Source organism: Schistocerca cancellata, chromosome 8 (assembly GCF_023864275.1).
Source record: "Schistocerca cancellata isolate TAMUIC-IGC-003103 chromosome 8, iqSchCanc2.1, whole genome shotgun sequence".
Lineage (NCBI taxonomy): Eukaryota > Metazoa > Arthropoda > Insecta > Orthoptera > Acrididae > Schistocerca > Schistocerca cancellata.
Window position 1 is genome coordinate 561,578,026 of NC_064633.1, and position 72,089 is coordinate 561,650,114.

Here is a 72,089-nt window from a genome sequence, read left to right on the forward strand (position 1 = left end):
ATCTCAAATATCTAACTACTGCTAGTTAATTGTTAACGTAACGGCCGCACATTTACTTTCTTTATTAACTTTACCCCTTTTCAAAATTAATTTCCACCAGTTTCATTAGCATGTTTCCTTTGATTTAGATGTAACCATTTCCTCCCTTTTTACCTACAAATTAACTTCGGTGACGATTGCTTTTCCCAAATTTACATTACGTACACGCGGTTTAATTTTTCACTGTCATTAAGGTCGGTAAGTGAGAGGGGGAGGTTACAACTTGATTGAAGTCGTTTCAGAATAATAGCCTAGCGAAAAAAAACCGAGTACAAAACTTGGCTTTTCAGTTATTTTATGCATAGAGTAAAACGCAGCGCAGTATGCAGCATATCATTTAAGACGGTTTTGCAGCAACGCAGTAAATGACTCAGGTTTAGGCTTTGTTGTTTTCTTGAGTCAAACATAGGCGCGAACCAGATTCTCTGTGTGATGAGACAAAGTACATTATTTGTTTCGACACTTTTGTATTATGCAGAAGACTCGTAAATGAATCTCCAGTAACGAGAAAGCGATTTCGGTCTTTTAAAGATCTTAAAGGGACGAGCATGATCTTCTTGATTCGAATTCAGACATGCCTTGCTGATGAATACACAATATTTTGAAATACTTCTACAGATGGTTTAGGGACACATTTCCAAGTATGACCACAATTTCAGTCTACCCACTTCTGCTTCCCTCATATATCCAGTCGCATTTCACAGTCTTAGTTCCCTGCAACTCCTTCGAATAACAGGCAGTGATTTATTCATCGTAGGAGTATCGTATTAAATACGACCAATAACGAAAAGATAACCAACTTCTCATCGGATTGTGATGTCAGACTTAGAACAATTTGAAACAATCAAATATCTTAAACAATGGTTTCCATGCAACCGTTTGAGAACAATTGAACGGCGAAAAAACGTGAGAATCCAAAATATGTTGTGCTTTATTTTTTATGCTTCAGGTAAAACGTTTTCGGAGAAACTACTTCAGCAACTTTGCTTCGTTTACATACAATACGTTCTTCCAGCAGCGCAGCTGGTGACACAACTTTAAGTTTTCTGCGTTGCTCAAACAAAACATAGATGAGGATACGATTCGTTGCGTGGCATGACGAAGAAGTCATCCATAAAGAGTCCATGACAAAGAAATGTGGCAATGAGTCCAAACAATGCATCATTGTGTGCACTAAGTTTCACAGAAGGGGTGCTGTAACATTAGCTAAATATGTAAACCATGCGTGTTTTTTCTTATTTTTTCTCTTATTTATACCGCGTCAGCAATCCTTCGATGCGTATTGTGTCACTCACACGTACATACATACATCCAGGACTCACATACAATATTTACATTGGTTGTAAGCTTATTGTTTACATCACGATTTGCTCCCTTCATTTTCATGAGACGCCAAACCAAATGCCAATTGTGTTTGGAACACACAACGGTCATGCCACCAGACAACTTCTACATCTACATCTACATTTATACTCCGGAAGCCACCCAACGGTGTGTGGCGGAGGGCACTTTACGTGCCACTGTCATTACTTCCCTTTTCTGTTCCAGTCGCGTATGGTTCGCGGGAAGAACGACTGTCTGAAAGCCTCCGTGCGCGCTCGAATCTCTCTAACTTTACATTCGTGATCTCCTCGGGAGGTATAAGTAGGGTGAAGCAATATATTCGATACCTCATCCAGAAATGCACCCTCTCGAAACCTGGCTAGCAAGCTACACCGCGATGCAGAGCGCCTCCCTTGCAGAGTCCGCACCTTGAGGTTGCTAAACATATCCTTAATGCTATCACGGTTACCAAATAACCCTGTGACGAAACGCGCCGCTCATCTTTGGATCTTCTCTATCTCCTCCGGCAACCTGATCTGGTACGGATCCCACACTGATGAGCAATACTCAAGTATAGGTCGAACGAGTGTTTTGTAAGCCACCTCCTTTGTTGATGGACTACATTTTCTAAGGACTCTCCCAATGAATCTCAACCTGGTGCTCGCCTTACCAACAATTAATTTTATATGATCATTCCACTTCAAATCGTTCCGCACGCATACTCAAAGATATTTTACAGAAGTAACTGCTACCAGTGTTTGTTCCGCTATCATATAATCATACAATAAAGGATCCTTCTTTCTATGTATTCGCAATACATTACATTTGTCTATGTTAAGGGTCAGTTGCCACTCCCTGCACCAAGTGCCTATCCGCTGCAGATCTTCCTGCATTTCGCTACAATTTTCTAATGCTGCAACTTCTCTGTATACTACAGCATCATCAGCGAAAAGCCGCATGGAACTTCCGACACTATCTACTAGGTCATTTATATATATTGTGAAAAGCAATGGTCCCATAACACTCCCCTGTGGCACACCAGAGGTTACTTTAACGTCTGTAGACGTCTCTCCATTGATAACAACATGCTGTGTTCTGTTTGCTAAAAAGTCTTCAATCCAGCCACACAGCTGGTCTGATATTCCGTAGGCTCTTACTTTGTTTATCAGGCGACAGTACGGAACTGTATCTAATATTTTCTGGGTCTCATGAACAAATAAAGCGAGTTGGGTCTTACACGATCGCTGTTTCCGGAATCCATGTTGATTCCTACAGAGTAGATTCTTGGTTTCCAAAAACGACATGATACTCGAGCAAAAAACATGTTATAAAATTCTACAACAGATCGACGTCAGAGATATAGGTCTATAGTTTTGCGCATCTGCTCTACGACCCTTCTTGAAGACTGGGACTACCTGTGCTCTTTTCCAATCATTTGGAACCTTCCGTTCCTCTAGAGACTTGCCGTACACGCCTGTTAGAAGGGGGGCAAGATCTTTCACGTACTCTGTGTGGAATCCAATTGCTATCCCATCAGGTCCAGTGGACTTTCCTCTGTTGAGTGATTTCAGTTGCTTTTCTATTCCTTGGACACTTATTTCGATGTCAGCCATGTTTTCGTTTGTGCGAGGATTTAGAGAAGGAACTGCAGTGCGGTCTTCCTCTGTGAAACAGCTTTGGAAAAAGGTGTTTAGTATTTCAGCTTTACGCGTGTCATCCTCTGTTTCGGTGCCATCATCATCCCGGAGTGTCTGGATATGCTGTTTCGAGCCACTTACTGATTTAACGTAAGACCAGAACTTCCTAGGACTTTCTGTCAAGTCGGTACATAGAATTTTACTTTCGAATTCACTGAACGCTTCACGCATAGCCCTCCTTACGCTAACTTTGATATCGTTTAGCTTCTGTTTGTCTGAGAGGTTTTGGCTGCGTTTAAACTTGGAGTGAAGCTCTCTTTGCTTTCGCGGTAGTTTCCTAACTTTGTTGTTGAACCACGGTGGGTTTTTTTCCGTCCCTCACAGTTTTACTTGGCACGTACCTGTCTAAAACGCATTTTACAATTGTCTTAAACTTTTTCCATAAACACTCAACATCGTCAGTGTCGGAACAGAAATTTTCGTTTTGATCTGTTAGGTAGTCTGAAATCTGCCTTCCATTACTCTTGCTTAACAGGTAAACCTTCCTCCCTTTTTTATATTCATATTAACTTTCATATTCAGGGATTCTGCAACGGCCTTATGATCACTGATTCCCTGTTCTGCACTTACAGAGTCGAGAAGTTTGGGTCTGTTTGTTATCAGTTGGTCCAAGATGTTATCTCCACGAGTCGGTTCTCTGTTAAATTGCCCTAGGTAATTTTCGGATAGTGCACTCAGTATAACGTCACTCGATGCTCTGTCCATACCACCCGTCCTAAACATCTGAGTGTCCCAGTCTATATCTGGTAAATTAAAATCTCCACCTAAGACTATAATATGCTGAGAAAATTTATGTGAAATGTATTCCAAATTTTCTCTCAGTTGTCCTGCCACTAATGCTGCTGAGTCGGGAGGTCGTAAAAGGAGCCAATTATTAACCTAGCTCGGTTGTTGAGTGTAACCTCCACCCATAATATTTCACAGGAACTATCCACTTCTATTTCACTACAGGATAAACTACTACTAACAGCGACAAACACGCCACCACCGGTTGCATGCTATCTATCCTTTCTTAACACCGTCTGTGCCTTTGTAAAAATTTCGGCTGAATTTATCTCTGGCTTCATCCAGCTTTCTGTACCTATAACGATTTCAGCTTTGGTGCTTTCTATCAGCACTTGAAGTTTCGGTACTTTACCAATGCAGCTTCGACAGTTTACAATACCGATTGCTGCTTGGTCCCCGCATGTCCTGACTTTGCCCCGCACCCTTTGAGACTGTTGCCCTTTCTGTACTTGCCCGAGGCCATCTAAACTAAAAAACCGCCCAGTCCACGCCACACAACCCCTGCTACCCGTGTAGCCGCTTGTTGCGTGTAGTGGACTCCTGACCTATTCAGCGGAACCCGAAACCCCACCACTCTATGGCGCAAGTCGAGGAATCTGCAGCCCACATGGTCGCAGAACCGTCTCAGCCTCTGATTCAGACCTTCCACTCGGCTCTGTACCAAAGGTTCGCAGTCAGTCCTGTCGACGATGCTGCAGATGGTGAGCTCTGCTTTCATCCCGCTAGCGAGACTGGCAGTCTTCACCAAATCAGATAGCCGCGGGAAGCCAGAGAGGATTTCCTCTGATCCATAGCGACACACATCACGGGTGCCGACATGAGCGACCACCTGCAGATGGGTGCACCCTGTACCTTTCATGGCATCCGGAAGGACCCTTTCCACATCTAGAATGACTGCCCCCGGTATGCACACGGAGTGCACATTGGTTTTCTTCCCCTCTCTTGCTGCCATATCCCTAAGGGGCCCCATTACGCGCCTGACTACCAGTAAGCCCACCCTCTGCGACTGCCCGGATCGACTGAAGGGCATCTTCTGGAGCAGGACAAGCAGCCATGTCCGGCCGAAGATCAGTATCAGCTGGAGACAGAGCCTGAAACTGTTTCGTCAGACAAACTGGAGAGGCCTTCCGTTCAGCCCTCCGGAATGTCTTTCGCCCCCTGTCACACCTCGAGACGACCTCCCACTCTACCACAGCTGAGGGATCAGCCTCAATGTGGGCAGTATCCCGGGCAGCCACAGTCATAGTCCGATCGGGAGATGCGTGGGACGAGCTGGCCGTCCCCGACAAACCCACATCCGGATCCCCACAGTTATGCCCACTGGCAACAGCCTCAAGCTGTGTGACCGAAGCCAACACTGCCTGAAGCTGCGAGCGAAGGGATGCCAACTCAGCCTGCATCCGAACACAGCAGTTGCAGTCCCTGTTGATGCTAAAAACTGTTGTGCAAAGAACGTCTGAATTAATCTACAGAGAGCACAAACAAATCGACACAAAATTTAAACGGTTATTAAAATACAAGATTGCCTAATAAATGCAGTAATGCTGCTACTTGCGCTCTGCTGACACACTGCTTGGCGGCGGAAGGAGACTACGCGAATTTACACTATTCAGGTACTAAAACGCGATGCTACAACTCTCAAATACTATAATACGCCCAAAATTTATGGATTAAACAAAGCAAGTACCAAAAACACGCAAAGAAATTAAGAATTGAACTATGTAACAAATGAGTGAGCTAGGAGTATACGACTTTCTGCTGGCAGCTGCTTATCCAACGGCGGCAGGGAGCACAACTTTCCTGGCTTACGCTGCTTACATCGCGTAAGTTATATGAAAGTGAGGATATTCACTTACTTAATGTTGTACAAATGAAACGACACAATTTCAGAGATTTTACTGGGCTTATACGGATATAATTTTATGTACATAGACGGAAGCGGCGAGAGCAAACTTTTACCCAGCCTGGGAATCAAACTCAGATCTGCACCTTACTAAGCAGGTGCATTAGCCACTAAGCCACTTTGGCCCAGCGGTTTACACAACTGCATGGATTACCCTGGCACGGGTCCTGCCTCCATCCAAGTTCTCACTGTCTTCCCAGTCTGCTAGAAATTGCCCCTAACACAAGAATTGCCGAGACTCTCCACGTTCTGTAATAGCACCGCAGCATCGAAAGTAAATGGGGGATCCAGTCTGAATCGTTGACGTGGAAGATGGCTGCTATCCATACGCTCTGCGTTTATTCTGCAGATTTATTTATTTATTATGTTTTATTTTTGAGTCATTTTGAATCATCAGTCTTCAGACTGGTTTGATGCGGGGCGCCACGAATTCCTCTCCTATGCCAACCCGTTTATCTCAGAGTAGCACTTGCATCGTCATCCTGAATTATTTCGCCGGCCGTTGTGGCCGAGTGGTTCTACGCGCTACAGTCTGGAACCGTGCTACTGCTACGGTCGCATGTTCGAATCCTGCCTCGGCCATGGATATGTGTGATGTCCTTAGATTAGTTAGGTTTAAGTAAAGTTCTAGGAGACTGATGACCTTAGAAGTTAAGTCCCATAGTGCTCAGAGCCATTTGAACCATTTTTTGGAACCTGAATTATTTCCTTGATGTTGTCCAATCTGTGTCTTCCAGCACACGTTTTTTGCCCTCTACAGCTCCCAGTATCATAGAAGCCATTCTCTGACGTCTTAACAGATGTCCTATCATCCTGTCCCTTCTCGTTATCAGTGTTTTCCACATGTTCATTTCCTTTCCGATTCTGTGCAGAACTTCCTCATTTCTTACCTTATTAGTCCACCTAATTTTCAGCATTCGTCTGTAGCACCACATCTCAAATGCATCGATTCTCTTCTGTTCCGGTTTTATCATAGTCCATGTTTCACTTCGATACAATGCTGTGCCTCAATCGTACATTCTCAGGAATTTATTCCTCAAATTGAGGCCTATGTTTGATACTAGTAGACTTCGCTTCGCCAGGAATGCCCTTTTTACCAGTGCTAGTCTGCTTTTGATATCCTCCTTGCTCCGTCCGTCATTGGTTGTTTTGCTGCCTAGGTAGCAGAATTCTTTAATTTCATCTACACTCCTGGAAATGGAAAAAAGAACACATTGACACCGGTGTGTCAGACCCACCATACTTGCTCCGGACACTGCGAGAGGGCTGTACAAGCAATGATCACACGCACGGCACAGCGGACACACCAGGAACCGCGGTGTTGGCCGTCGAATGGCGCTAGCTGCGCAGCATTTGTGCACCGCCGCCGTCAGTGTCAGCCAGTTTGCCGTGGCATACGGAGCTCCATCGCAGTCTTTAACACTGGTAGCATGCCGCGACAGCGTGGACGTGAACCGTATGTGCAGTTGACGGACTTTGAGCGAGGGCGTATAGTGGGCATGCGGGAGGCCGGGTGGACGTACCGCCGAATTGCTCAACACGTGGGGCGTGAGGTCTCCACAGTACATCGATGTTGTCGCCAGTGGTCGGCGGAAGGTGCACGTGCCCGTCGACCTGGGACCGGACCGCAGCGACGCACGGATGCACGCCTCGACCGTAGGATCCTACGCAGTGCCGCAGGGGACCGCACCGCCACTTCCCAGCAAATTAGGGACACTGTTGCTCCTGGGGTATCGGCGAGGACCATTCGCAACCGTCTCCATGAAGCTGGGCTACGGTCTCGCACACCGTTAGGCCGTCTTCCGCTCGCGCCCCAACATCGTGCAGCCCGCCTCCAGTGGTGTCGCGACAGGCGTGAATGGAGGGACGAATGGAGACGTGTCGTCTTCAGCGATGAGAGTCGCTTCTGCCTTGGTGCCAATGATGGTCGTATGCGTGTTTGGCGCCGTGAAGGTGAGCGCCACAATCAGGACTGCATACGACCGAGGCACACAGGGCCAACACCCGGCATCATGGTGTGGGGAGCGATCTCCTACACTGGCCGTACACCACTGGTGATCGTCGAGGGGACACTGAATAGTGCACGGTACATCCAAACCGTCATCGAACCCATCGTTCTACCATTCCTAGACCGGCAAGGGAACTTGCTGTTCCAACAGGACAATGCACGTCCGCATGTATCCCGTGCCACCCAACGTGCTCTAGAAGGTGTAAGTCAACTACCCTGGCCAGCAAGATCTCCGGATCTGTCCCCCATTGAGCATGTTTGGGACTGGATGAAGCGTCGTCTCACGCGGTCTGCACGTCCAGCACGAACGCTGGTCCAACTGAGGCGCCAGGTGGAAATGGCATGGCAAGCCGTTCCACAGGACTACATCCAGCATCTCTACGATCGTCTCCATGGGAGAATAGCAGCCTGCATTGCTGCGAAAGGTGGATATACACTGTACTAGTGCCGACATTGTGCATGCTCTGTTGCCTGTGTCTATGTGCCTGTGGTTCTGTCAGTGTGATCATGTGATGTATCTGACCCCAGGAATGTGTCAATAAAGTTTCCCCTTCCTGGGACAATGAATTCACGGTGTTCTTATTTCAATTTCCAGGAGTGTACTTTGTGACCCACAGTCCTGATATTAAGTTTCTCGGTGTTCTCATTTCTGCTACTTCTCATCACTTTCATCTTCTTTCTATTTACTCTCTACTTATACTCTGTACTCATTACACTGTTCGTTCCAGTCAGGGGATCATGTAAATCTACTTCACTTAGCAATGTCGTCAGCGAATCGTATCATTGAAATCTTTTCACCTTGAATTTAAATTCCACTCCTGTACCTTTCGTTTATTTCCATCATTGCTTCTTCGATGTACAGATTGAATAGTAGGGACGAAAGTCTATATCGCTGTCTTAAATCCTTTTTAATCCGACCGCCTCGTTCTTGGTCTTCCACTCTTATTATTCCCTCTTGGCTCTTGTATATACTGTGTATTATACTTGTCACCTTATAGTTTATCCCTATTTTCCTCAGAGTTTTGAACGCTTTTTCCAGTTCGATAAATCTTGGGAACGTGTTTTGATTTTTTTTTTACACTTCCTTTCGTTATCAACCGCAACGACAGATTTGCCTCTGTACTTCTTTACCTTTTGTAAACCAAAATGAATCGTCTACTTTTTTTTCATTCTCCTGTGTATTATTCTTGTCAGCGGCTAGAATGCATGTGCTGTTAAGTTGGTTGTGTGATAATTCTCGCATTTCTCATCTCTTGCAGTCTTTGGAATTGTGTAGATGATACTTTTCCAAAAATCAGATAGTATATCGCCAGTCTCATACACTCTAAACATAAACGTGAACAGTCACTTTGTTGCCACATACGACACTATTTTAGAAACACTTATGGCTTGTTATCTACCTTTTCTGCCTTACTTGATCTTAAGTCTTCCAAAGCCAGTTTAAATTCTGATTCCAGTACTGGATCCCCTATCTCTTGTGTATCGGCACCTATTTCTTCTTCTAGTACATGACTTCCCCCTCCTAGAGCGCTTCAATGTAATCTTTCCACCTATCCGCTCTCTCTTCGGCATTTAACAGTGGAATTCGCGTTGCACTCTTAATGTTACCATCGTTGTTTTAATTTCAGCGAAGGTTGTTTTGACTTTCCTATATGCTGAGTCAGTCCTTCGAACAATCATTTCGTTTTCCATTTCTTTGCATTTTCCATGCAGCCCTTTCGCCTTAGTTTCCCTGCCTTTCATATTTGTTTCATTCCTAAGCGACTTGTATTTGTACTATGTAAGCATCCCTGAACGTTTGTTTACCTCCATCTTTCAGTGATCAACTAAAGCGTATCTTCTGGCACCCATGGTTTCTTCGCAGTTACATTCTTTGTGCCTATGGTTTACTTTCCTATTTCTATGGTTGCCATTTTTAGAGATGTCCATTCCTCTTCAACTGTGCTGCCTGTTGGGCCATTCCTTATTGCTGCATCTAAAGTCTTGAAGAACTTCAAGCATATCCCGACATTCCTTAGTACTTCTACTTATATGAAAGAATTAACACAGTTCGAGAGACTTTGCTGGTTTCATAAAAACTACACCCGAACAAGCCACGATGACCCAACGGTACAAACTGGTTGTCGTGTTATCCTTAGCGTCAGTGGATGTGAATATAGAGGGGCATGTGGTCAGCACACAGCTCTCCCGGCCTTACGTCAGTATACGAGACCGTCAATTGGTGTCATACAGATGTGATTTGATGCTTGTAGACTGAACCGGCGAGTAAAAACTTTTGTCCAGTTTTGGAATCGAACCCTGCTCTCGTACATACAAGGCATATGCGTTAGGAGGAATTTAAAAAGATTGGCACGGCAGCGAGAATTTTGGTAAAAGCGGGCGACCCAGGTTCGATTCTCGGCCTTGGTACAAATTTTCACTCGCCGCTGCAGTCTATACACATAAAAATTCCTTAACTTTGTTCTCTGAATTTTATTTATAGCACTAAGCAATATAAACGACGTCAGTCGTCTGGTCGTAGGTTTTTAATGTTGCGTGCTCGGAGCCAGGCCGGGTCACTAGTGCTACATAAAACTGACAGCAAAACGCCCACGATGTCAGTAATGCACTTCAACCAGTCCTTTTTTCTTTTATGTACGCTAGTGGAGCATGTAAGCTCGTACAAATCTGCTTACAAAATTTGTATTTACGCCGCAGCTCGGTCCGATGGAGGGGACCGATTTATTCAATGGACTCGCGAGCGTATTGTGCAAGGCCTGAACAGGGAAACGCCGGCGAGTGTTTGGCGCGCGCCGCTATTGTTCACAGGAACAGCGCCCCCGCTCTGGGGACCCCTCACCTAGCCCGGCACAAAGGAAGGAACCGGCCTGGCCGCTGTTTTTCGGGAGTCGGGCGAACTGCCCGAACCGACACGGCGCGCATAATAGCCACTCCTGTTTTATTTGCCGGCACGCTCCCCGAATTCATCGCCGAATCACGCGGGCACACGCCACCCCTGTTGTGTGTCCGACGGAGTCAGCAGCCGAACGTAAGCCGGCACTCCGTGCTCTGAACAGGCGGGCCGCGCAAAGGCGCGAGTGGCTTGTCAGTATTGCCAGCGAACGGGGAACAAAGACGCTTTTTACTGGGCCTACTGTCAACCGGACGTTACGTCCTAACAAAGACGCAGGCGTTTTTTGGCCAGAGGTCAGGAATTTTCGAAAACCGACACGACAGTCAGGAGGAGTTTTCGAAAATCGACCCGACAGTCACGAGCATGCGCGGCATACATTCTAAAATTCAATGCAGTAAAGGCTACAATGCAGGGGAAGCTGGAACTTATTTCGCAGTATACGAAATAATTCCGATACCTTCGTATAAAGATTGACGCAAAAATTTGTTTCTCCTATTTGATTTAACTAAGTCTCCAGGCTGTCGATAACACGCCTGAGTATTGGTTGCTGTACATTATGGGTAAGGTTGATGTAAGATTGCTTCACATTTGAATTCACAGAGAGAAAAGCTGAAAACAACCGAAAGGTGGTTCTGAATTATGAGGCTTACGGGGTAGGTCAAAAGAAGCGAACACGTGTCTCGCTTCATCCGCAGACACTCGACCGTTTCTAAAACAAACGACGGTCAAGTTTTCGAAGTACACTCCTGGAAATGGAAAAAAGAACACATTGACACCGGTGTGTCAGACCCACCATACTTGCTCCGGACACTGCGAGAGGACTGTACAAGCAATGATCACACGCACGGCACAGCGGACACACCAGGAACCGCGGTGTTGGCCGTCGAATGGCGCTAGCTGCGCAGCATTTGTGCACCGCCGCCGTCAGTGTCAGCCAGTTTGCCGTGGCATACGGAGCTCCATCGCAGTCTAGTTTAGTAGGCTGGACATGGAGGTCTTAGTCTTAGTTTCTAGCTTTAACGTATCGTAATCTCTTCTAGTTAAGATAGTTTTTAGGATAGTAGATGTTAAAGGCATGGTGAGCAACGGCCAGCGTCTTGAGGTTCATTCCAAGACCCGGGCCGCCGCCCACAACCAGGTGACGGGCAATATTATACCCATAACTTCTCTATTCAGTTCTCTTCCTTCCTTCTTTCTAAATATTTAATTTCGTTTTGTTTATTAATTTCTTACTTGATTTTGTATTAGTTATACGTTTTTCTAATGCTGCACAAAAAAAAAAATAGATATCAAATGGATCTAAACAGAGCCCGCCTCCACGTGGCGGGACACGGGCAACGGTGTGAGTGGGGACGGGAGCCGGTGTGGTGTTACTTTCAGTCACTGCGGACCCCGGACCCAGTCACAGCGGCTAAGTGGCAATATACGACCCACCATAAGAAATTAGACGGTGGGTCATAAAATATAAGCATATAGTGAAAAAAAAAAAAAAAAGTTTTTAACACTGGTAGCATGCCGCGACAGCGTGGACGTGAACCGTATGTGCAGTTGACGGACTTTGAGCGAGGGCGTATAGTGGGCATGCGGGAGGCCGGGTGGACGTACCGCCGAATTGCTCAACACGTGGGGCGTGAGGTCTCCACAGTACATCGATGTTGTCGCCAGTGGTCGGTGGAAGGTGCACATGCCCGTCGACATGGGACCGGACCGCAGCGACGCACGGATGCACGCCAAGACCGTAGGATCCTACGCAGTGCCGTAGGGGACCGCACCGCCACTTCCCAGCAAATTAGGGACACTGTTGCTCCTGGGGTATCGGCGAGGACCATTCGCAACCGTCTCCATGAAGCTGGGCTACGGTCCGTCTTCCGCTCACGCCCCAACATCGTGCAGCCCGCCTCCGTGGTGTCGCGACAGGCGTGAATGGAGGGACGAATGGAGACGTGTCGTCTTCAGCTATGAGAGTCGCTTCTGCCTTGGTGCCAATGATGGTCGTATGCGTGTTTGGCGCCGTGCAGGTGAGCGCCACAATCAGGACTGCATACGACCGAGGCACACAGGGCCAACACCCGGCATCATGGTGTGGGGAGCGATCTCCTACACTGGCCGTACTCCACTGGTGTTCGTCGAGGGGACACTGAATAGTGCACGGTACATCCAAACCGTCATCGAACCCATCGTTCTACCATTCCTAGACCGGCAAGGGAACTTGCTGTTCCAACAGGACAATGCACGTCCGCATGTATCCCGTGCCACCCAACGTGCTCTAGAAGGTGTAAGTCAACTACCCTGGCCAGCAAGATCTCCGGATCTGTCCCCCATTGAGCATGTTTGGGACTGGATGAAGTGGCGTCTCACGCGGTCTGCACGTCCAGCACGAACGCTGGTCCAACTGAGGCGCCAGGTGGAAATTGCATGGCAAGCCGTTCCACAGGACTACTTCCAGCAGCTCTACGATCGTCTCCATGGGAGAATAGCAGCCTGCATTGCTGCGAAAGGTGGATATACACTGTACTAGTGCCGACATTGTGCATGCTCTGTTGCCTGTGTCTATGTGCCTGTGGTTCTGTCAGTGTGATCATGTGATGTATCTGACCCCAGGAATGTGTCACTAATGTTTCCCCTTCCTGGGACAATGAATTCACGGTGTTCTTATTTCAATTTCCAGGAATGTATTTCACAGGTGATTTATGTGATTTTTACTGCTCGATATCCACAGACGAAATTTTGGCAGAGAGGCTAGTGAGGTGGCTTCTTTATTTTACGCCGTTTGTTTGAAACTATATTAATACTTTTATTTTTGGTTTTTATACACCCATCTCCGTAGAACATTACTACGATGTAGAACATTACTTCCAGTGCGTATTGATATATCGTTATTTGATAACTGACTACATCTCAGATGAATTCATTAAAAAATAAGAGAATGAGAAAATTATTTCAAACTGTTTACGGTGAAATTCTAGTAGTGTATCTAGATACGTAATGAACTGGAAGTGCCAGTTTGCAGAAAATAAATGGTTGGCTCTGAGCACTATGGGACTCAACTTCTGAGGTCATTAGTCCCCTAGAACTTAGAACTAGTTAAACCTAACTAACCTAAGGACATCACACACATCCATGCCCAAGGCAGGATTCGAACCTGCGACCGTAGCGGTCTCGCGGTTCCAGACTGCAGCGCCAGAACCGCACGGCCACTTCGGCCGGCTACAGAAAATGGTGTAACGGGAGTAGGATTCATTAGGAATATGAAGGTAGGGCAGAGAGTGCGTTTTTGTAACAGTTCATTGATAGGGTTTTTCTCATCAGAATCGATAGCAAACTAACAACGACAACGATAGTTCAGGTATATACGACGTCGCAGGCCGAAAATGGAGAGATAGAGGAAGTATGTGAGGATATTGAAAGTGTTTTTCAGTATGTAAAGTGAGACTAAAATCTAATAGTCATGAAGGATTGGAATGCGGTTTTAGGGTAATGAATAGAAGAAAAAGTTACGGGAAAATACGGGCATGTAGCTAGGAAAGAGAGACAAAAAACACCAATTGATTTGTGCTATAAATTTCAGCTAGTAACAGCAAATACTCTATTCAAGAATAACAAGAGGAGAAGGTATATTTGGAAGGACGCCAGATACGGGAGATTTCACTTAGATTACATCATGGTCAGGCAAACATTCCGATACTATATACTGGATTATAAGGCTTACCGAGGAGCATATGTTAAGTTCAGATCACATTTTAGTGGTGGTGACGCGTAGGTTGAATCTTAGGAGTTTAGTCAGGAAGAATCAATAAGCAAGGAAACGCGATACGGATGTATAAGTAATGAAGAGATACACCTGAAGTTCTCTAAGACTATAGATACTGTAATTAGGAATAGCTCAGTGGGCAGTACAGTTGAAGAGGAAAGGACATCTCCAAAAATGGTAGTCACAGAAGCTGGAAACAAAAACATAGGTGCAAAGAATGTAGCAGCGAACAAATCATAGGTATCAGAAGAAATACTTCAGTTGATCAGTGACACAAGGGAAAAGAAAAATGTTCAGGGAAACCTACGAATAATGAAATAAATTGGAAGTGCAGCGAAACCAAGGTGAAATGGCTGCATGAAAAATGACAAGAAATCGAAAAAGAAATTACTGTCGGAAGGACTGACTCAGCATATAGAAAAGTCAAAACAACCTGCCTTTTGTGATTCTATATTCAAGGAAGCTATAGGCGTTAGATTAGCTAATAATTTAAGAAATAGAGATAATGGTTTTAATTTGGACAAAGCATGGAATCCGGTTCTTGGGATAATGAAACTGCAGACAAGTCGTCATGATGTCACGGGCGCCGAATCGAATCGAATGTCTGCACGCCTTCGCCACAGGCGGCTTATGTGTAAACGTATTTCTTTGCCCCTGACCGGCATCTGTGACCCGCATGCGCAGTACCGCCGCGGTGGAGCATATAAGGACGCGCTTGGCATCTTGTTCTTAGTCTTGTCATTCACACTGAGGATGGCAGGACGATACGCGGCCGAAATATCAGTGGAGGAAGTTTTACTTACACGGCTGCATTCCCGAAATTTAATGGACTGAACGAAGTTGATGTTTAGAGTGTATGAGTCTGGCGTTATACCATCTGATTTTTATAAAAGTATCATCTACGCAATTCCGAAAACTGCAATAGATGAGGAGTGCGAGAATTATCACACAACCAACTTAAGAGCTCATGCACTCTAGCTGCTGACTATTATAACACACAGAAGATGGAAAAGAATACTGAGGATGTGTTAGATGACGATTAGTCAAGTTTTAGCGAAGGTAAAGACGTTTGAGAAAACATTCTGACGTTTCGGATGGTAACAGAAGCAAGACTAAAGAAAAATCAAGACATGTTCTTAGGATTTGTGTACCTGAACAGTGTCAAATGGTGAAAGATGTTAGAAATTCTGAGGAAAATAGGGTTCAGCTATTTGGAGAGACGGGTGATATACAACACGTAAAAGATACAAGAGGGAATAATAAGAGTAAAAGACCAAGTACGAAGTGCTAGGATTAGACAGGACGCAAGACAGGGGCGTAGTCTTTCGCCCCTATTGTTCAATCTGTCATCGAAGAAGCAATGATGGAAATAAAAGAAACTTTCTACATCTACATTTATATTCCGCAAGCCACCCAACGGCGTGTGGCGGAGGACACTTTACGTGCCACTGTCATTACCTCCATTTCTGTTCCAGTCGCGTACGGTTCGCGGGAAGAACGACTGCCGGAAAGCCTCCGTGCGCGCTCGAATCTCTTTAATTTTACGTTCGTGATCTCCTCGGGAGGTATAAGCAGGGGGAAGCAATATATTCGATACCTCATACAGAAACGCATCCTCTCGAAACCTGGACAGCAAGCTACACCACGATGCAGAGTGCCTCTCTTGCAGAGTCTGCCACTTGAGTTTACTAAACATCTCCGTAACGCTATCACGCTTACCAAATAACGCTGTGACGAAACGCGCCGCTCTTCTTTGGATCTTCTCTATCTCCTCCGTCAATCTGACCTGGTACGGATCCCACACTGATGAGCAATACTCAAGTATAGGTGAACGAATGTTTTGTAAGCCACCTCCTTCGTTGATGGATTACATTTTCTAAGGACTCTCCCAATGAATCTCAACCTGGCACCCGCCTTACCAAATATTAATATGATCATTCCACTCCAAATCGTTCCGCACACATACTCCCAGATATTTTACAGAAGTAACTGTTTCCAGTGTTTGTTCCACTATCATACAATAAAGGACCCTTCTTTCTATGTATCCGCAATACATTACATTTGTCTATGTTAAGGGTCAGTTGCCACTCCCTCACCAAGTGCCTATCCACTGCAGATCTTCATTTCGCTGCAATTTTCAACAGAGGAATTAAAATTCAAAGTGAAAGGATACCAATGATAAGATTCGCTGACAGCATTGCTGCTCTCAGCGAAAGTGAAGAAGAATTACAAAATCTGCTGAATGAATGGATAATCTAATGAGCATCGAATATGGATTGAGAGTAAATCGAAGAAAAAAGTAATGAGAAGCAGGAGAAATGAAAACAGCGAGAAACTCAACATCAGAATTGTCGGTCATGAAGTAGGTGACGTTAAGGAATTCTGCTACCTTAGGCAGCAAAATAACTCGTGACGGACGGAGACAGGAGGACATCAAAAGCAGACTACCATTGCAAAAAGGAAATTCCTGGCCAAGAGAAGTTTGCCAGCATCAAACATTGGCCTCTTATTTGAAAAAGAAATTTCTGAGAATGTTTGGAGCACAGCATTGTATAGCAGTTAAACATGGACTGTGGGGAAACCGAAGCGGAAGAGAATTAAAGCATTTGATATGTGGTGGTACAGAAGAATGTTGAGAATTAGATGGACTGATAAGGGAAAGTGTGAGTTCTCCACAGAATCTGCGAAGAAGGTAATATATGGAAAACACCGACAAGAAGAAAGGATAGGTTGGTGGGACTTCTGACAAGATATTGGGGAATAAATTCCTTGGAACTAGAGGAAGCTGTAGTGGTAAAAACTGTAAAAACTGTGTGGGAAGACAGAGGTTGGAATAAATCCACCAAATAGTTGAGGACTAAGTCGCAAGTGCTACTCTGAGAAGAAGAGTTTGGTTCAGGAGAGGAATTTGTAGCGGGTCGCATGAAACAAGTCATAAGACTGATCACAAGGAAAAAAAAAATAGTATGTCGCGAAATCGGTGGTGCCAATGCGTGAAATGTTCAGCAGTGTTGGCCACCATTCATTCCCGAGTGAGCCGTCTAACTTAAGATCGCCGCGGGTTACCTAAATGCCACGCCACCGCTCGGGTACAGAACAGTTTTGCAGCAGTTCCGCCAGGCGGCGCTAGCAGCGGCACGACGGGTCCCGTACCCACGTGACCTAAAATACTTCTCGAAATATCACGCCGTGGACAGTTCTTAGGCCTGCGCACCTCTGTGCACAGGCAGTTGACATCAAGCCAGAGTCGCAGACGGACGTTCGCTCCAGTAAAACGCCGTTGTCTGCTGGTGACCAGGTGACTCCTCGATAGACTTTGCCTGGCCGCTGCAGCTCTGCCGACAGTTGAGCCTCCTTTATTGGATATGAACCTGATTCACAAACTTTGGTAGCACAATGAATGTACTTTGTTTTTCCAAGGAGCTACATGACTCTGCACTTATTAAAAGTAAACTCTTGAGGTAGTTTGTTTCCGTGTGCAGTAGCAGAACGTTAAAATTTGTAGGAAACTCGACCAAGTACAAGACTCTGAGTTGTTGATCAAAGACCTTCAGCCTGTCAGTAATTTTTAAGTCTTCATTGAGTTTGTTTCATCGGAGCAGACGAGCATACTATTTTTTTTCCACCCAACTATATTTGTGGAAATTATTCACTTTAGTTCCGCATAAGGCGGATTCTTTACATAAGAAGATGCGCAATTCCCATGGTGTTTACAATATCTCTGTTTCGAATGTTGTACAATCGTTATCATTCAAAGGAACGCACCAAACATTTCGTAGATTAAGCTTATAAATGATATATATGAATTAATATAAGAACTGATATGTCAATGACATATCAGAATATGAGATTTTAAGAAGATTGTAACACCTCAACCTATCATTCATACATATACAACAGTCTTATGACATTTGTTGCGAAATCCATCTGTAATTTTACAGTTAATATAACGCTCTTGTATATCCTAATCTGATAAGAAATGTTCGTATACTAGCCTGCTACAGACATGGGTACATAAATGAAAACAATACAAATAAAATAGTTTTTAAAACGGGGATGCAAAATTAAAGAAACGGAGACGCTAACCAATGAGCCACCATTTCGCTTGGGGATACATCTCAGTAAGAAGCACATGAAGAACCTCGAAAATATCTCGAAAACTTTGAGTGTCGTTTCTCCAGGAACTATCGAATGTCTACAGATAAGTCGCGACAAACGTTCGTTTATTTTGACTCCTCTTCCACTGAGTGAAGTTCCTGGGAAGTCCGGTGATGGCACTTTCGGTGTTCTCCTCGTTATTCATACAGTCTTAATTGTCACCTAGGAAAAATTCAAACCGCGAACTTAAAACTTGATAATGAAGTGGATTTTTCTCTAAATAATCACCTTTAATGCCACAAATGCTTCCTAATGATGGATCAGTTGGCAAGTGCCCGGTTTTAGGTGTCCACATTCTGACTCTCCAGGAAAGTTTCCATCTCGCAAATCATCTAGATTCTGCAAATGAAAAAGTTCTAAGTTCGAATCTCACATTTCTCAAGATATATCTCGTTAGGTGGGGGGAGTTAACAAACTAAGCAAATCTATCCTCGAAAATTATCCCTTTACTCGGATTTTAGTATGGTAATGATCATGGAAAGTAATAAGACTGCAGTTTGTCACATGAAGGGTTACATATTCAAATGATGCAATGTTGTTCGAGCGAGAATGAACCCTTCAGTATATATTTAAAAGTAAAATCTGCGGTCATGCAAATAAATATGGTAGCCCGCCAAATTAGGCAGAAGCAGTTCCAAGCAGACGTGTAGTAAACAAAGTAAGTCAACTGCAAGCTTGAGCTTCAATCCCAAGAAGAAAAGTGTTTGGGTATCAGACTCGAAAACAAGAGCACACTCAAACATATGTTAGCAAAATAACTACTCAGGAGAAGAGTTGATATCTATTTAAGTGTAGTGGCAACGAATTACTTCACACTAACATATACCACTTGCTTTAGTGTGTAAGAGAATAATTGTAATTACAATGCACCACTAACAGAGGAGAAACACTGATAATTTCGACATGAGGCGGCCCTAGAACTTCGCTACTGAAAGACAATAATGTTGATGTAATTACCAAGCTGTTAGTTTAACTAAAATGTACACTAATAGTTTCCATAGACTGTATATCTTTGCGTTGCACAGAACATGAGCTGTAGATAGGACCATGAGTCGGTTAATGTAATATAATGTAACTCATGATTTTAATAGCACAAATAGTTAAGTAATAACTAAGTTTTCATGAACTTTCATTGTGGCTTACTGTTTAACTTAGGAGGAGGGCTAAGCCTTTCCTGCTCCACAATACATTTCTTAATTAACTCTTTCAAAATAAAAAATAGTAACAACATACATAAAAAGAATATACACACAAAATCACTATTTACATTCATTTTTTAGCAATATAATCGATGCAAGCCCTCGATTTTGTTGTGGCCTATACTTTGTTTCACTTCAGAAAGAAATTGTAATTAAATACACTTTAATTTAATTACCATGTGGAGCACTTAACTCTAAAGCCTGTTTGCAAAACCGGATCCTAATGCTCCACAAAATTTAGTAGAACTTTTAATTACGGCACTTAATTATTTAAGCACTTTTAATTTGTCATAAAAGAAAATTCAGGACATTATTGTAATAGGTTCAGGATTCCATCAAGGTCAGACCCTTGGGATGAAACATGGTTCGTAAAACCTAGTTATTATTAATCGCTTATTGTTTAAACACTTCAGCAGACCCAGGAGTATGCATGCATTTAGAAGATTACTTATTGCATTGCCTGAAGGTGGATGCTGTAGCGATTTTCAGTGACAACAGAACAATGTTGTGTGTTCCAGTCATGCAATATGCTCTGTAGAATATCTTCCTGTCGTCGTAAATGGGTATTTTGGAGCAATCCAATAAATTTCGAGATACATGGGCTAATAACAATCCATATATGAGGCTTAACTCTCCAGTTTTCCAGAATTCCTTGCCTTATTGAGTTGTAGCTAGTTAGCCACTGGCTATATCTGCCACAAAGTCTTCTCGCGCCTCTTCATGCCGCTCCACCATTTACGTTCCTGTCTTAGCCTTTTCGTTGCCGAGGACTTCCCTCACTTATATACTAAATTCCACAGGCATGAGCCAGTTACATAGTATGTTGCAATTCAGTACATCAGTGACACAGCTTCAGAAGTGACATCTGCAAAATGTTGGATAAAGGGTATAAGTGCAGATATTTTTATATGTGGCACCTTAATATGTATACACATCTGCGCTTTGGTTGCTTTTTCTCTGCATCGAACAGTCGTCCCACAAACACGTCACAAACTTCACGACTTCACGACATGTTTCCTGCATGGCAGTTCCTTGGCCGAGAAGTAGATTACGCTTGTGAGTACGCAGTAAACCTTTTGCGTCCATGCAGCCACGGTTCAACACCTCACGCACTGCCCAGGGGAAAACAAGCGTTACTAGCTTTCTCTTGCCACATGTACTTGGATACACTAACCAATCTAAAAACATACAACACGTAATAGCTATAATTAATACTCTGCAAATGAAATAAATGTTGTTCAGTACACTACCCTCAGTCACCAATGAAATTATATGTACTTACAGCCGTTACACACTGCGTATCCAGATAACATCATATTACGGATTAGGAAATAGACTATTTTCGTATCTGCACATCTCAAGTGAAAGAAGGTGCAGAATACAAATCTTACAGTATCGATAAGAGGTGTAAGTGTTACAAACTGAATAAAAAAAAACGATGCATATGTACTTGCAAATAACTGAGCTGTATAAAAAATTGAGAAGGTTTTCTGATACCACTGAATTATGCTATTAAATGCATCATTGCAAACAACTTATGAGTCAAATTGGGATATAAATATTTCATTAAGAATTATCTAAGTGCCATACCAGGAAACGTACTGGTCTTAATTGCCATTAAGAAAGTTTTTACAAGTTGACTCTTGGACAGTAGAAAACATCAATCAATAATTGTTAATAATGCTATTTATTTACACTAATAGCGCGGTTGGTGGTTTCAAATCCACAGGTTCATCTTCAGACACCTGTCCATGTAGACATTCGACTTCTTGTTATTTACATTATGTGTTGGCTGTTTGTTTCGGTAACCAATGTAAACAGCAGCACATGGAACATCAACAGGAATAGCTGCCGGAAGATGAATCTCCAGTTTAGGAACGATAACGGGGCTATGTGTGTAAATAAGTAGCAATATTAAGAGTGGCTGGTTGCTGTTTTCTTCTTTGCTGTTTTCTTCTTGCCTTTTGTACAGAACCTGGGTGTCAAAACTGTCAGTTTTCGACAAAATAGCAAGGAAGAGTGAAACAAAATATGTTGCCCCAAGAAGTACTGGGCTAAGTATTTAGTCACGTCAGTTAGGTATATGCGGTGTAACCACTTGACTTAGTACCACATCCATACTTATTATGGAAAGTGCAGTAATTTCGGGTATCAAGCGTTATTTCTGACGGGATTAAGGATTTATTCGTAGCGAAGACGCGCAAGTTATCTTGGGTGGAGAGTCATCGACAATAGTACAAGTAACATCACATGGTTCGGAGGGGAGCGTGTTGGGACCCTTGCTGTCCATGTTGTATATTAATGACCTTGCCGACAATATTAACAGTAATCTGAGACTTTCTGCAGATGATGCAGTTATCTATAATGAAATACTGACTCAAAGATGCTGCGTAATTATTCATTTAGAGATGGATAAGATTTCGAAGTGGTGCAAAAATTGGCTATTAGATTTTGAACGCTCACAAATGTAAAATTGTGCACTTGACAATACTGTAATATCAGTGAGGACAGTTTGAATCGGTTAACTCACACAAATACTTGAGTGTGACGCTTTTAGGGATATGAAATGGAATGATCAGATAGGCTCAGTCGCAGGCGAAGCAGGAGGTAGACATCGCTTTGTTGGTAGAATACTGGATAAATTCAAACGAGATTGGTTACAACTCACTCGTGTGACCAATCCCAGAATATTGCTCAATTATGTGGGACCTGTACCAAATAGTGGATATTGGAAATATACAGAGAAGAGCAGCACGTATGGTCACAGGTTTGTCTGATCCATGGAAGTGCGTCACAGATATGCTAAAGCACTGTCAGACTCTTGAAGGAAGACGTACACAATCTGGAGAAAGCCTGCTTAAAAAGATTCAAGAACCGGCTTTAAATGATGACTCTTGTAATATACCGCAACCTCGTACGTGTCACTCACGAACAGATCGTGACGATAAGGTTAATCAATTACAGCATGCACGGAGACAACAGCGCGTAGCGTTGCGCAGTTGGAGGTGAGCCGCCAGCAATGGTAGATGTGGGGAGAGAGATGGCGGAATTTTGAGAGCGGACGATCTGGACGTGTGTCCATCAGAAAGAGTAAATCTGTAATATTGGATATCATGGACTGATGTATATATATATATATATATTATGACTTTTGAACACTATTAAGGTAAATACATTGTTTGTTCTCTATCAAAATCTTTCATTTGCTAACTATGCCTATCAGTAGTTAGTGCCTTCAGTAGTTTGAATCTTTTATTTAGCTGGCAGTAGTGGCACTCGCTGTATTGCAGTAGCTTGAGTAACGAAGATTTTTGTGAGGTAAGTGATTTGTGAAAGGTATAGGTTAATGTTAGTCTGGGCCATTCTTTTGTAGGGATTATTGAAAGTCAGATTCCGTTGCGCTAAAAATATTGTGTGTCGGTTTAAGCACAGTCATGTATAATTTTTCTAAGGGGACGTTACACATGAATCGAACTGGATAAAACACTAATAACTGGTACACTGGGACGTATCATCTGCATTGCACTTCACAGTGATTTGCAGAGTATAGACGTGGTTTGATGGATGTGTTTTGTGCAGAATGTAATCGGGCGTTGACGTGCAGCAAAAACACCCTTGGACAATCTGCCGCGATGCTTTAACCTTACCTAACCTCGCCAAGACATCCTGCTAGTGTGCTGCTGGGACAGTTTCCCTGTTGTGAGCATAATCTGTTGGCTCCACCCCATCACAGTCCAAAAAAAATACTTAGCGTCATCTTGTCTCATGTCTTCACCTCTTTCGACAGTGGCGAGCCGTCCATGGTGGCCGAGCGGTTCTAGGTGCAGGTTCGAATCCTGCCTAGGCCAGGTCCGAATCCTGCCTAGGGCATGGATGTGTGTGATGTCCTAAGGTTAGTTAGGTTTAAGTAGTTCTAAGTTCTAGGGGACTGATGACCTTAGAATTTAAGTCCCATTTGAACCATATTGACAGTGGCGATCTCACTCGATTCCATTGCTTGGTCTTCTCTTTTGTCTCGGCCTCGTAGAGATACATGCAACACTCGACCGTGGTGTTTAGACTGCAGTGTTTCCGCTGCATCCTTGGGGCGGCCAGCCTTTTCTTTGGTATGAGCAGTCGAGGGCACAAGCGTGGGGCGACGTTTGCTGTGCTCAACACGTTGTGCAAGATGTTGGAAACTGATCAGCGGCTGTTTAGGACTTCCCTCCCTTCCGCCTCGGTAGTGACAACACCGTCTTTCAAGCAGCAGGACCTACACTCCCTTTGCTATTACTGGCTTCTCCCAGAGAAATGGTTGTCTGCAACTTGTTCTTCGTTATTCAGTCATGTTCGAAAACACTGAAAGCGCTTGTGCCATCTGACAGGGTAATCTGATAGTGTAATGTCTCCATACACTACCATCTGCTCAGGTGAACTATCGGTATATCTTTCCTCTTCAAAAGTAGAAAACGAGTTTGACCAGTATGAGGGCGCAGGACATAGTAAGTGTGTGTGTGTGTGTGTGTGTGTCTGTGACTGTATCTTTACTAGACTCTCAGGTACGTGCTTATCTTCCTTGCCCACAGAGGGCAACCGGCGTATGCTGACTTCAGGGGACTAGTACGTGAATAAGTGCAAAAAAATCGTCTTTTTCACTTTTGTGTTAAAAAAATATCTTCAGTTTTCTGAACAACGTTAAGTTTACTTCGAGGAAACTGTACTGAAAAAGCCCCAAATAAGCCGACGGCACCCCTGTGTCAAGCAGACTTCTCTTTCAAAAACGGAATTTCGTTCTGACTTGTTTCTTTTGTGATGATATTTTAGTCTCCAATGTCTTAGTGACACAACATTATTAGAGAAGTAATTACATGGTAGGACTCAAAACGGAAATGATAGATTTAACAGTTGTATATGGGAACGGATACCAGGACCTGTTCTGGTAGGACTAAATACTTTGAAAATAGGTGTACTGGATGGTCCGAACTGTTTCAGTGATAGCGCAGTGTCAAGGATTAAGGTTAAGGAAATCGTGAGGGGGGCCTGGTGGACTAACTGCACAAATAACTTCAGTTGCCAGTGACCTCAGCAGACTCTTTTAATCAGAGAAATCAGTGTTGGAAACCACAAAAGAAGAAAGAATAAGGTGTAGAAATCAGAAAAAGAGAAGGAAGTGAGAACACCACCAACCAAATCAATATGGACCTGGGAAAAATGTTTGTTATAAAGGGTATATAGTTAAGCAGGGTAGATAAAGAAACACGTTTTAAATTTAGTTTGTTTCTCTCGGAAGTTCATTTTTTATTTTGTGGTACACATTTGTTGAAAACTAATATAGATAGAGGATACTATTCTTATTTGAAAACTAAACACTGTTTAGAAAAAAAACTGCTTAATTACTAAAATTGGAATTTTAGCTCATCAGTATAAAAAATTTGTTTTGAATAATAATTCATGACAGCAACAAATCAAGATTCTACTTTGTTTATGGGGCATTCCCTGCGGTCCAGGCCTGGCTGTTAACTTGAGGTGAGATCAGACCCCCCATGCTGTCAATGGTAAATTCTTTCAACTTTTAACTCTGTATTTATAAAATTATTGAAGACATCACCACCAAATTTTTACATATTGACTATCTGAATGTATTTAGTTCACTGATCTAGAATGTAAAAAGTACACATAGTGGGAATGAGATACAATTTTTTAATAAATATACCTGTTTATTTGAACAAATTGTTGTGTTTTATACAACACAGCATCAATTATATAACTCTCAAAACACTGATTGTAGACACCTACAATCACCTCCTCTATATAAACAATCCCCATAAATTTTATGTTTATATGTTTATTGGTTCATGAGTCTTTCGCATGAAGATTTACAGTTTTGAGAAAATTCAAGTTTAAGTAAGAAGTCTATAGAAACAACTTTCTTCTTAAAAAAAAAAAAAAACTCCTAAATTCAGCCTACTCCACAATCTCATCCTTCTTATTCACCTAAATTCTTCATTCTTCTCTGCTTTCTTGCCTCCTTGGTCATTTGCTGATCAGAAATTTCAGCTTTAAGCACTCTTAATCGGTCCATGGCTTCCACTGTAGTTGCCGAATCCAGCCCTATATTTATTCCCACCTGATCCAGGACTTTTAATCTCACATAATTACCACCATTGAAAGAAATAACTGTATCACACACACCTAATCATAAAGTTTTTATGCCTACAAACACATTTTTCGGAATCCGTGTCCACACAATATTGTTAAATGCCTCTTTAACATTTTGTGTCTCTCCATGGAGGCATTTTCCATGGGTGTGCTAAGTCTCTGTATATAGGCTCAATGGCCCCCATTACTGCTTGAGGTTCTGGGCGTTTATGTTTAAATGCATCTGGTTCTCCTGCTGCCTCTGCTTTCCAATACTTGCACCACCTATCTGCTGCAGGCTGGCGCATGTTATTACAGTGTTACTGTCTCCGGATAGCCTGTGAAAGTATGCTGCCCACACGGCTGCCATTTTCATGCTTTCCAAATCATGCATGTTTTCTCTTATGACTTTGTCATAGTATTCCTGAAATTCATCAATAACTTTATAAGTAAGCCTTCCAGCATATTTTATACTTTTACCATCTGACAATTTGGTGTCGCGAACTTTCTTCTTCAGCTGGCGAATGCGGACTCCCATCTTCTTCTTTACATGGCCTGCACATTCAAGTTTTGTAATAGGTTCATCATATGGTTTGCTTTTTAAAACAGTGTTGAAGGATTTACAGTCTCCATCTCCTAGATATTTCATATATCGAACACCTCGCTCTGATTGTAATCGATGAAATATAGCCGTAGCTGCTGCAACCTCCATACTACCACTTGATCCCTCGTAGTTTTTTGTACACAAAGGCTTAATGGACAATCTTTTTCTCCTCACTATCACCAAGTAAGGTGCAATCCTGGCAATATTTGGTAAGAACTTCAAAGTCTAGAACCTTACCAGTGTCAACACTTGTTGAAGTAGCAAACCATTTTTTGAAGTGTGGCCCCTATTTTGCCATGACCCATCAAATGCTACAGTAATGTCTGTTACACCACCATCCTCATTGACTGCTTCTACAGCTGCAATTTTTATAGATTCTGTTGCAACAGAGTCTATGCAGTTGCCAATAATTTCTGTGTACTTGCGATATTGTGTGGGAGGCTTTGGTAGGTTCACGAGAGCACAAGTAGTCTACCACTGCTACTACCTTTCCCAATACACCTAAGCCCATAACATAGGCTTCATATAGTTCATTGTTTGAGCATTCGGCAGAAGTTAGAAATTGCCGGCAGGGGTGACCGAGCGGTTGTAGGCAATCCAGTCTGGATCCGCGCGACCGCTACGGTCGCAGGTTCGAATCGTGCCTCGGGCATGGATGTGTGTGATGTCCTTAGGTCAGTTAGGTTTAAGTAGTTCTACGTTCTAGGGGAATGATGACCTCAGAAGTTAAGTCCCATAGTGCTCAGAGCCATTTGAACCATTTGAAGAAGTTGTAAATGATTTTTCAACACCACAATTTTGGCATGTAATTTTAAGTTTACACACTATTTCATTCCTAGCAGTCACATCTTCTGAAAGCACTATATCCCCACCACATAACTTGCGTGCTAAAGTCTCTTTCAACACTGCTGTTAAAATGTTCAAATCTATAACTATATTCACACCACTGCTTTCATGGACAGGTAATGTATCTTCAAGATTGAGCTTGCAATTTTCTTTTCGATGCTCTGGGAGGAGTGAGTCTTCTCGCCTTTACAACAATTATTTTGCGTCAGTTCACTATTATCCGCAAATAGTGAAATTCTGTAGTACCTGTTTCCTTTGTTTTGGTGTCTCTTGAAGATTCCTTTTGGTTTTGTCATCTTAATGGGAGCAACAACACATAACAGTTTCACTATAAACACAGCAAACTATCAAACATGTAAACATTGCCTTTGTTTTCAAAGATATACACGTGTATGGGCAAAGAATATTAAATAATCAATGTAACCAACCCATGGTAAACAATCTGAAAGAGAAAGAAGAGAAACCACAGCCTTCTGGAGCATGTAGATTCTGAGATTTGAATATACATCTGAGAGGACAACAAAATCAATGTAGACACAGCGATGTGTCAAGTAAGACTTAAAAAACATTAAAAATGCATTTAAATTGATTTTTTTTTCAAAAATTATGCACCAACATGTCCAGGAAAGTCCAGATATTTATATAGCAGAAAAACCAAATAAATTTTTTATTTTAATTTGGGTCTGATCTCACCTTGACATGCGCCTTATAAAGGTAACGGGCCCGAGTGCACTGACATTCGCACACGACACCAGCGGCTGTGAAATCGTTCTAGCAGGACGGTCACAGAAGTAAAATTATTTGGGTTAGTCTCATCTTACACATTACCCTTCGGATCTTACCGGAGATTGAATTTGCACTTTCATTGTTTCAGCTTGCCGTGATGGACATTCTGTGTGTGTGTTCACCATTTTCATTTATTCTAGGCTATATCGCTGAAGCGGTAGGAGCGGCGGGAAGTGAGTGGTAAGGTGATGGACCGAAATAACACTACATACTTAAAATAATTTACGACACTGAAAATCAAACTACAATTTCAAAAACGGAGAAATCATGCTTAAACTTTCATAGGATGAATAACAAATACTCTGTACTCTAAATTACGATTTCTGATATCATGCTATGGGATGTAACAGTTTAACAGTCTGATGGTTATCGCATATCCACTACTTTATTAATTATATGACGGTGTATATATGTTTAAAAAAAAGACATCTATTACACCTGGGGTAGAGATAAGTTGTGGCTATGAATACTGTTTTGTAATTTTACGTATGTTTCCCGGTTTTGGTGTCCAGGGTTTCTTCTAATTATATTCCAGGCCTCGTCAATTATATTCACGTTTATTTGTCATTCCAAAGTCCTTGATACATCCAATTTGATACATCGTCTCTTTGATAATACAACAGCTGACAGATAGAACTTCCCCGAACAACAGCGATCACACAAGTACCAACTGACAGACTGAAACAGACAGACTCACAGCACTGAACTGAACTAGAACTGAACTTAACTGGCGCTGGATGGCAGCGTTCCCTATTTATACTTTACAAACAATGAGTGTTTCTGATATTGATTATTATAGTATCGTGAAATTAATAGTTACAATTAAAGTTTACGAATATACCGGCTGATCAAAAAGTCAGTATAAATTTGAAAACTTAATAAACCACGGCATAATGTAGATAGAGACGTAAAGATTGACACACACGCTTGGCCTCCCAGGTCCCCAGACCTCAGCCCGTGCGATTATTGGCTTTGGGGTTACCTGAGGTCGCAAGTGTATCGTGATCGACCGACATCTCTAGGGATTCTGAAAGAGAACATCCGACGCCAGTGCCTCACCATAACTCCGGACATGCTTTACAGTGCTGTTCACAACATTATTCCTCGACTACAGCTATTGTTTAGGAATGATGGTGGTCGTGTTGAGCATTTCCTGTAAAGAACATCATCTTTGCTTTGTCTTACAATGTTATGCTAATTATTGCTATTCTGATCAGATGAAGCTCCATCTGTCGGTCATTTTTTGAACATCTGACTTTTTTTTGGTTCTAATAAAACCCCATGTCATTCCAAGCATGTGTGTCAATTTGTACCTCTCTATCTACATTATTCCGGGATTTATTCAGTTTTCAAATTTATACTGACTTTTTGATCACCCGGTACGAAAGGTTAACAATGAGAGTATGTACAAAATAAACTATCGTTTTAGTACGTAAAGATTCAGGTTAGAAATCATATAATTTAATCTTTAAAAGTAAATATGAGTTATATACAATAACGTGTTTTGTTAATTTAAAAATACAAATTAAATACCGCACAAAAAATGTTCCTAATATTTGCATTAGATATGCACAAGATGTTTGAGTTTTCTACAACAGTAAAATTTCGAAATATGCGTCCAAACGTAAGTAATGTAGTTAATTACGAGTGCTGACAATGATTATTTAATTATTTTGGTAATGATACTAGCTCTGGTTTACAAATTTGGGTTTGAAGTTACATACTGCTAGAAATTACGCAATTTTTTGATTACGTTACAATAACTTTTCCAAATAGAAATTTCGTGATCAATTTGCAGTTCATTAACGAAAGGAATAGCGATACTAATATTTATATTTGTTTATTGTTCAATGAATTACATACTGATTATTATCTTCCTGATTAAAAATTGATGGTTCATAGTTATTATTATGTTACACATTTCCATATTATACAATTGTTAGTCGTTGTATTTAAATATCAGTCTGTGCTCAAAATAATATAATTATATCATAAATCACTTTTCCACAGTGTCTTAAATTTAATATATTTAATAACTGAAATGTTCGATACCAGGTTACACATTCCGGGTATCGACTATTATAGTAAAGCTGGGGGGGGGGGGGTCTGGTATGTTATATGCTGACGGTGTCAAAACTTAAATGAGTTTTAAAGAATTTAGCCACTATTAATTAACAGATCCACTTAATATGTAAGTAATCTCTGAGTTGAGCAACTTAAATGTGCTCACGAAATTTTGACGTAATCCAGTTACAATACTTCCACCAGATCAAGCGAATATGAACTTGAATCTGTAATATAAATTATTAAACCTTATAAATCACGTTATGCCAAAGTTCATTATAGTTGAAGAGATTTAAGAAAACAGTAATTACGTAACTTCAATTAGTGAACAACGCTTAAAATGTAAAACCTGAGTATACATATACGAAATAAAGTTAATCACAGGCACACAACCTTTTCAAAATGATATCTAATGGTTCAAATGGCTCTGAGCACTATTGGACTTAACTGTTGTGGTCATCAGTCCCCTAGAACTTAGAACTACTTAAACCTCACTAACATAAGGACATCACACACATCCATGCCCGAGGAAATTAACTATATAACAAGCCACTCAGTTCAGACAGTTCAGAAAGCAGGAATGTCAGCTTGTAATTAAGTTGGAAATTTGTTTCTAACAGTCACTGCGGTATTCGGAACTTCAATAGCGGAGTAATAATCACAGTTGACTAACTTACAACAGGATGACAAATTAAAAAACCAGACTACTTGACTTAAGAACCTGGCTCCATATAACAACTCACAGCTACAAGACACACCGTCGAATGGCTGCTCCGTGGGTTTCTTACAACATGAATCATCAATCTCGCCTTTACAATACACTAAGCAGAACATAAAACACAAATTCGAGGCCACAAGAGACACACATAAATAAAGCGTAAGAGAATACACTTACACACTACCAAGGACCAAATTAGTGGTCTCTCATTCACGCAACAGGTATCGGTTTAAAATTTAAAAAAAGGGACCAATTTGAGATCACGACACTGTTGAGAATTTGACAGGAAAGTAAACACCTAACTCGGATTTGAGATGTAAACAGGACACGAGAACAGTATAATGAGCATAACAAAGCTCGCCAGTTTCTGGAGGACCCGGAAGGAGAGAGCCACCGCACCGTAGCTTAGCTCTCAAGATCAGCCGGGTCCACTTCGTTAGCTGCGCGGTCAGCGCTGCGGATTGCTAACCGAATGGGCCAGAGTTCGATTTCCAATAGGGTCCGATATTTTCTGCGGTTGGAGACGAAGTGTTGTGTAATCTTCACGTTCGTATCGTCATAACTGGCATTCCTCTATTGAGATGTCTGTATTGGCAAGTCCCGAAAAACAATAAAAAAGGACCAACTGGAAATAGGATCGTGTCCGCATACTCACAGAGTGAAGAAGAACTGACACTCGTGTGACGTCAACACGGGACGCGCCACAGCCGGCTGGTGCGGTCCCTGCCACCACACACACCGCGTCACTCGCGGCAAATCGCGGAGAGCCGCCACCGCTGCCGCGCAAACTCTCTCCAACAGCAAAGCGCGCCCCCCCCCCCCCCCCAAATAACTCCCGCTCGCTGCACAAGAAACCCTCTGACGGGATGTTTCGAGAGAACAATCGAACCAACCGAGTAGGTAGAAGGCGCGGCAAAACCATCGCACAAACGATTTGCTACAAACTAGCCGCGGTCGGCTCAAACACATACTCATATTCCTCTGAGTATTGAGAAAACGGTTGAATTTTGTGAGTTTTATCCCTTTTTTAACTAGTGATGGTGGGGGTTGGGGTTGTTTTGAGGGAGGAGACCAGACAGCGATGTCATCGGTCTCATCGGATTGGGGAAGGATGGGGAAGGAAGTCGGTCGTGCCCTTTCAAAGGAACCAACCCAGCATTTGCCGGGAGCGATTTAGGGAAATCACGGAAAACCTAAATCAGGATGGCCGGATGAGGGATTGAACCGTCGTCCTCCCGAATTCGAGTCCAGTGTGCTAACCACTGCGCCACCTCGCTCGGTAGTGATGGTGGAACGAACATATGTATGTACACACTGCGCTGTTTTAGGGTTTGTGGAGATGTGTGCTCACACTACTTAGCAGCGTTACTAATGTATGTAACAGCAAATGACAACGACATATAAATGTGTCAACTCGTATAAAGTAGACATGACTTAAAGCCAAAAAATCTGCACTTGATAATAGCCTAAGGCCGAAATTTCAATAAAAGTTTAACAGTCACTGGCGCAAACATGATGTCTTTCAAGAAATTTTACAAGACTGTGAATCCCAGTTATGAAAAGTTAATGAAATTGTGAGGTCATCTCAGACGTACTCTGCGCTCCAGTGTAAGTGTCAGCGACCTGTTACAAGAGTTGTCGGCCAGCTTACCTCAGGACAAGTTACGACTTTATGACACGCTTCCCAAATTAAACAGTGCATGCCAATAAGGGTATAATAAAAGGGACAGGCGTTATCTAAGCCGAGCACAGACATCAGACGTCAGTTGAAGTCTCTCCGCCATCTTCGTGAGTCTTCGAAGTCTCTTTCCCCACTGAAGCCCTGTGCTCAACTTACCCTCTTAGCGTTAATGCGTGGATTGACAGTTCTGAGAATGTACACTTTTGTGGACGAATGCTCATCATCGGACAGTTGATTTTCAACGCCAATTCTCACTCGTAGAGCATTGTAGCAATCACGGCGAAGTAGCAGAAAGCTACGTTCTTGCCTGGGGTCGAAGAACAGCACTGCAGTACAACACTTCACTAAGACTCAACAACATGGCGGAGGCAGGCTTCGCTTTGTCGGCGTAAATGCGTCTCCCTATATCGTAACCTCCTTGGTGCACGCAACTGTGAACCAGGTCGGCGGAGAGAGGGGGGGACGGGGGGGGGGGGACGCAACGTCATACTGCTACGTGCGCTCATACTGCCAAGTCCTTTGTGTTTAACGGTTTATACCGGGTGATCAAAAAGTCAGGATAAATTTGAAAACTTAATAAACCACCGAATAATGTAGATAGAGAGGTAAAAATTGACAATTATTAAAACAAAAAAAAACTATTGCTAGACATGTGAAAGATCTCTTGCTCGTGTCGTTTGGTGATGATCGTGTGCTCAGCCGCCACTTCCGTCATTCTTGGGCTCCCAGGTCCCCAGACCTCAGTCCGTGCGATTATTGGCTTTGGGGTTACCTGAAGTCGCAAGTGTATCGTGATCGACCGACATCTCTTGGGATGCTGAAAGACAACATCCGACGCCAATGCCTCACCATAACTCCGGACATGCTTTACAGTGCTGTTCACAATATTATTCCTCAACTACAGCTATTGTTGAGGTATGATGATGGACATATTGAGCATTTCCTGTAAAGAACATCATCTTTGCTTTGACTTACTTTGTTATGCTAATTATTGCTATTCTGATCAGATGAAGCGCCATCTGTCGGTCATTTTTTGAACGTTTGTATTTTTTTAGGTTCTAGTAAAACCCCATGTCATTCCAAGCATGTGTGTAAATTTGTGCCTCTTTATCTACATTATTCCGTGGTTTATTAAGTTTACAAATTTATACTGACTTTTTGATCACCTGGCTCTGTACTACCCCTGTTCAGTTTGTTCCTTTACCACACATAATTTACTCTTAACGTTTTTCATGTGAACTTCTGTGAAATGGTTTATTTCTTTTGAATGTAAATCACTTATTCCAATTGTGATCGGCCTGGCTAATTGGTGCCACGCTGTTCTTCCCGTCAACAGGTGGCAGTAGTTTTGCCACTCTGGTTGACCAGTTTGCCTCCTCCTTCATCTGCGCTACTCCGTGCTCTGCGCTCGCTGGTGATACACCGCGTCCTGTATCCGTCCACCGCGGCTCTCGGGCTCACAGCACAACGTGTAAGTGTCATCGTGTACATTGCACATTTATTTACCAAGCAGTTAAAATGTTATATGGGAATTCTTTTTCTGCTTCTTTATAAGCACAGCTGAGAGTGGAAATTATTATAAGCTCCGGTCTCTTGTTTGTTTTCAGTATAGCACCTGATGATGGGCATCTAAGAGCCCGAAAGTGGTCGTGTTTAAGTACTGAAAAACAAAAAGAACCTTACAACTGAAGCGACAATTTCAACCTCTGCCAAATTCGGTTTTGTGACCACTGGAATAAGATCACATACCTTGTCAGCTCGTGAAGTCTCATTGCCTATCTTACTGCCCTTCTGCTCGCTTCACTTTTTGTCAAGCAGTTTGTACTGTGAAAAGTCGTGGTCCTATAACAGTCTCTTTGTGTACCCCTAAAGAAACTTCTACATCTGAAGAACGGCATGCTGTTAAGAATGACACTGTCTTCACTAGGCATCCAATCCAGTTAGGTTGCTGATGACGTATTCCATATGCTTGAATTTTGTTCGTTAGGTGACAATGCAGAACTGTGCTGAGCGGCATCCGGAAATCAAAGAAAACGACTTCTACCTGGGCGCCGTTCTATTCAACGAACTTGATGATCTGAATTTCTTACGATCGTCGAATTCCAAACACACGTTGATTCCTACAGTGGAGATTTTCGGTCAGCAGAAATGCCATAATATGCGAACGTAAAACGTGTTCTAAAATACCACAACAGACTGACTTTAGACGTGTAGGCCAATAGTTTTGTGCGTCAGTCCGATAACACATCTTGAAAATGGAAAACACACGCACTTTTTTCGGATCGTTAGGAATGATCCGGTTCTCCAGAGCCACACGGTACACTGCTGGTAGAGGCGGAGCAAGTTTTTTCGGATACTGTGTGTACAATCGCATCGATATCGCATCAGATTCAGTGGCTTTTCCCCTGTTCAGTGAGCTGCCCGTGGTGGCCGTGCGGTTCTAGGCGCTTCAGTCCGGCACCGCGCGACCGCTACGGTCGCAGGTTCGAATCCTGCCTCGGGCATGGATGTGTGTGATGTCCTTAGGTTAGTTAGGTTTAAGTAGTTCTAAGTTCTAGGGGACTTATGACCTAAGATGTTAAGTCCCATAGTGCTCAGAGCCATTTGAACCATTTCTTGAACCCTGCTCAGTGTTTTCAGTTGAATTTCTGTGCGTAGCTAGAGCGACAGGAATTAGACATCAGATCACCCGAGCGGTCAACATAAAACATTCATCTCCAGTATCGAAAATAGTGAGCATCAAGGGACAAACTTCAAGAGTATTTTACAATACGCATTACGAGGTATGTGACGAACAGTGTCCTGATGGGCATCAATCGTCTTCTCTTTCGTGCGTTGATTTGAAGGAGGAACAGCGGTATGGTCTTCGTCAGTGAAACAATTTTGGATAAAAGCTTTTAGTATTTTGGCCATCTCTCTTGTCATCTTTTGGTCTGATGCTATTATGGTCACAGATAGTTTGGACTGATGAATTTCATTCATTTCGTCATTTAACATAGGACCAAATTTCTTTTTCTGTCAGATCGTTAGATAGAATTTAACTTTGGAATTCGTTGAGCGATTCATGCATGCCATTTCTTACTGCAGGTTCAACTTCCTTTAGGTTTTTGTTTTTCCTTTCGACGACGCTTTGGCTACGTTTTAATTTATAGTGAAACTCTCTGTGCTTTCGGACCAGTTCTCTATCCACGCTGTCGAATCACGGCAGGACTTTCCTGTCCCTCAGAACGCTGCTCGCCACGTACGTCCTAATGCGCATTGTAAAATACTCTTGAACATTGTGCCTTGATGCTCACCATTTTCCATGCTGGAGATGAATGTTTTACGTTGATCGCTACCGCCCAGGTAATTTCAAGTCTAACTCCTAGCGCTCTTGCTAAGCAGATATCTCTTCCTGCCATTCGTTACATTCCTGTTTACAGCCATATTCAGTGCTGCTGTAACGGCCTTTTGATCACTGATTCCCAGTTCTACGCCAAGTAGAAAAGTTGAGATCTGTTTGTGACCAGGAGATCTAAGATATTACCTTCACAAGTCGGTTATCTGCTGAACGGTTCGATGTAACTTCCGGATAAGACAATTAGAACATACTGAAACAACACTCTGTCCCTACTATCCGCCATAATCGCTTGAATCTCCCTAGTCTATACCTGGTTAGTTGAAACTTGCCGTAATGTGTATGCATGTGATAACATGTACACTTATTATGTTCCAGAGCGCCGCGCATAAAAACCAGATTTTCCGGTGCTTATCCATTGGGTTCGATTGGTGATAAAAAGGTAGGGTCAAGTGTTTTGGATAATCCTTCCGCTAGGAACCATAGTCTTAGAGCACTATCCTGCAGTACAGGTCAAAGCATTAATACTGCACAGCCGCGCGGGTCTGAAGCACCTTGTCACGGCCCGCGCTGCTCCCCCCATCGGAGGTTCGAGTCCTCCCTCGGGCGTGTGTGTGTGTGTGTGTGTGTGTGTGTGTGTGTGTGTGTGTGTCGTCCTTAGAATAAGTTACTTTATGTTACATTAAGTAGTGCGTAAGCCTAGGCTCCGATGACCTCAGTCGTTTGGTCCCATAAGACCTTGCCTTTCTTCTAATATTGCACACTTCCTCCTGCTTAGGCAAATGCAGCAAATCGGTCGGTTCTTTTTGCATTTGATGTGTTCTGCTGTGAGCTTGATGTGACTTACAGAGACACCATTAGTTCATGCGCCGTTCCTCGGGAAACCTCACAAAATGGTTTTTACTACATTTTCTCCGTCACCAGCGGACCAAAACCCAATCCACGATTCAAGACTCCTATGAACACAAATGGCTAAAATTGTTAGGATATCTTCCTAAGAACACAATCTGCAAGAACCTTGAAAATTCTCTTGATATGTTTATCCTTTTCCAGGATACAGAGATTCAAACTGACCCTACTTCAAACGTAAATTCTGGTATGAAGCGAAATCTAAATAGCAAATAACCGCATAGAATTTCTCAGATTGTAACGGCGTATTCTCTAGGCTTTTATACTATAGTCGGGATAGTTCATGTCTGGCACTTGACGCTACAGTGTCGCCCCATTGGCCGCCTGTTACCGTCCAACACGCAAACACGGTAAGTCACTTCACAAATGCTGTTAGTGGGAGACGCGGAGCAATGTTGAAAGTGGCCGCCGCTAAGTATGTCGGAAGTACAAGTTGCTCTGTCGACAGGTGATTTTGAGCAAACAGTGACTGGAAGCGAGGCAGGAGACGCCTCCTGTAGTCAAGAATTTAAACCCATCCGAGAAAGCGGTGGTCAACGGTCTGCGGAAGAACTAAAATCACGATCGCTTTGTTCATGGCTACTAAAACTAACCTCTACAGCAGAACTCAGATCAGAAAAAGCTCAGTTACACTGCTAAAAGCAAACTGTTATTTCTTACTATCATTGGTTACCTGAAACTATGCTTTCACTAGATAGGCGAACTGCCGCCTTACCAACCGATTAGCAGTCCTCGTTGGCACTTGGTTGCAGATTATAGACGAAACAGGCAGATTCCAGACGAAAAAAGCATGATACGTAGAAAAATAAAAAAATAAAAAAATTCAAAACGGTGATGAAAATGACGTGGTAAGAAAATAGAAATGAAAAAGTTCAATTAAGACGAATTAATTGAATAAAAATGATAATCGAACTTTTTTCTTTAGATTTAGAGATGAAAAAAAATTGACCTCACTTAATAAGATTTAAACCTACAACATTCAACATGGCAAGTTATCAGGCTAACAATTGCGCGAAAGTATAACACTAAAAGAAGCTGTTATGTTAGTGACAGTGATCACTCCGTCGCAATGACGAATTCCATCCATCAAAACTCGGTTTCACGCACTGTGGTGCGAAGCTTATCTAGTGGAAGCCGATCTCTGTGATTATGGTAACCGCTTCTGTGATGCTGGATCGCGTCTCCTACGGAAATACGCAGTAGTGTCTAGTTAGTGCTGTGCATGAAACATGCGTATTTCATTAGGATCGTTATATGTGTGTGTGGTTTGTGGTGTGGTAATCACGTACACTGCAGCGCCAAAGAAACTGGTATGGACATACGTATTCAAATACACTCCTGGAAATGGAAAAAACAACACATTGACACCGGTGTGTCAGACCCACCATACTTGCTCCGGACACTGCGAGAGGGCTGTACAAGCAATGATCACACGCACGGCACAGCGGACACACCAGGAACCGCGGTGTTGGCCGTCGAATGGCGCTAGTTGCGCAGCATTTGTGCACCGCCGCCATCAGTGTCAGCCAGTTTGCCGTGGCATACGGAGCTCCATCGCAGTCTTTAACACTGGTAGCATGCCGCGACAGCGTGGACGTGAACCGTATGTGCAGTTGACGGACTTTGAGCGAGGGCGTATAGTGGGCATGCGGGAGGCCGGGTGGACGTACCGCCGAATTGCTCAACACGTGGGGCGTGAGGTCTCCACAGTACATCGATGTTGTGGCCAGTGGTCGGCGGAAGGTGCACGTGCCCGTCGACCTGGGACCGGACCGCAGCGACGCACGGATGCACGTCAAGACCGTAGGATCCTACGCAGTGCCGTAGGGGACCGCACCGCCACTTCCCAGCAAATTAGGGACACTGTTGCTCCTGGGGTATCGGCGAGGACCATTCGCAACCGTCTCCATGAAGCTGGGCTACGGTCCCGCACACCGTTAGGCCGTCTTCCGCTCACGCCCCAACATCGTGCAGCCCGCCTCCAGTGGTGTCGCGACAGGCGTGAATGGAGGGACGAATGGAGACGTGTCGTCTTCAGCGATGAGAGTCGCTTCTGCCTTGGTGACAATGATGGTCGTATGCGTGCTTGGCGCCGTGCAGGTGAGCGCCACAATCAGGACTTCATACGACCGAGGCACACAGGGCCAACACCCGGCATCATGGTGTGGGGAGCGATCTCCTACACTGGCCGTACACCACTGGTGATCGTCGAGGGGACACTGAATAGTGCACGGTACATCCAAACCGTCATCGAACCCATCGTTCTACCATTCCTAGACCGGAAAGGGCACTTGCTGTTCCAACAGGACAATGCACGTCCGCATGTATCCCGTGCCAGCCAACGTGCTCTAGAAGGTGTAAGTCAACTACCCTGGCCAGCAAGATCTCCGGATCTGTCCCCCATTGAGCATGTTTGGGACTGGATGAAGCGTCGTCTCACGCGGTCTGCACGTCCAGCACGAACGCTGGTGCAACTGAGGCGCCAGGTGGAAATGGCATGGCAAGCCGTTCCACAGGACTACATCCAGCATCTCTACGATCGTCTCCATGGGAGAATAGCAGCCTGCATTGCTGCGAAAGGTGGATATACACTGTACTAGTGCCGACATTGTGCATGCTCTGTTGCCTGTGTCTATGTGCCTGTGGTTGTGTCAGTGTGATCATGTGATGTATCTGACCCCAGGAATGTGTCAATAAAGTTTCCCCTTCCTGGGACAATGAATTCACGGTGTTCTTATTTCAATTTCCAAGAGTGTACAAAGCTATGTAAACAGGCAGAATACGGCGCTGCGGCCGGCAACGCCTATATAAGACAACAAGTGTCTGGTGCACTGGTTTGACCGATTGCTGCAGCTACAATGACAGGTTGTCGACATTTAAGAGATTTGAACGTGATGGTACAGTGGGCGCACGAGCGATTGAACACAGCATCCCCGAGGTAGCGATGAATTGGGGATTATCCAGTACGACCATTTCATGAGAATACCGTGAATATCAGAAATCTGGTAGAACCTCAAATCTCCGACATCGCTGCGGCCGGAAAATAACCTGCAAGAACGAGACCTACGACAACTGAAGCCGAAGCCGACTCGTGTACCCTTTGATGACTGCGCGACGCAAAGCTTTACGCCGCGCCTGGGACAGCCGGTACCGACATTGGTCTCTTGATGACTGGAGACATGTTGCCTGGTCGGATGACTCTCGTTTCAAATTGTATCGAGCGGATGGACGTGTAGGGATATGGAGACAACATCATGAATCCATGGACCCTGCATGTCAGCGGGGGAAAGTTCAAGCTGGTCGAGGCTCTGTAATGGTGTGAGGCGTATGCACTTGGAGTGATAAGGGACCCCTGATACGTCTAGATACGACTATGATAGGTGACACTATAACGTCGTGAGTCAGTACGCAATAGCATTTATTGCACTACTTAGCGGTACGGCTCGTAGCTTTGAAGCTGTTGGCGGTGCTAGAGACAGCCGCTTTTATCTTAGCGTGACTCATTCGCACCTGTCGCTAGCCTAGCCGTGGGAAGCGGTACCTGTGTCAATTCGAGCGAGAAAATTTTCAAGGCCCTAAGAATCTAGATATACTATATTAAATATCATTCAACTTAGTTAAAAGTCAATGTACTGCCCTTTGTTATTAAAAAGAAGATTGTGTAAAAATTTCAGCCTTCTGTCTGTCATAGTTTGGGGGATAGAGAAAATTACTTAAAAAGTGAAAAACTGACACTTAGGGAATTAAATTGAGTTAGGGACTATAACAGTTTACCTTTTCTTATCATTTGCAAACATAACGAGAACTGTCAATGGGCAGAATTATTTAATTAAAATTTATTTAAAAAACTAACTACTTTACATATTCGTAATATAAAAATCAGACAAATTTATTATTTGTGTCTAATACTGTTGTGGAAGTAAATGAGTGTGAGTGAGAGTGTGTATGTGGGACACACGTTAAATTTCAAGATTACATTAATGTAATACATTACTGGATCATAGCGTGGGAAAGATGTTTGTGCCCACTTTGCTGATGATGTATGTCTAAGTGTACTTGCTTTTGTAAGGAGGCAGCCAGAATAACAGTAGAAAGTAAAATCATATTCTAAATTTAATCTAAGTTTATTTTTCTTTTCGTTTGGTTCTGTAAAACGTTTTATTAATATTTCGATGAAGAAGTGACGTAAATGCATCTGTAAATGTTGATTGGCGTAAGAAAGTTTTTGCGCGAGGAAGAACTCAAAGGATTGTTTTGACTATCTGGTCATTTTGAACAACTAATCAGAATTAAGCATTTCCCGAGCATTGCAAGTAACTATAGGCCCTGGAAGGAACGGCAGGGAGGAGTCGTTGGCTACAGGTCACGTTGGACGTGTCAGTCACTTTATGAGTAAAATGAAGAAGTTACTGGTATTTCGCGTCCGCAACACGTACGTAATCGTCCTGTCTGATCATCTGCGTCCATTCATGTCTACTGTGCATTCCGATGGAATTGGACAATTCCAGCAGGACAATGCGGCACCCCACACGTCTAGAATTGCTGCAGAGTGGCTCCAGGAACACTCTTCTGAGTTTAAACACTTCCGCTGCCCACCAAACTCCCCAATTATGAACACTACTGAGCATGTCTGGGACGCCTTGCAACGTGCTTTTGAGAAAATATCTCCACCCCCCCGCACTCTTACGGATTTATGGACATCCCTTCAGGGTTCAACGTGTCAGTTTCGTCCAGCTCTACTTCGGACATTAGTCGAGTCCATGGCACGTCAGGTTGTGGCATTTTTGCGTGCTCGCGGGGGCCCTTCACGATATTAGCTAGGTGTACCAGTTTCTTTGGCTTTTCAGCGTGTGATGACATACGAATTAAAAGTGCCAGATCCACGATTCGGGATCCAAACACATCAGGAAGGAAAGCCGTTGTAGGAAATGGAAGTGAACTGACCAGAATTCAACTAAACACCCACCACGCAAAAGTCACATACCTCCAGGCCATGGGCAGTGGCTGGGACTAACACTATCGAAAGTTCGGGAGTTTTGCAAGACTCGTTGAAAAACATTTTGAAATTTCCTTTGTTGTCTTTAAAACACGGAAAATGGCTATCAAATCCGTGTTTAATATCCCAACATCAATTATGCAATGTCACTGACACCCGAAAACAGCCAGAAGGTATTTAGAGCGACCAGATATTTTAAATGTCCTAAACAGTCACTGCCCCACGAGTACTTGCGAGTTAACACATTCAGTCGCTCAGTAGGCTATTTGTAAAGAAGTGCTCACCCTAATGTATCGTAATCTTCACAAAACACGCCACGCGGAGTTTGTGTACGACATGAAATATTCACTCGTGAATATCTCCTTAAATAATCCACTCACAAGGCTCAAACTTCCACAAAATACTCAGTACTACAATCGCTCTTTGCAAACAACACAATAAACGACCAAACTCGAGAATTTCTTCATTTTGGTACAAATTTGATCAGCGCGATTTAACATAGGTGTTTCTCAGAGGACGGCTCCCGAGCGACTCTTTCGACTCATAGATCTGAGGCACAAAGCTCTACTCAAACGCGAGAGAAATGCTGAATTGCTATATGCTAGTATGTAAAGCATCCAATGAGATCATCTCGAGCACTTCTATACTCGCAGTATTTCTAATGTCAGCCAATCAGGTTACAACAATCCATTTAGACTACAAATCGCTTAAGTCCGAAACTGAATAAAGTTTAATAAAAACATAATACGATTCCTTTCCACATATAAATTACTAATAAATTTAATACTCAAAGCACTTCTGGCTACCTTTTACAGAATCAAGCTCACTCGGACATACGTCACAAATTTCCCTATTGCACAACATCTTTCTCGCGCATATATTTACATAGTTTCGTTAAAATATCACTTTCTCACTTTACGTGTGTCCTCCATTCACTCTGTCTCTCCGAAACACTCACACAACGAAAACACGATGAAATAATAATTTTCCAAAGTACTTTCAATCAGGTCGGAGATCTGTGGTAATGTAACTACAGAAAATTCCAGAAAATTATGTTGTATTAATCTGTCCTCTTGTATTGATGAATACATTACAGTCCCTAACTCAATTTCACGAAGCCCGCACTTTTATTATGTGTTTTTGGTAAAAGAAATTATCTTTGTAACTATTGAAGTTACTAATTTGAAATTTTAACAAAAAAAAAAAAACGGTTCAAATGGCTCTGAGCACCATGGGACTTAACTTCTGAGGTCATCAGTCCCCTAGAACTTAGAACTGCTTATACCTAACTAACCTAAGGACATCACACACATCCATGCCCGAGGGAGGATTCGAACCTGCAACCGTAGCGGTCGGGCGGTTCCAGACTGAAGCGCTTAGAACCTCTCGGTCACTCCGGCCGGCGAAATTTTAACAGTACGGTTGTTGAAACCTGGTTAGTAGGTACTCAGAGAGCGCACAGGATAAGGTTACGATTGTGCATGGGGCCGTAAACAGTTACTGTGATTTGCAAAATCAAACACACAACTTTATTTTTCTAAGAACCACTTATTTCACATTGCTTTAAAATATCACAATTAGATAATACGACTGAAGGCCTAGTGAAAGAAAACTTTACATTCTTTATGGGCTGAAGGCCCGAAACCAGATCAAAATCAAAAATGGCTGAAAGCCTGGCTCAGAAATGAAAAGCAATTAAAAATGGAAGGTAAAATTTTTAAAAAAGACAAAAAATTTAAGATAAACCCCTTTCTTCTTATAAAAAAATTCTCCTTTAAAGAATACACAGGGCTGAAGGCATTATTGAATGGGGTACACGTAAATCCTTGGCTGCAGGCCACACATAATAGATCGAACAACTAACGGCTTAGGGCCTGGATTACAAACAATTTTAGATAGAACAAATTTTAAGGAAAAAGTGATTTTAAAAAAATAAAATTAATCTTCAAAGTTTTAATTTAACATGGCTGAAGACCTTTATGTAAAATTTGAAAAGAACTCAACTAATACACGGCCGAAGGCCTCGCATAAAACTTCAAACTAAAATGAATATCACAATCTAAAACAAACAGAACAAGTGGTGCTCAGAAGTGTTCCAAGGGTTGGCCTTAGAAGGTAGCTCAAACGTAAGGTGAGGTGAGACAGGCAGCCAAGAGCTGAAGTTAAATAATCGGATGGCTACCCAAACTAGGGACAGCCCAAAGAGTGACCAACGATTTAACGAATTTCGTTGTGTCCGATCAACGCCAGAACAATGGAAAATATCGGCCGAGGATGAGGTTATGAACAGCACTGCGTCTTCAGAAATTGGCGTCTAAAAACAGTCAAGGGAACAATAACCTCATCATTTCATCCCCATCGACACGCAAGTCGCCGAAGTGGCGTCAACTCGAAAGACTTGCACCAGGCGAACGGTCTACCCGACGGGAGGCACTAGCCACACGGCATTTCTATTACCACTCTAATCAAAATATGAACCAAACACTTAAAAGGCTGTCGAACTACACGCCGTGCCAGACAGCATCAACACGACGAGGAAAGGCACGCTGTTCGAAAACTACACTAACGACCAGGGCAGTTAACTGGGGCGTTAACGGCCACAGGGCAGAAAATACCGCGAGTGCGCTTCACTGGCAAGTAACAATCAACTTAATAATTAATCCCAATATGGGAAGACGGCTGCGAGATCTCGCCGACTCCAACACATCATACACTCCTGGAAATTGAAATAAGAACACCGTGAATTCATTGTCCCAGGAAGGGGAAACTTTATTGACACATTCCTGGGGTCAGATACATCACATGATCACACTGACAGAACCACAGGCACATAGACACAGGCAACAGAGCATGCACAATGTCGGCACTAGTACAGTGTATATCCACCTTTCGCAGCAATGCAGGCTGCTATTCTCCCATGGAGACGATCGTAGAGATGCTGGATGTAGTCCTGTGGAACGGCTTGCCATGCCATTTCCACCTGGCGCCTCAGTTGGACCAGCGTTCGTGCTGGACGTGCAGACCGCGTGAGACGACGCTTCATCCAGTCCCAAACATGCTCAATGGGGGACAGATCCGGAGATCTTGCTGGCCAGGGTAGTTGACTCACACCTTCTAGAGCACGTTGGGTGGCACGGGATACATGCGGACGTGCATTGTCCTGTTGGAACAGCAAGTTCCCTTGCCGGTCTAGAAATGGTAGAACGATGGGTTCGATCACGGTTTGGATGTACCGTGCACTATTCAGTGTCCCCTCGACGATCACCAGTGGTGTACGGCCAGTGTAGGAGATCGCTCCCCACACCATGATGCCGGGTGTTGGCCCTGTGTGCCTCGGTCGTATGCAGTCCTGATTGTGGCGCTCACCTGCACGGCGCCAAATACGCATACGACCATCATTGGCACCAAGGCAGAAGCGACTCTCATCGCTGAAGACGACACGTCTCCATTCGTCCCTCCATTCACGCCTGTCGCGACACCACTGGAGGCGGGCTGCTCGATGTTGGGGCGTGAGCGGAAGACGGCCTAACGGTGTGCGGGACCGTAGTCCAGCTTCATGGAGACGGTTGCGAATGGTCCTCGCCGATACCCCAGGAGCTACAGTGTCCCTAATTTGCTGGGAAGTGGCGATGCGGTCCCCTACGGCACTGCGTAGGATCCTACGGTCTTGGCGTGCATCCGTGCGTCGCTGCGGTCCGGTCCCAGGTCGACGGGCACGTGCACCTTCCGCCGACCACTGGCGACAACATCGATGTACTGTGGAGACCTCACGCCCCACGTGTTGAGCAATTCGGCGGTACGTCCACCCGGCCTCCCGCATGCCCACTATACGCCCTCGCTCAAAGTCCGTCAACTGCACATACGGTTCACGTCCACGCTGTCGCGGCATGCTACCAGTGTTAAAGACTGCGATGGAGCTCCGTACGCCACGGCAAACTGGCTGACACTGACGGCGGCGGTGCACAAATGCTGCGCAGCTAGCGCCATTCGACGGCCAACACCGCGGTTCCTGGTGTGTCCGCTGTGCCGTGCGTGTGATCATTGCTTGTACAGCCCTCTCGCAGTGTCCGGAGCAAGTATGGTGGGTCTGACACACCGGTGTCAATGTGTTCTTTTTTCCATTTCCAGGAGTGTATTAATCTGTTACGTTACAGTCTCCGTTATCAGCTGTGAACCCCATGTTGTAGAGATGAAGCACATACATATTGTTTTTGCAGGTAAAATCCCGTCATAAGTGTAAAATTAGTTTACCTTTGTTTCTGTTTCGCATAAGTAAACTATCTGAATTTTACTGAACAATACATTTCTCTTCATAGGAATTCCATGCCCTGCTGCAGCAGAGTAAAGAAGGGAATCAGTGGAAGAATGCTCGTACCTGACCACAAAAGGTACGAATATTACGGTTTATTTAAAAGAATCTAACTGAAAAATGAGGTACCAGCTGCCTCATACTACCTTCCTCAGCACCTTTACAAATGTTCCGGAAAATTTTGACATGGGAACGTTTTCCGACTTTTTTGTGCTCGTAAGAAGACAGGGCACTGGCAGTAGCAAGGAGAAGTAAGTGGTTGTATTATAGAAAGGGCGACGGAGACAATGGCAGTTTGAGAGAAAGACAAAGTGGCAGTGGGACATAGATGTGATAAAATAGTGCTAGGAACAGTGAAGGAGCCAGTGCCATGGGAGGGGAGAGAGAGAGAGAGAGAGAGAGAGAGAGAGAGAGAGAAAGAGAGAAATAAAGTGGAAGCGGGCGAGAGCCAGTGGTAACGAGAGAGTATATGAGAATGTCAGTGACGAAGAGAGACATACCGACATTGAGATGATACAGTGGGAGAGTGCAAGAGGGAGACAGAGACAGTGAGAGAAGACTAATGGGACAGAACGAAGGGCACTGTTTTTGTGACACAAGAGTCAACGACAGAGAGACACAAACAGATAAGGTCAATTAGTTGGGCTGAATGAGAAAGGGCAAATGGGAGTGGATGAGTACGAGAGACTTACAGCGATGAACTACTGGATGTGAGTGAGTAACAGTTAGGGGATCTTGGGAAAATTTGAGGTGAGTTGCATGTTGAAAAAAGCGTGATTGCGTTCGCATGCCAAATTTGTTGGGAAAAATTTTATAAGTGCTTACTAAGGTACAATAAGACAGCTGGTACCGCACTTCTCAGTGAGAGTTTTTTTTAATAAACAGGAACATATTCGCATTTTTTTTTGCTTCGATAAGAGCATTTTTCCGCTATTACTATAACATCAGGAAATGTACGCAAAATCTCATCCAAATTTTCTCCCAAATGTTCAGCCACCGCTGCTCTTGAGGCTGGGGATCTGTAAAAGAATCTCTTGATCACGTGTAACCCATCGTTAACACGTATCTTCACGTAAATGATTTTTCGTTCGTAGCATGTACTAACCTCACTAGACACTTATGTCTAGAAATACCTTTCCCATATCGGCAAACAACTTATCTTTCCGATATACGTTCCAATCGGAGTTTAGGAGCTCGTTTCTGTTAACGTATGGTTTCAGGCAGCTTTCTATCTCTGGTACTTTGTGGGCAATATTGCCGTCTGTAATTGGAATTAATTCTGGACGCTTCATCAATTAACTGATACCACATGAATATTTTCTTTCTCCAATCCGCTATGATGAATGTTACTCTCTCTCTCTCTCTTTAATTGTGTTGAGGGGGTGGGGGGATCTCTTCCCTGTCTGAAATCGGAATGTATCTTATCGTGTGTGTGGAAGAATTTCTCTTTTAGCAGTTGATGATTAGAGTGCTGACACATTATCTACGCATCGAGTTATGCTGGCAATTGACGCGATATATATAGGGATCGTATCAACCCTTTCCGCGTCAACTACCTTCTGATGATGGCGCACTCAAGCGCCGAAACTGGGTGGAGCAAAATAAAATAAAATCATGAGGGCGGCCTTAGGTGTTTTATTTCCTCTTACTTGTGTCAGTGTCACTGGCCCCACGCATACGCTTCTCCTGGTTTTCAATTGATTACTCAAGCAAATTTTTTGTTGAAAGTGGTGTTTTTAGTTTTTCGTTGCCTGTGCAGTACAGTGTTGTGTTTAATACTTTTCGTTGACTTCATATGTCCTGTAATGGTACTTGAATTACGTAACCATTACGGCACCTCACCTCAACCTCTCGATACCAGCAATATTCTACTGTGTTTCTGTAAAATAGTTAATATATTGCTGTGACAACATTCAGATTTGATTTCATTAATGTAGAAGTACTTCGATACATCGATATGTACATATTGCAATGACATTATTCTTATGTGTATTCTTTTTTTTGTCACTATGATCCTTAACGTACTTGTAACTCTATGTTTTGGCCGCGTAAATTGTAGTCAGGTTATGAAATGTGAACTTTAACAGTGAGGAAGATATTTTCAAGTATGTTTTATATTGTGAAGTGATATTTCGGAACGAGTTATGTGATACTGCAGCAAAAGTAATAAAAAAGAAGTGTAACTTAAATTCGGAGTGCTGATTACTGTTTTACATCACCATTGTCCTAACTTGCAAAAGTTTAATCTTCAAGAATGGTTTATGAAACACATCTTTAAAACTTTTGAATACCTCTTTGCATCCGAGCTTGGAATCATCACTACCTAGATTTTCGACGATTGAGCCATGAGTTCACAACTAGACCAGCGTGGGAAACACGAAATGATGAGTGCCTAGTTTATCCATTATTTCAAGAAATGACTTTATTAACTGTGCTCTAATGACACCTGACACATAATATAACTTTGTTGCTGCACGAAAATGCAGTATTTAGCAGCGTGAGCAACACTACAATCATAATTAATTTTTGACCTTTGTTTTGGTAGGGTTGTTAGAGTCTGTGTACCTGAAAATGGACACTGTAACAGACGAAACCAAATTTGTGACTTTAAGTTTTAAGTTAGAAGCACTGAAACGACTTGAGGAAAGAGCAACAATAAAAAAAATAAAACATCCTGTCGAATATGGTGTCGGGGAAGTTACTGTCGGGAATTGGGTAGAAGAAGACTGAAATTGGAAAAGTATTCTTGAAAAGAATGCTAAGAGGAATCTTGGAAAAGTATTCTTGAAAAGAATGCTTAACCGAAAAACTACAGAGTGAAAAGTATTTAAGCCGAAAAACTCTGGGACGTTGTAGGCGACATCGAAACAAATATTTTTCCCTAATGTCATCTTTTCCTATGAGGAGTATATAAACCGGTAGAGGAAGATATCTCTGGCGGCAAATTAATTAAACCAAGAAACATTTTTCCATTTTTTTTATGACCAAGAGACGACACATTAACAGAACACAATTTCAATTACAGTAGATTTTCAGAAATGCCCCCATTGACACGTAAACCAAGGTTACACCGTCGGATCATGTTCTGTCTGACACGGGCAAGAACCCCAGGAATATTCTGAATTGTTCCTACTACTGCTACTACTATCCGGGCAACCAGATCATCTTCTGATGCAACAGGAGTTGGGTAAACAAGGTTGCGCATCTCTCCCCACACACAAAAGTCCAAGGGGACATGTTTTCGGATCGAGCAGGCCATGGTACAGGACCACCTCTACCAATCCACGTTTCTGGGAACCGTCGGTCCAGGAATCTACGCACACGACGACTGAAATGTGCCGGCGTCCCGTCATGATGGAACCACATGGGTTGTCTTGTAGGGAGCGGGACGTCTTCCAGCAATTCTGGCAATGCTCTGGGTGGATAATCAACTGGTTCCAGGTTGTGGACACGCTGTAAGTGAAATGGACGTAACAATTACTCTTGAAGGACTGTTCTTACATTCGTCTGATTCGTCCCCATGTAACGTGCAATTGCACGACTGCTGATTGAAGGATCCCGCTCCTAATGCTGCAAGACAGCTTCCTCAAATTGCAGCGTTCTTATCGTGCTACGGCATCCCTGACCAGGTAATCTGATAAATGACCCGGTCTCACGCATACGTTGGTACACAGTAGCAAAGGTCGTATGATGCGGGATACGGCAATTAGGATATTGTTGTTGATAAACCCGCTGTGCAGCTTCTCCGTTGTGGTGCGTTATGTAGTACGCACTAACCATATCAGCGTATTCACTCCAGGTGTATCGCTCCATTTGTAAACAGAGTCAACGCACTACTGCACTGGTGGACAGCAGTTGCCTACAACTGAAGAATGTAATACGCCCTCTAACAACTGAAGATCTTAATACGGCCTCTAACAACTGAAGAACGTAATACGGCCTGCACTGGTTTAAATAATCCTCATAGGAAAAAATGACATTAGGGAAAAATATTTGTTTTGATGTCCCCTACAACCTCTCAGAGTTTGTCGGTTTAAATACTTCTTACCCTGTATAAAAAGTCGCAGTTTGAAAAGAACAAGTGAAGAGATGTGAATGTCGTTTATTCTTTTCGACGTCGTTTTATTTCATTTTCCCCACATAAATGTCGATAGTTCGAGTCTTCAACAGCTCGAGGTGGTTTCTGTTACGTTCACCTCGAACTATTGAGGCTCTACCGTAAGCGGAACGGTATACGATGCGAGTCGATGTCCGCAGTTTCAGAAAGAGTAGAGTTGCGCCGGCCGCAGACAACATGTGGTAATGTTAGTTACCACCTGAAACTCTAAGAGCTTTTAGTCGGTTACAGCTATGAAGGTCGAGTGCCTTTGTACTCGACTCCCACTGCGGTGGCGCATCCGCCGGCATTTGAGAGAACCAGGTACGATGATTCGCATTTATGCGGGGCGGCTGCCTAATTTGTAACTGAACGTGCGTTCCTGAGCTCACGATGGCCGCTGTTGACACCAGACGCCGCGTCACGAGTGGCTCGGCTTCCGTTGTGACGTCCGCGGGCAGCGCCACGCGCCTCCGTGACCCGCCGGGCTCGGGTGTCGTTCGGACCGGGACCCACCTGCGCATCAGGCGCGACCGCTAACTCGCGCTAATTAAATCTGGCCCCGCCCACAGCCAGACCTCCCCCCACCCCCACAACCCACGCCGGCGTGGACTCTGCGCGCGGAAATGCCATCTCACGGGCGGTGCCCGGTAATTTACAGGTCTCGTAATTAAAACCTAGTTAGCAAGTGCAGCCGCTTCGACGCCAAGTTTCTGATTTAAATATTTGTTCATTAAAATTCCCGTTGAAAATCGGATGCATATTTCATCCTAATTGCTCGCTAATAAACAGAGAAAACGCCCGGTTATAAATCCTGTTAAGGTGACGGGTCCCGGAATAATTTTAATTTTGCTTCATTACTGGGATAATTATGGAACCGAGTCACGTGTCGGTCAACTGAGGACAGGTTATTATGGTAACTAGAATTTCGGCAGGTGCGTCATTCGTCGTACGAAATGAACTATACCGCGCCGACGTTCGTTGCGCTCTCTTCCTCACGGTCCTTCGTTTACGTTTACCGACTGGCAAATTTATCCCTCCTTTTATCATCCCTGATACTGAAAATCACTTAATGACAACTATTTTTCTGAGGAAACTCACAGAGAATATGTCCAGCGTTAAACAACGTATTCTACGTTATGAGCAATTACGTATGAAGTATGGCGTGGTCTAAACCAAGGTATAATCGCTCTTTTCATTGAGAACAATATTACCAGGCTTATTCTCACATAGGGGAGAGGTGATCGATAATATCGGAAATAATTAATAGCATTGAAAGAGTTTTAATTAAAATTCTCGATATGTGATCCCTCATCAGAATAACGCCGACAGCAAAGTAGCGCATCAGGGAAATCAAAGAGGGTTTAACGCGGCTACTTTTGTTTCTAAATTCTACTATATGAACCATGTTACCTCTCTTGTTTTCTGCGCTCTGAATAAGATGGTTCAAATGGCTCTGAGCACCATGGGACTTAACATCTGAGGTCATCAGTCCCCTAGAACTTAGAACTACTTATACCTAGCTAACCTAAGGACATCACGCAAATTCATGCCCGACGCATTATTTGAAAACCCGAAACTTAATCGCCGCTACAGTGAAGATGTTTGTGGCTGCTCCATCTGACATGTAGATATAACGAAAATTCGGGCATATACAGTAGATAACAACATCTATATCTTACGTCAGAGTCGACGAGAGCAGATGGACGGAGGGCGGCTACAAAGGGTTCAGCGATTCAGTGGTTGAAACTATAGTATTAGCGCAGTATTATCTTTTATTTGGTTTCTGGTTTATATCAGTTATGATCATTCTTCAGGTCAGTATAGCAGACAAATATAAAAGTAAAATTCTGTCATCCTAGTTCGAAGCAATTTTAACCATCTATGCAGCGAGCGACAGGTAGCGGTCAATAGTACGACATTGCCTTACCACGTTTTACCTTTCCTGATTCATTATTCCTTATTTTACTTGTTAAAAGACTAATGGGGGCCGGCCGAAGTGGCCGTGCGGTTAAAGGCGCTGCAGTCTGGAACCGCAACTCCGCTACGGTCGCAGGTTCGAATCCTGCCTCGGGCATGGATGTTTGTGATGTCCTTAGATTAGTTAGGTTTAACTAGTTCTAAGTTCTAGGGGACTAATGACCTCATCAGTTGAGTCCCATAGTGCTCAGAGCCATTTGAACCATTTGACTAATGGGGGAATAAAAAAAATAGGGAACTTTATGGGCCAATATTTGGTTCTAACTACGAGTAGTTGTAATTTCGTATATTCTTTCTCAGACACAAGGAATTTACCCATATCTCACGATCGGTACGCTTGACAACTTGTAACATATGCTTTACGACGAATGCCTTATGCTGGAGATGGACTAATCTAGAAACTGTTATTCTGCCTTTGACGCTCGCACAGTTACATATTTCTTGACATATGACTACGTGACCCAAGGGGCACAGAATAGTATTGTACTGCATCTCACTGACCTTCCAGAATAATGTTTACTTAATTATATCGTAATGACTTTCAATTGTGTAATACGTTTATGTTTTTGAGATAATATTCCCACTTTAAAAGTCGCTTTTCTTTTGAATGAGTAGATGGTTGCCAGCGTTACATAGCAAATGCCATTGTATCAATATTTTTATATGTCTATGAGTAATTACACTATGGGTCAAAGAAGATAGTTCTTTTCTTTCATAACTTCCTCTGATTTAACGCAAGACTTCCTTGCAGGCGAATATTAACCTACTTTCACGTTTCGACTATCTAGCCGTTGGGGCATAAAGAAGTACTCTATTACGTCTCAGTGTTCCTTCAAGAGTAATATTGAGTCATGTACAGTGCAGAGGAACATTAACTCGTGTTCGGTACAGAGGTGTTTTGGCAAAGCCATTAAAGCATTTTAGTTTTCGGAAAGTAGTTACAAACTTCTACTGTAACTGGTGTAATACACTATTAATTATTTACAAACAATGTGTAATGGCATTAACATTCTAAATATGGAAAGTATTATTGACCTAATAGAGAATTTTGGCTATGAGTTATTGTAATATCATGTATTGTCAGACTGAGACGAAAGAATTCTATCGTGATTTTATGGCAACTTGTTACATATAATTCACGAGAAATGTTGTTATGTAGTATTTGCATTGATGTAATATAATTTTTGGAAAATTTTGCTGTGTGTACATGTGCACCTGAGGAATGGGTCTATGCTCCCGAAATCGATCATTAAATAAAACGGATATAAAAGTAACTTTGCAGCAAGGCTCCATTTCATTTATAAATACGAATCATACGCAGCTGTGCTCCCTTGATACTCTATGACCTGTAGTCAGCATAAATGCACTGCGATGAGTAGTCCGTATAATAACATACGTAACTCGACCGTTACAAAAATAGTATCTAACATTGGTGCTATACGCAGCTAGATGTATTTAATATGTCCCGTTGTTTTCTAAATTTTTATGAGACATGCAAAATAAATTGAAGTTGTATCTGGCTTGTGGCTGGTCGACAGTAATATTTTGTTATTGACAAACCTATGCTTTTATTTAATTTCGAAAGAATAATCAGTTTCTTTAGTAAATCGCTTAGGAATAGCAGTAACACTCTGATATGTACTGTACCAGTAAATGTCCTTAAATGATGCAGGAAGTGCCGGCGGTTTATAAATAAAATGCAGCTACTCACAGAGTTCCAGTGTGGGCTGTAATTTCATAAGGCAGCAAAACTTGGCAGATATGATAATGCGCTGATGCGGAAGCGATTTAGTGTGGGAAAAAATTAGTCCCAATTTGGCAACTAGATGCAAGTTTGGGTGCTGGTAATGCAAGAGAAAGGTGTGGAAATGTTTCCATATGTGATGGATTAGGAAAGGGACGTGGGCAGTAAAGTTCAAACAAGTGCCCGGTGGAATTTGAGCAGAGTGTTCCTATATACTGACCTTCAGATCAGGTCGACATCGAACGCGTTCCCGGTAAACGCGTTCTTTTAGATATTCCCAGAGCTAAAAGTCACATGGATTCAGATCAAGTGTTCTTGGAGGTCATGCAACTGGGAAACATCCGTAGCTAAAACTTCCGTGTCAAAGTTTGCATTAAGCAGATCTTTCATTAGGTGAGCGACATGAGTTGTTACCCATCTTGCATGAAAACAGTGGTTTGCACACAGTTGCACTCTTCCAAAGCAGGAATCCCATGGTCTACAAGAAGGATTTGGTAACGTCCAGAGGTCGCGGTACATATGAGTGTATTCTCTTGAGAGAAGAATGGACCGACAATGAAAGTACTTGTGAACCCACACCACACAGTCACATACGGGGAGTGGAATGGCTCTTCGTGAACAACACACGGTCTCACAGTACTCCACATTCGGCAGTTCCGCGTATTCACTTCACCCTCTGGTGTAAAAGGTGCCTCGTCACTCCATGGAGTATTGTCCGGCCACATATCATCTCCTTCAATCCGTGCCAGGAACCGAAGAGCAAATTCAGAACGTTGGTATGTGAGCCGTGGTAAAAATTGCTGTTTTGAAGAGCGCGCCGCAGCGCGTTGTGTGAATCAGTCGCCCTCCGTTTTGCTCGGTTTACACCAGCAAGTTATTGCAGCAATTTACTTGCGCGGGGGAACTTGCCGCGCGATTTGCGAGTGTAAACATATCGCCAAGTCGACTTGCGACTGTAGCAATTGATTGCGGAAGTGACTTGCTGCACCTTTTCCGCTTCCAGTGTGAACACCACTCAAGAATTATCTGCAAGTAACTTGCAGCTTTTAGGATTTATTTTTATTTGCTTCAAGTAGGAAGCGCAAGTTTTTAGTAAGTATGTCGTCTGCATAACACTCATATTTAACATTTTACTTAATGTGGTGACTTAATTTTATGTAACCATCTTACGTATTTTATGCAAACAAATTTCAGAAATGGAGGAGAAACGGGAACGGATGAAGCAGGATACAGAACATTTTATTGAAGCTATGGAGAGCTACCCCGAAATATGGAACGTGCATAACCGAGACTTTAAGGATAGAGTGAAGAAGATGAGCGCATTACATGAAATCTCGTCGATATTCGACACATCTGTGAAAGAAGTACAGAGAAAGTAGCATAACTTGAAGACACAACCCCTTTGCCACCTGCAACCACTCGCTTGTTGTTTTAGGAGTCTAGAAAAAGATGATTTGTAATTATTACATGTTCTATTTAATTAGCTTGTCACTTTCCATTTTATGAACATTAGAAAAAAAGATTTTTATAAGCATGTCATTCTGTAAAATGCAGATTATTTCAATAAAAATTTAATTTCATTGTTGTGTTTTCACATACCTTCAAATAATTTTCCCTTTTCAAGATGTTAAAAATGGCTCTACATACATCGGGTACGATCAGAGAAATCGTGCTGACGGGAATATGAAACAAGTAGAAAGTATGAGTCTCCTACAAAGGAAAGATTTCAAAATTCAAACTTTTTTTGGTTGTATGTTTCACATAAATAAATGAAATGCCTATTTTATTCGTAGCTCACCGGTAGCTATAAATCGTAGTGATTAGCAAACGTTCCTTTTCTGAAATAGCAATACGGAAGTTTGTGTCTCGTTTTGATATGACGGGCGCTATTAACATCAACAAATACTCCAGATCATTTGAGGACATTCTGCAAAAGTTTTCAAAAGTACCCATGCTCTCGATGCTAAGTTCTTGCGAAAGGTTATTATAGGCACCATTTTGCGACCTTCTCATTATCTACTCTCTAACCCAAATACTTCTCTTTTTCTTTTTCACGTTTTGCATTACAATTACAAGGGCTGCAGCAGATCTCACCCGCCTACTTGTCATTTTACACTTCGACTGACACTCGTAGTGGTACTGAAAGCATATGTAAACAGTATCAGCAAGTTGTTGACGCAAGTTTCTTGCCAAAAAACTTGCGGAAGAATCTTGCTTGATTCTTGCACTGCTGTGTAAACACAGCTGCAAGCGGCTAGCAATAACTTGCAGTAGTAGCTTCTGCAAGCGACTTGCTAGTGTAAACCCAGCTTTTCTGGCGGTGGCGCCGCTGTGGCAATCGCAGCTTTGGTGTCTCCCTCTGGTGGGAAAGGGGAAAGGTTGCCTGTTCACGTGCATTTAAGGAGCGCTATGAGCTCGCCAGTGGGGGGTCAGGCTGGGTGAGACTGGGGTCAGTCTGGGGTCAGTCTCTCGTCCTCAGCTTGCTAGTCTGTCTCTCGTGGCGCAGTGAGAGAACTCAACGCGTGGTCGCCCGGTCGGGGGCCTAGTTCCTGCATCTGTGCCTGCGCGTTAGGCCGCCAGTCTGCTCAAGTTGCTCGGGCGACGGTCATTGGCGGTTGGATCGATCGGTTGGTCGGTCGCGCACTGAGACACAAGATGACTTGTCCGCCTTGAGCGTCCGCGCTTGTGAGGTCGCCACGTGAGTCCAGTGGGCCGCGGCGTGTAGCGATGGGTAGTGAGTTCGAGGTCGACACGAGAACAACAAGAGTCAACCCATGACATCGGTCTGGCGGGTTAGAGCAACCTGCGGTTCGGGTTGTTCGGTAATCTCCCTATCAATCTGCCATACGTTAATAGCTGCCTGTGTCATGTTTGTCGGATTCGGTGTGTTAGCGAATTTATTGCTTGAAGTGTAACGGCATAAGTCCTGAAATACGTTTTTATTTTGCCTATCATCTTGAGAGGCAGTATATGTGTACTGTAGAGCATGTTTGGTCAACCTTATATAAGTTTATGTAAGATCGCAATTCATGGGCTTTTATTTAAATGGTCATTTTAGCATATAAAGTTGCCACCCTTCCACCGTAAGACTTTTCTTAGAAGTTAAAATCAAGTTGCACCTTCGGTGGCAAGTTAATGTTTTAATTGTTGGTGTTTTGTACCAATTCCATCCCTCCTACGGGGTGCTTAGTTTGTGTGCTTGTGTGAATTGTTAAAGCTTTTACTTTAAGGTAATCTGGTGTGTTGCAGATTTGCACCTGTGTAGTCTTTCAGAGCTTGTTGTGAGCGGTCGTGACTACGGCCATGTCAAAATGGAACGGCAAGGTTCTCAGCCCGAAAGCTCATACACTGGAAAATTTGTTTCTTTCTGCCTCTGAATAAATTGTAACTTGATATTTAGAGGATGCTTTCTGCTTATAACTTTAAATCTGTTTCTTAAAAAAAAGCTTTTAGGAATAAAATTCCCATTTGTTAAAAGCAATTTCATTTTGATTTCATCAGTTACTCCCTGACAACTACTTCAACGCTCACATATTGCGATTAAATGTGTTAATATTCTTGATGAATCGCTAGTAAATAAAGTGAATGATTAAGAAAAGGTTTGATCATGAGGTTTCAGCTTCTGCAAAATCTGGATCATGTACATGTACTAGTGTCAAATAGTTTGCAAAACTTTCTGTACTGTTACCATGAAATGGACCATTCTCATGAGACTGCAGTAGCACTAGCAATACCAGGGACACGTGCTACATGGTCAGTGACAGTAACAACGGACTCGTTAATATCCTTTCAGACATCATTGTCATCTTCTTTAAACCATTTATTGATAACGTACCTCTCCTCAGATCCTTAAGTCTGCATTCGAATTGCTGCCGTTCACATAAAACAGTTTCACTAAAAGGACACGGTCTTTCTTCTCGATAGTCATACTGCTCACTCACGTTACTGATTGTCAAAGGATAGCGTCGGCCGCAGCTCGTGGTCTAGGGGCAAGTGTTGCTGGCCTCAGTATCACCGAATCCCAAATTCGAATCACGGCCGGGTTGGGGATTTTCTCTGCCCGGGGACTGGGTTTTTGTGTTGTTCTCATCATGATCATTTGTGAGAGTGATGACATTGGATTGTGAAAAGAAAATGGACTGTGTGAAAATCGGGACTTTGTACGGGCGCTGATGGCCGCGCAGTTGAGCGGCCCACAAACCAAACATCATCATTATCATCAAATGACAGCGTTGACGTCATACCGTGATAAAAACACGTACAGTGCCAGATTTCACACCTGGTGGTCATCATTGCAACTAATGTTCTTTTTTCCAGCCTATTTGGTTCCGCATTAACGCATTAGCATATCTACGAAGTTTCGCTGCCATACGATAATTGTAGTGCACACTGCACGTCCACGAGTAGCTGCACTTAAATTGTAACTAGCCAATAGAATCGCTTCCAGCTTGTGGTGCTCCATAGCTGATGGCTGTACACTCCACGCCAAACGTGTCTAGGGTGCACTAGCAATAAACAGTGGAGGCAGTAGGGAGACGTCGTTTACGTTAGCCACGTCTTGTGTGAGCTTGGACACGAAACTTTTCTTTATCCAGTCTGCTTACCGTGAAATTCAGCTTGCAGAGTATAATGCAATGCTGCTTCACAAGACGGCACAGGTTGTGCAAATATCGAGCTTAACTACAGCAATTTTTCCAAATTTGAACGACGTCAGAGGAGTTCCTTCGGAGGAGAAGGCAGCGGAGTGAAGAGAAAGTGAAATGAAGCGCCCGCACGGGGAGCCAGAGGGCCACGCAGGGCGGGCGTAAACAACGCCTGCAGCGGCCATTTAGGTGACAAACGAGCGTGCACGTGGTGCTGATGGCGCTCGCAAGTGTTGACACTCAGCACAAAGTCAGCCGTCTCACATCCGATTTCTTACGCAGCCTGGCATGCGCAACCAACCTGCGAGTTGTGTCTCCGTTGCATACAGTGTGACTCAGCTGCCCCTATCGATGTCTTTTATGCAACTCCGCATGGCAGGAAAATGCCGTGGGCCAGTTCGCTTTGGAGATGTGAAGCACATTGCAAAATAACGCAGAATAACTGAATAAAGTACACGAAGACATTTTAGATCTTCTGTAAAAATTTTGTTTATGAAACTAATTTAGCACATTAGCTTGGCGAGACATATATTAATCTATCGTACGAAAATGATACACCTGCAGTCGTCCTTACGATGTTGTTTATCTTAGATGCCTGTTTCTATGCTTAAATGCACCATAGTCAGGATTGGTTAAAAACAATCTTGGTTGCAATTTTATTTTTTTTTTTATTTTTCAACGACGTGTTTCGCCTTATTTAGGCATCTTCAGGTTATCTTTTCTAGATGGACGCGAGAGGCACCAAGATCTGCATTACGCGTTCCCGTTTACAGGAACTCGTTCGCTCCTGTGAAACTAATATGGCAACCAAGACTGTTTTTGACCAATACTGTTAAGCACTGGTTTGCTGTATGCCACATAGGGATTGGAAGAATTACTATAGTCAGGCGTTAGTTGATGCTGAAAGGGTTATCACGATCCATATATACGATGCATCAGTGGCCAACATTACTGCTTTACGCAAACTACTTGTAACTATGAAACGTCCCCTTAGAACAATTATACATGACTGTGCTTAAACTGACACACAATATTTTTAATCATTATTGGCCACTGCCCAAAACAATTTGTAAAATTTTTTGTGGGGAGCATGGGGGCTACGTAAGTAGGCTGTTTAGGTTTTTATATTGGTAACGCCACGTAGCGCTCTGTATGAAAATCACTGGCTCTGCTGTGTGCAGTCTGTGGCTGTTTTGCATTGTTGTTCGCTATTGTAGCGTTGGGCAGTTGACTGTTAACAGTGCGTAGCGTTGCGCAGTTGGAGGTGAGCCGCCAGCAGTGGTGGATGTGGGGAGAGAGATGGCGGAAATTTGAGAGCCGATGATCTGGACGTGTGTCCATCACAGACAATACATTTGTAAGACTGGATGTCATGAACTGCTATATATATTATGACTTTTGAACACTATTAAGGTAAATACATTGTTTGTTCTCTATCAAAATCTTTCTTTTGCTAACTGTGCCTATCAGTAGTTAGTGCCTACAGTAGTTTGAATCTTTTATTTAGCTGGCAGTAGTGGCGCTCGCTGTATTGCAGTAGTTCGAGTAACGAAGATTTTTGGTGAGGTAAGTGATTTGTGAAAGGTATAGGTTAATGTTAGTCAGGGCCATTCTTTAGTAGGGATTTTTGAAAGTCAGATTGCGTTGCGCTTAAAATATTGTGTGTCAGTATAAGCACAGTCATGTATAATTGTTCTAAGGGGACGTTTCAACTGCCCGCATCTCGTGGTCGTGCGGTAGCGTTCTCGCTTCCCACGCCCGGGTTCCCGGGTTCGATTCCCGGCGGGGTCAGGGATTTTCTCTGCCTCGTGATGGCTGGGTGTTGTGTGCTGTCCTTAGGTTAGTTAGGTTTAAGTAGTTCTAAGTTCTAGGGGACTTATGACCACAGCAGTTGAGTCCCATAGTGCTCAGAGCCATTTGAACCATTTGACGTTTCAACTATGATGTCGTCTCTCCAACCATCAACTGTTATCACGAACTACCTGCAACTATGACGTCTCCAGCCAGCAACTGTCAGTGGCAGTTGATGGTTGGAGAGACGATTTCAAGTTACATCGACTAACGACTGAACATGGTGGTCTAAAGCTCCGAAACTGGTATCTACACAAGAACTGACATCTTAAGGACAATTGTAGGTGTCTCATTTCCTTATAATAGTGAGCGGCTGTTATCGCCCAGACCTCCAGCCACAAGGACGGACATACAAAAATTATGCAGGGTGTTGCCGTAAGAGCGCGCAAAAATTTAACATGACATAGAGGATGCTCCACTGAATAATTTGAGGTAGTGACCCTATGGTCAGAGAAGCCAGTTTAAGGAGATGATAGGAATAAAATCACATTACTACGTTTTTGTTTATATTAGTTACAGTTTACTGTAAATACCGTTAACGACACTTTGAACGTACCATTTGTACTGTATCTTACAAACTGTGCTGAAACTGACGGCCATCAACCTCAATGGCAGAATGACATCGGTGAACAACATTCTGCATTCTGACGCACCCTGACAAATATCCCTAGTCTATTTGGGAAGCTACAATTCCGGCGACTAATTCCATCTCTGTATCCACTGGCGTCCTGACACACGAGTGACTTTTGATATCCCCGTAGGAAGTAATCAAGGGGATACAGGTCAGGTGGTCACGCAGGTCATGGAACACTCCTTGCACGAACTTCAAGTTGTAACGGAACATATTAAAGGCTTTACTGTACCGAAGTATGCGATACCCTCCAAATTCAACCAGTTTAATGAGTATTTATGATTATAGAAAAGTTACTGTGTACGTTAACAATGATTGCATAACATGTATGCATAAACAGTCAACCCATTAAATTATACTGAATAACTGACCCACACAAAAGTTTGTATCACTTGATCACTGATACAGCAAATGTCATCATGTAAAAACACTAAGTTCATCTTAAATAATTAATATGAAGTACGAAAAATAGTGGCCAACTTAGGTATTTTGGATCTCCTTAAATAAAAATCACCCAGTGAAACCTATTTGTTCACTAGGAGCGTTTTCACTCAGTATTCACGTAATCAATCCTATTTTAGACGAAAACCAATGTAATTCTTAATAATTCATGTTATTTACTTATGTATGCAATTTAGAGAAGTCAATTGACAAACTTCTAAATAACGGCCTTTTTGTAACAAAGAATTATTCTGTCAAGTCAACAAATCTGTCTGTCATTTTAATAACATGTTAAATTATGTCACTCGATGCAAATTAATAACTTTTCTGCACAAATTATGATAACAGATGTACATGTGACATGTAAACTATATCTCTTTTTAGTAGTTCTTTGACAATGTTATAAATACAAGCAGCAAGAACGGTCGGGAGGCAGTCGGAATGTCACTTTGGTAAAGTGTGTTTGTGTGTTATTGTTTGAGGTGGATAAACAATGCAATGAACATGTAACGGAAGTACTACTTTGTGTTGAGTCATGGTCTTTGGTGGGCAGTGGAATTAAGATGGCCACCAGAATAATAAATATTTGAAGTTTACATATTTGTTGGTTTCGCTCGTTCTTTATCATCAAAAGCACATAAAAAACACGGGACCTCATGTTTGTAACCCTAGACAACCAGATGTAGAGCCAGCATCAGCATCGAGAGACAGCAGCGATCCAGCAAGTAGCAGCGATTACTACAACACAATGCATTTTAATGGCGCCAACCTAACATCAAGTGCTAACAAGCTCCGTAAATGGGAGTGAAATAGTGCGATTATAGCAATTAGCAATATCTACGACCAGGCGACCATTACAAAGTACAGTTGGCCATTCAGACGGTCAGGTAGAAGGTATGGTTCGTCCTTCTTGTTTCCTTAGAGGAAATGAGGAATGAACGAACAAATAAACAGCACAGTACATGTAAGCTTGTACGCATGTTAGCTGAAACAAGCTGGAAAACCGTAATGCTAGACAAAGTGGTAAAAAAGTTTACTTCCATATCTCCTTAAGCTGGCTTCCTCGACACCAAGTTCACTGTCTCAAATTGTTCAGTGAAACATCTCCTATGTCCTGCAAAATTTTTGCACATTATTACGAAAACACCCTGTATGTTAATCTTGTCATTGCATTGTATACTGGAAAGTTAACACTTCCACACCTCCGATTTCGATATATCCTGTCAATTTCGTTGTTTCTAGTGGCGAAACACACAGTATAAGGCACTGTTTCTCTATCACTTTTAAGATTAAGTACTATAAACGGAATAAGCTTACCGTTCTTTCCGATTGTGAAACCGACTTAGACGAAGTTGGGATATTATCAGATGTGGGGTGAAACCATAAACCGTCATTCTCTTTACCCAGGTGCAAACATTGTGTGTTGATCGTTAGACCACGAAGGCAGCCGGCAACTTCAGTACTGCCATGAGTCTTGTTAGTGTCAGACGCATTGATGCAAGACAAAATAATTTGTAGCATTTTCTGGTTGTGTCTCTTTCTTTGTGATATTTTGGGTTCAGTAAGGAAATTATACCGTCGTATTACATGGTGGAAATACAATGAACAATACTTTTAACATACATTATGAACATATGGCGTTTTAAACGATTCTTCATCTTCTTTCTTTCCACAAATAAGGTACATCTGGGGTAAAACTGTGTAGAAGCAATGGGGTAAAACCAGAACTACCTGATATTACCCCATAACTTCGTTGCAAAAATTAGTGAAGTAAGAAGTATATGCTTTTAACAGTACACTACTTGGCTGTGCACATTTTAAGACCTACAATTTAATAATTACATATAGAATTTACAATTATTTTACGCCAATTTCTAGATCATTTTAGTCACTAACTGATTAATTATCCCTTATTGAAGAGGTGTATTTACACTTGAGAAGGGACCATTAACCACTTTATACGGACAGAAAATTAAGACAGTGTTTAACAGGCATCCGGGAAGAGTGGTAACCCTATCCTAAATAGGTCAGTTGCTCAGACTCTTATGTTCTAGAAGAGCAACAATGGAAAATGACCTATCAGCGTTTAGAAAAGGGTATTTTCGTGATTGATGCAAATGTGTTTGGCGAAGAGGAATTTGAATCACCAGATATGACAGAAAGAATAACCCCAAATCACCAGAACACAACGGAGTCAGTACTGCATCTTCTCCACAACCTGATCCGTCGACTGATGTGCAGACACAGTATTCATTCATTTCTTTACCGTAGAGTGTAGAGCCAGTTCCTCGTTAAGAGAGGCCTCCATCAGGCTGGTGAAGAGGAAAATTCTCGTGACCACTGGGTCTTCTTACAAAAATGAATTCAATGCAACAGCAGCATCTACCCGGCAGATTAAAAGAAATCGTTGAAGAATTCCAGGTATAGACCATAAAAAAGAGTCAGAGGCAAAATGTTCTGAATATGAGAATGAAACGCCTTATCTTCTTTTCAAAGAGACATACTCGTCAGTAAAAATATGAGATGATTGGGTAATGTACGTAAAGTGTGAGAGGTGGGCCCATGAGGATTGCACGGGGTAAATTGAAGATCTATGAGTGCCGGTGTGCCTCATGCCTTAGACGGAAAACATAATACCGCCTGTTCGTGCGCCACATTGCACCTACTTTTACCCAAAGTAATGCCATATAACCGTAAATTACAGTGCTGAATTATATTAAATATAATTCGTAAAGCTCTCATAGTTCACACCTAGTTTATTCTCACTTAAATAAATATGAGGTCCCAACAATGAAAACTGTCATTGTTATCTAGTTTTCTCTTTAACTACTCGATTATATCCCAACTGCCTCTACAAAGCAAAGTTTATCAGCGATTTACGAAAGATTAAGTACGATAAAGGGAATAAACTTACAGAGACATGCAAAACCTGTACCAGTACACTAGTATGACTACTACTAATTACACGAAGAAAGATTTGAGACGGATAAGTATCGCAAAGTAAGGCACATCATGATGAAGAAATGTCATGTAACTCATGGCCACACACCAACTGTATTTCTCACAGTATGTTTCTGTCTGCTAACAGTCGCCCACAGGTCTGAGGGAAATGTATATGGATTATACGCCTGTCGCCTCTCAGGTTAACTTTCCTGATGCAGATATAATGCTGGTTCCATAAAACGACATCGGCTGTGGTAGCAGAATCACCCTGTATAGACTTTAATCATTCTGATCAGGAACAAAAATGCTACAGACTTTGAAACTGTGAGATGCGTATGACAAAGCAAAATGTGGAAACTGGAAGGCGAATGCACTGAACCTTTAACTAGCTATTCAAAATGGTTAACATTTCCTGACACTACTTCAGAGTCAGAAAATATCTATGCCCATGCGAAGAGGCCTAATGCGATCTAAGTCTAATAATTGACTTCTTAGGCACTTTGGAAGTTGTTGTGGTCTTCAGTCCAGAGACTGGTTTGATGCAGCTCTCCATGCTACTATATTCTGTGCAAGCTTCTTCATCTCCCAGTACCTACTGCAACCTACATCCTTCTGAATCTGCTTAGTGTATTCATCTCTTGGTCTCCCCCTACGATTATTAACCTCCACGGTGCCCTCCAATACTAAATTGGTGATCCCATGATGCCTCAGAACATGTCCTACCAACCGATCCCTTCTTCTGGTCAAGTTGTGCCACAAACTTCTCTTCTCCCCAATCCTATTCAATACATCCTCATTAGTTATATGATGTACCCATCTAATCTTCAGGATTCTTCTGTAGCACCACATTTCGAAAGCTTCTATTCTCTTCTTGTCCAAACTATTTACCGTCCATGTTTCACTTCCATACATGGCTACACTCCATACAAATACTTTCAGAAATGACTTCCTGACACTTAAATCTATACTCGATGTTAACAAATTTCTCTTTCTCAGAAACGCTTTCCTTGCCATTGCCAGTCTACATTTTATATCCTCTCTACTTCGACCATCATCAGTTATTTTGCTCCCCAAATAGCAAAACTCCTTTACTACTTTAAGTGTCTCATTTCCTAATCTAATTCCCTCAGCATCACCTGACATAATTCGACTACATTTCATTATCCTCGTTTTGCTTTTGTTGATGTTCATCTTATATCCTCCCTTCAAGACACTATCCATTCCGTTCAACTGCTCTTCCAAATCCTTTGCTGTCTCTGACAGAATTACAATGTCATCGGCGAACCTCAAAGTTTTTATTTCTTCTCCATGGATTTTAATACCTACTCAGAATTTTTCTTTTGTTTCCTTTACTGCTTGCTCAATATACAGATTGAACAACATCGGGGAGAGGCTACAACCCTGTCTCACTCCCTTCCCAACCACTGCTTCCCTTTCATGTCCCTCGACTCTTATAACTACCATCTGGTTTCTGTACAAATTGTAAATAGCCTTTCGCTCCCTGTATTTTACCCCTGCTACCTTTAGAATTTGAAAGAAAGTATTCCAGTCAAAATTATCAAAAGATTTCTGTAAGTCTACAAATGCTAGAAACGTAGGTTTGCCTTTCCTTAATCTTTCTTCTAAGATAAGTCGTAAGGTCAGTATTGCCTCACGTGGTCCAGTATTTCTACGGAATCCAAACTGATCTTCCCCGAGGTCGGCTTCTACTAGTTTTTCCATTCGTCTGTAAAGAGTTCGTGTTAGTATTTTGCAGCTGTGGCTTATTAAACTGATTGTTCGGTAATTTTCACATCTGTCAACACCTGCTTTCTTTGGGATTGGAATTATAATATTCTTCTTGAAGTCTGAGGGTATTTCAACTGTTTCATACATCTTGCTCACCAGATGGTAGAGTTTTGTCAGGACTGGCTCTCCCGAGGCCATCAGTAGTTCAAATGGAATGTTGTCTACTCCGGGGGCCTTGTTTCGGCTCAGGTCTTTCAGTGCTCTGTCAAACTCTTCACGCAGTATCGTATCTCCCATTTCATCTTCATCTACATCCTCTTCCATTTCCATAATATTGTCCTCAAGTACATCGGCCTTGTATAGACCCTCTATATACTCCTTCCACCTTTCTGCTTTCCCTTCTTTGCTTAGAACTGGGTTTCCATTTGAGCTCTTGATGTTCATACAAGTGGTCCTCTTATTTCCAAAGGTCCCTTTAATTTTCCTGTAGGCAGTATCTATCTTACCCCTAGTGATATAAGCCTCTGCATCCTTACATTGGTCCTCTAGCCATCCGTGCGTAGCCATTTTGCACTTTCTGTCGATCTCATTTTTGAAACGTTTGTATTCCTTTTTGCCTGCTTCATTTACTGCATTTTTATATTTTCTCCTTTCATCAATTAAATTCAATATTTCTTCTGTTACCCAAGGATTTCTACTTGCCCTCGTATTTTACCTACTTGATCCTCTGCTGCCTTAACTACTTAATCCCTCAAAGCTACCCTTTCTTCTTCTAGTGTATTTCTTTCCCCCATTCCTGTCAATTGTTTCCTGATGCTCTCCCTGAAACTCTGTACTACCTCTAGTTCTTTAAGTTTATCTACGTCCCACCTTTTCAAATTCCAACCATTTTGAAGTTTCTTCAGTTTTAATCTACAGGTAATAACCAGTAGATTGTGGTCAGAGTCCACGTCTGCCCCTGTAAATGTCTTACAATTTAAAACCTGGTTCCTAAATCTCTGTCTTACCATTATATAATCTATCTGATACCTTTTAGTATCTCCAGGGTTCTTCCATGTATACAACCTTCTTTCATGATTCTTAAACCAAGCTATGATTAAGTTGTGCTCTGTGCATAATTCTACCAGGCGCCTTCCTCTTTTATTTCTTAGCCCCAATCCATATTCACCTACTACGTTTCCTTCTCTCCCTTTTCCTACGCTCGAATTCCAGTCACCCATGACTATTAAATTTTCGTCTCCCTTCACTATCTGAATAATTTCTTTTATCTCATCATACATTTCTTCAATTTCTTCGTCATCTGCAGAGCTAGTTGGCATATAAACTTGTACTACTGTAGTAGGCGTGGGCTTCGTAGCTATCTTGGCCACAATAATGCGTTCACTATGTTTTTTGTGGTAGCTTACCCGCATTTCTATTTTCCTATTCATTATTAAACCTACTCCTGCATTACCCCTATTTGACTTTGTGTTTATAACCCTGTAGTCACCTGACCAGAAGTCTTGTTCCTCCTGCCACCGAACTTCACTAATTCCCACTGTGTCTAACTTTAACCTATCGATTTCCCTTTTTAAAATTTCTAACTTACCTGCCCGATTAAGGGATCTGACATTCCACGTTGCGATCCGTAGAACGACAGTTTTCTTTCTCCTGATAACGACATCCTCCTGAGTATTCCCCGCCCGGAGATCCGAATGGGGGACTATTTTACCTCCGTAATATTTTACCCAAGAGGACGCCATCATCATTTAATCATACAGTAAAGCTGCATGCCCTCGGGAAAAATTACGGCCGTAGTTTCCCCTTTCTTTCAGCCGTTCGCAGTACCAGCACAGCACGGCCGTTTTGGTTTGGATACAGTTTGGATACAGTTATAAAATTCATTAATCTTTGTTCCACTGAAGCATATCGCTGAAAAGCACGAAAATTCTACTTCTCTCACTCAAGTAGCCCATTATAGGCTTTCTTTGTAATAAACGAGACCTGGATTATTTCCTTTTTGTGATCTGCAACCTGATAATAGGCCTCAAAGTTTGTTGACGCCCTGTCAAACTCGAAACAGCTGTATCCTGTAATATCTTTCTTGAATAGTATAGGACTTCGCACCTAGTCTTAACTCATTCTCCTGTTTCCTTTGCCGCTTTTCCTTCTTGCTTTCTCATGGATTAAAGCTTCAACATCGATTTCGCAGAACACACGGCTGAGTGGAACACTAAACTGAAAGACCAGCTAACTACATTACAGTAGGGCACAAGTTTCATTCACAAGATGACGGCAGTTTGTGGTACTCAGAACTGTTTGGTGTGCAGTCACTGCAGAGAATGGGGGCACCATCTGTTGCGGTCACAAAGCATTATAAGATCTCCTAAATCATCCAGATCCTTACTGATGTCAATGAAAATATTACTATAAATAAAAAACTCTGATTATTCAGATTTTGGAGTTAGATCTGTCAGATTTTCCACTCTACAAACCGTAAAAATAGGGTGTAGATAATGTGCACAATTACAGACCAAAATCCTTGCTTTCACGTTTTCGAGAATTTGATATGTAAGAACCTTTCAAAAAACGAGCAAAACAAGCCTGTATTATAAAGATTGTGGGGATCCTTTTTTATTTAAAAATGCATGTGATGTTGTAACCTCCCCCCGTCACTTATCGACCTTTATGACAGTGAAAAATTAAACCGCGTGTACCCAATGGAAATTTGGGAAAAGCAATTCGTCACCGAAGTTAATCTGTCGGTAAAGAGGGAGGAAGGGCTACATCTAAATGAAAGGAAAAATGCAAATGAAGTTGGTGGAAATTAATTTTGAAAATGGGTAAAGTTAGTAAAGAAAGTAAATGTGCGGTCGTTACGTTAACAATACTGGCGTTAATTAGATATTTGAGATTTGGGGGATATTACAGTCGCCAGTCCTATGCACAACTACTATAATAAGTCAAAAAGAAAGGTTAATGCAAATATAATTAGCACTAAAAGCGTGACAACTGAAGGTTGACACGTGTTGTGTGAAACCTGAATGTTTGTCAGAAGTAATGGATTTCACTACACTCTGACTTAATTTAGCAAAAGAATTAATAAAACCCGGAAAATTTCAAGTTAATTTAGTGACTGAAATTAAATGTGAACTTTGTTTCTGGCGCTCTACGAAATCAAATAAAATAAGGTTAGTCTTGGGCTACCTCAGGAATCATCTCAAAAGGAACTTGAATCTAGGCAATTTAGAAATAAGAGATTTAACTTTGAACTTGAATTAAATGATTTGAACAAGTAACAATAGCAAAATTTAGTACGTACCAAGCTGAGCTGCAGTCACAGGTCAGCTAAAATATTAAACAAAACCCGCACTCTTAATTTATCCTTCTGTAATCTAAATATAGTTCTGTTTGGTTGTTGTAGCCAGCTATGAATACTTTAAACTGAACTTTGGAAATAAGGCAGTGAAATGGAATGATATTACTTTAATGCTGGTGTTTGAATTTCAACGACACTCGGGTTCATTTCGGAAAACGAAGGGACCCTGCATGGTAATGCAACTGGGACAACGAGCAACAAAGGTTCATGCTAAGCTGGTGTGATTGAAGGTTTGGAGTCGTCGATCAAGGCGGTGGCGACAATCACTTATGTCGGCCGTAGCTGTTGCAGAAGATGGATGTTGGCGTGTCTTCTTCTCGACACGGTCACCAGGCGAAACAGGCTCTTGATGTGTGCCAGCTAATGTTTCCCGCCCGCGACACCGTGCCAGAATCTATCATAGCAAGTAGAGCGCAATTACATGCTGCCAAACCCCGAAAGCGCGGCACCTCGCGGGAGCGTCACTCAGCATACCTGCTCCACTGCCGTACTCCACCAAGACACTGCTCTGCCCTCGCTCAAGCGGCAGAGTTAACACTACCCAAGATCCTAAACACTTTGGTTCTCCACACGACCTATCGATGTAATCGTTCGATAGCATAGTTTCCCCTAGTCGAGACTCAGTGTAAAAATACAAATAAAATTTACAAAACAAACCAATTATATATATGTATATATATATATATATATATATATATATATATATACACACACAAATTGTAGAACAATTACAATATATAAAGATGCAGGAATTTCATATCTTCAGGTAACAAAATAAGGAAAAAATTTATAGTACAATAGACGAAAATAGGAGGATATTCATTTCTGGCATTATAATATGATATTGTGTAAGTTGAAATACACTCCTGGAAATTGAAATAAGAACACCGTGAATTCATTGTCCCAGGAAGGGGAAACTTTATTGACACATTCCTGGGGTCAGATACATCACATGATCACACTGACAGAACCACAGGCACATAGACACAGGCAACAGAGCATGCACAATGTCGGCACTAGTACAGTGTATATCCACCTTTCGCAGCAATGCAGGCTGCTATTCTCCCATGGAGACGATCGTAGAGATGCTGGATGTAGTCCTGTGGAACGGCTTGCCATGCCAATTCCACCTGGCGCCTCAGTTGGACCAGCGTTCGTGCTGGACGTGCAGACCGCGTGAGACGACGCTTCATCCAGTCCCAAACATGCTCAATGGGGGACAGATCCGGAGATCTTGCTGGCCAGGGTAGTTGACTTACACCTTCTAGAGCACGTTGGATGGCACGGGATACATGCGGACGTGCATTGTCCTGTTGGAACAGCAAGTTCCCTTGCCGGTCTAGGAATGGTAGAACGATGGGTTCGATGACGGTTTGGATGTACCGTGCACTATTCAGTGTCCCCTCGACGATCACCAGTGGTGTACGGCCAGTGTAGAAGATCGCTCCCCACACCACGATGCCGGGTGTTGGCCCTGTGTGCCTCGGTCGTATGCAGTCCTGATTGTGGCGCTCACCTGCACGGCGCCAAACACGCATACGACCGTCATTGGCACCAAGGCAGAAGCGACTCTCATCGCTGAAGACGACACGTCTCCATTCGTCCCTCCATTCACGCCTGTCGCGACACCACTGGAAGCGGGCTGCATGATGTTGGGGCGTGAGCGGAAGACGGCCTAACGGTGTGCGGGACCGTAGCCCAGCTTCATGGAGACGGTTGCGAATGGTCCTCGCCGATACCCCAGGAGCAACAGTGTCCCTAATTTGCTGGCAAGTGGCGGTGCGGTCCCCTACGGCACTGCGTAGGATCCTACGGTCTTGGCGTGCATCCGTGCGTCGCTACGGTCCCGTCCCAGGTCGACGGGCACGTGCACCTTCCGCCGACCACTGGCGACAACATCGATGTACTGTGGAGACCTCACGCCCCACGTGTTGAGCAATTCGGCGGTACGTCCACCCAGCCTCCCGCATGCCCACTATACGCCCTCGCTCAAAGTGCGTCAACTGTCGCGGCATGCTACCAGTGTTAAAGACTGCGATGGAGCTCCGTATGCCACGGCAAACTGGCTGACACTTACGGCGGCGGTGCACAAATGCTGCGCAGCTAGCGCCATTCGACGGCCAACACCGCGGTTCCTGGTGTGTCCGCTGTGCCGTGCGTGTGATCATTGCTTGTACAGCCCTCTCACAGTGTCCGGAGCAAGTATGGTGGGTCTGACACACCGGTGTCAATGTGTTCTTTTTTCCATTTCCAGGAGTGTATTACAGATTTAGAGGGAACATGAGAAAAATGGTTCATTTCGTATTTAGAAAACAGGAAACAGTTAGAATAAATAGAAAACAGATTCGAATCTATCTTAATTGCTGTGAAGTTCGTATATCACAGGGATCTGTTGCAGGTCAGTTGAATTTTTTGTTGCCACTGTACATAGGAGGAGTTTAAAAATAATTCTCATTGAAAATGGCACCCATTTCATTGTGAAATGCATAATCAAATAGGATAATGAATAATAATAGCATATAACTTACAGGAAACCATTAACACATGCCT